The 59,623-nt window shown below is 40.7% G+C and overlaps 2 protein-coding genes across 3 annotated transcripts; one reads left to right on the top strand and one right to left on the bottom strand.

Annotated features, from left to right (window-relative positions):
• The first annotated feature begins 1,179 nt into the window (after positions 1–1,179).
• Positions 1,180–14,156, top strand: PRDX4 (peroxiredoxin 4). 2 transcript variants are annotated; one of them, XM_086389334.1, is made up of 8 exons: positions 1,180–1,524; positions 4,998–5,115; positions 9,283–9,399; positions 10,092–10,214; positions 12,027–12,157; positions 13,119–13,153; positions 13,784–13,834; positions 14,046–14,156. In XM_086389334.1, exons 1-7 carry the CDS (start codon positions 1,275–1,277, stop codon positions 13,832–13,834), a joined length of 825 nt encoding a protein of 274 aa, XP_086245460.1. In that variant the 5' UTR covers positions 1,180–1,274; the 3' UTR covers positions 14,046–14,156. The 2 variants fall into 2 exon arrangements, with proteins under 2 accessions (XP_086245460.1, XP_086245459.1); XM_086389333.1 differs by lacking the exon at positions 13,784–13,834.
• Positions 14,157–26,178: 12,022 nt separating this feature from the next.
• ACOT9 (acyl-CoA thioesterase 9) lies at positions 26,179–55,386 on the bottom strand. The gene is made up of 15 exons (XM_086389332.1): positions 55,208–55,386; positions 52,033–52,124; positions 50,011–50,056; positions 47,816–47,986; positions 47,540–47,577; positions 42,615–42,698; positions 42,114–42,217; positions 35,427–35,500; positions 29,367–29,434; positions 28,796–28,907; positions 28,558–28,648; positions 28,295–28,380; positions 27,222–27,309; positions 26,920–27,070; positions 26,179–26,482 (listed from the first exon to the last, which is right to left on the bottom strand). Exons 1-15 carry the CDS (start codon positions 55,225–55,227, stop codon positions 26,394–26,396), a joined length of 1,314 nt encoding a protein of 437 aa, XP_086245458.1. The 5' UTR covers positions 55,228–55,386; the 3' UTR covers positions 26,179–26,393.
• Between the last annotated feature and the right edge of the window lie 4,237 nt (positions 55,387–59,623).

A 59,623-nucleotide genomic window follows, 5' to 3' on the forward strand; every position in this document is an offset into this window, starting at 1 on the left:
TAGGAGGGCAGGAGACCCGCCGCGGCCGTCACAAAAATCACAAAACCAAGTCGGGCTTCGCTGTGCGGCTTCGCTGAGCACCCTGGGCTTGCCTGCAGGGCGCAGGCGCAAATGCCTCCAGGGGAGGTTGGAGAGTCGCGAGAAGGGGCTGACAGATTGTAGGGGCCAAGGGCCTTCAGCACCTAGCCCATTGCTCTTTCAGGGTCCTATAATGGGCAGAACTAGTTTGGAAAGGGTTGTCACAGGGAGTAAGGATATAAAATGTGAAAGCAACTTAAAACTGATTGGCAGTTGGGAACATTAGGTGTAATTCACAAAATCAAAAGCTTACAATGGCAAATGCCCACCTTGTGCCAGGTGTCTTGGGAAACAAAGCTGAATTCCACATCGATTTTGACCCCCAAGGAGCTGACAGTCTAACAGAGGAAAGAGAAACTGTCGGATGGTTTCTGCGGGATTCAGAAAGATGACAAGAGCTCGCAGGAGACAAGAAGGGACCCCGGGGGCGGGGGGGAGGGGCATAAAGAGTGCAGAAGACTCCTGTAAGATGATGGGGTAATTGTCAGACGATGGAACTATACTGCGCCAGAAGAAAGTTTGGTTTTCTGGGAACTTTTCAAGTTAAAGAATAAGACACCTTTGAGGCAGGCTTACGTCACCAAACTGCCTGTTTGCCTTGCCTGCTGGAGAAGAAATAAATGCTTAGGCCTTTCTTCTCCAAGTTTTCCCAGGATTTACAAACTTACAAGGGCTTCAACTAGGGGTGGAGGTGAGGGGAGTCGTGGCGTTGTTGGCAGATCACTTCAAGGAAAAAACAGTACCTGTTAGAAGTATAAAGTGCAAGCCATTCAGAGATAAGTTCGTTTCACTTTTTTTGCGGGGGGGAATGGTGTGCAGTGATGAGGCTTTGTGGAAGAGACGAGCGTAAAAGGATGTCTAAAGACGTGTGAGAGAGGGAGCGCGTGAGGCCAGTCACGGCGGCTGTCGCTTCTCAGAGTTAGGCAAAGCGCCCTGCCTGGGCCCGCCCCAGGGCGCATGCGCAAACGCGCGCAAGGGGGGATGAGTGGGCGGGGCTGGCAACCACGTGGCTGGGCCGGCTCCCGCCCGGGAAGCGGGCGACAAGGGAAGCGAAGGGGCGGGGGAGTGAGGAGGCGGGGCTGGTCTCGCGAGGCCGCGCTTGGGCTCTAACGAGCGTTGAGCGCGCGGTTGTAGCTGCCTGGCGGCGGGAGAAGTAGCGTTCGAGCCAAGGGACGTGCGACTACACTCGCGTGGTCATGGAGGCGCCGCCGCCGCCGCCGCCGCTACCCGCGACGACTCTGGCCCCTGGCCGGAGCCGAAAGCTCCTGCTACTACCTCTGCTGCTGTTCTTGCTGCGGGCCGAAGCTGTGCGGGGCTTCGAGGCGGAGGAGAGGCCCCGAACCCGCGAAGAGGAGTGCCACTTCTACGCGGGTGGCCAGGTGTACCCGGGAGAGGTGTCCCGGGTTTCGGTCGCCGAACACTCCCTGCACCTCAGCAAAGCCAAAAGTAGGTGATGCCCCGCCACGGCGGGGTGACCGGTGGCTCCCGGAGGTGGGGAGGGCCAGGGGACACGTGTACCCTGGTTACGGTGGCTACCCGGGGGCCTGACTTGGGCGGCACCTCCTGTGCTACCTCCGGTCCTGAAGGGGGAGCTTGGTTCTCCTGGGGGGTGAGGGGATGGAGGGGGTTCCAGAGGTGTGAAGAAAGGGGTGGGTTCCACTGATCAGATTTTGGAGGAAGTAGTGGTTACCCCAAAAGCCGCAGATGAGGGAGATGGTGGCCCTGGTCCTGGGCTTGCAGGCGACGAGGATGTTGTGCAAACTAGAACACTTCCTCAAACATCGCCAAGTGCCTGCAGCGCATCGCGTCTGTTTTCAAGTACGATTTCGGAGAATAATGCGCTGATAAGTTGAATAACGATTCACAAAAAGTTTGGATAAACAGAAAAGTGGCTAAACAACGTTTAGCTCAGGAGAGCAAACGTTTCATTTTGTTGTTGTTGCATCTTACAAAGAAAACTATTAAAAGCCACCTTCCCAGAGACCTTTAGAGTTAATGGGCATCCTTTGTTTCTCAGAAATGAAGAGCTTGTTACAGGGTGTATTTTGGAGGCTCTTTGTAGGGAAATGCGGAAAAGGAGGTTAGAAGTAATGCATTTGGGTTGATGATAAACCTCGTGGCAAATTTGTGTCCTGCCAGTTTGGCTTTTGATTATTTGCATTTCTGTCCAGTGTACACAACTAATGGCCACTTTCAGAAAAGACACGTCAGACTAAGTGAATACTGAGAAAATTGTGGCCTGCTGCATCTGGATGTTAAGATCAGCCAAAAAGAAGTGGGTAGGGGCTAAAGGATAAAGAGTGTCCCTTGCTTGCTTTTAAATAACCTGCTTTTCCTGCTGACCATCTGGCATTCTGAAGATGTGTGTTTGGCTTTTGTGGTCCAGTTACAGCATGTTCCTTGCCCATGTTCAGTGAAAAAAAGCAGTGCTTCACAGTTATGAATCCCCAGTGTTAAATGGAATGTTGATATGCCTTAGGATGGAGTGGGAGTGATAAATGAGAAAAACGGTTTTGCCTCCTCAAACATCTGCAGTTCTTTCCTACTGCAAGTTATCTTTAGGTTTTTGTTTTTTAAAAAGCTAGTGTTGCACTTTCAAAATCATTATTTCCAAGTCTCATTGCTTTTACTTGCCTCGGAAGATATTTTGAAATATGGCAGCCAGTTAAGTGTTTACTGGCATTACATATATTTCCTATAACGTGCCATCCAAGTCTGCTCATGGAAGCTAATGGTAATAATAAGATTTCCCTCTACCAGCAGACCTTTTCAAATTTTAGGTATTTGCTACATTTCTCTCATGTGTAGGCTCATCTAGAATTACAGGAGCAAGGACCTTCACTCAAAACAGAATATTATGGAGCTATTAAGTTCATACTTTCAGATAATTTTTAGTAACATGAAAAATTATTCATGATCTAATGCTTCCTTTTTTCACAAGTGGGATGCAACAAGATCCAAATTTGTGTTTAAAAACTAGGAGGAAGGACATCAAAATGTTAACAGTAGTTAAACAGATGGGTTATGGGGAAAGGGAATTTAAATATACTTTATACTCCTCTCCTTTTGCTTTGTTAATTATATTATTTGTATTTGGTACGATTTTTGGTTTTTGTTTTTTGGGGTTTTTTTTGTAAGAATATTATTTTTTTTCTTTTTCTTTTAATTGGGAGCCAATTACAATATTGTGGTAGTTTTGCCATACATTCACATGAATCAGCCATGGGTGTACATGTGTTCCCCATCCTGACATGCGAGTGGTTGCTTTGGGAATTCCATTTATAGATCTTAGCAAACTGCATTCTCTTTGCTCTATAAACTGATGACAGTTTTTTTTTAACTAACACTGCAGTTCGTAAATCAAGAACCCAAAATTTCTCTCCCCAAAAAAGAAAAAGAAAGCCATATCTAGGTACAGTCAAGGATATGAAGGCATGCCTTTCCAACACCTTGCCAAGATTGTTACCATTTAACAAACCTTTACCAATTTGTTAAGCCTAATAATGATAATAAAGCATTCCATCAGTGTCGATAAAAAAGAAAGAACCCAAAAATCAGGATTTTCAGAGCAAACTTTTTCAGTTTTATTGGTTTTCCCAATATGCTAAAATCACTATGGACTATCATTGTAACACATTATTACAACTATAACCTCACACTTGAGTAGTATTTTTAAGTAATATATATAAAGCATATGTAGTTCCATATCCTTCTGCTATCTAATTCTCCCTCCTGGCCTTTACCTAATCAGATCAGGATGTTTTTGTGAGGTAGGCTGCTGGCTCAAGATAAGTAATCAACTGTTATACATTAACTCCACAGAGAAATTAATCGTAAGTGTGTCTCTATTTTCAGAGTTATCAAAAATGCTGGCTGCTATACAAAATATAATAAATGCTATTATAAGCCTTACTTTCTAGGAACCTTAGTCAAACTTGGAAGCAAGTATTGACGTTAATGTATGTAATGGTTCTGAAAGTTTAAGTGCTATCTAAATGTGTTAACAGAATATCAAGGTACATTATTATCAGAGCATGTTGGCTAGACTTCCAAGCATACCCTGACAAGACAGCAGCATGAACTATTCAATTTCCATTAGGTCACTTGTTCAAGAGGGTCTCCTCTTTCAAAGCCTGGAAAATAATCCTATGGTCTAGGATTTTACACTTCTGTCCTATTTGCAGATTTCCTATTCCTTGAATGTAGCAGCAGGTCCTCCATGTATATTCAAGAAACTGGACAAACACTTAAATTAATACATCTGGAAGACTGCCATTAGAGAACGGAAAATCTAATTATTTGAAATGTGGCAAGCTGATTAACTTGGAGGAACTATAATGAAGTATCCTGTAGGGTTTAGTGCAGGGATAGAATGTAGGGGGTCTGTGAGCATGAATAGGAAAAAGAATCTTTATTTTCACTAATCTCCAGCTGAAATATAGCAGTTCTTTCCATTATGAACATCAGCAACAAACCACCTTAGCCTCAGCAGTACTCATTTGTAGTTGTCGCCAAGAAGAATCGCATAGATTTCATACCATTATTACGGATGCTGCAGGTATCCTGAAACATCATTTACACTCATCACAATCTTGAGTAGTTACTAGATCACCGCCAGGTCTTGGAGTTTTAAAGTGTTAAGAAAAAGGACACGAATATTAATATATCACCAGTTTTTTTTTTTTTTATAGTTTTGATGATTTCATTTCAATGTAATTTATTTCCTTTGAAATTCTAAATATGCTAAATATTTTATGCATTCAGTAACCCTGCAGAAGTCCATCTGCATCACCAGACTGCTAAAAGAGGTCCAAAGATTCCCTCCAAAACCTTGGGTTTAGTGATGTCCTAAAGATGTCCTTCTGTCATCCCACCAACCTTCCCGTCGTTTAAGAACATCATATGTTTTTCTTTCTTAGTTTCCAAGCCAGCACCTTATTGGGAAGGAACAGCTGTGATAAATGGAGAATTTAAGGAGCTCAAGTTAACTGATTATCGTGGGAAGTACCTGGTTTTTTTCTTCTACCCACTTGATTTGTAAGTAATCCATATCATAGCAGCTAGTAATACCTCAGTCATTATTAATCTTTGCTCAGGAGCATCATGTAGTTAGAAATTTCTTAGCACTTGTTCGTAAAGGGCAACCTGAGGTGAGTTTTTTTCAAGAAGGTAATATCTTGAATATATTTCAGAATCATAAATGTGTGATTGTGTTAATGTAATGTAATCATTAGACAAAAGCCACAGTTATATTCATTAAACTCTACTTACTAAGGCAAGAAAATGGACTGAGAATATTTTAGAAACCATTTAAATAGCAAGACTTAGGCCACAAATCTGTTTCTCTGTTAACGTGAATATTTATAAGGCTTTTTATCTGGTGATACCATTTAACTTTGGTTTTATTATTTTTGTTCTTTGCTGCATGTTACTTTCCTGTGATTTGAACATTTTCCTGAAAATATTGGATATGTTTAAGGAATAACACCTATTAACATAAAGTATGATTATGGAGGGGGTTCTCTTTAACTCTGACAGAGCTTTTATAGGTAGAAAGTTGACTCAAAGTAAAGATTCTTGGAGTTTTAGTCACACTGAGGATTTAATTTTAAATTTTTCAAATTCCATGAAAATGAAAAGAATACCAAAGAGAGTTAGCAAAACTTTGATCTTTTGATCTTTTCTGTTTGAATATGTTTTTTGGTTACAAAAAGTAAATAGATTATTCTGTCTGTGCCACTGTATACTAAGTTCCTTTCTCCATTAGGAGTAATCTAGAACTATGTAAATATATTTTAAATTTGTAGGGAGGGTATACTTAAGCTCATATCTTTATGTCTATAGACCAGGGGCAGCAAACTTCTTCTGTACAGGGCCAGATAGTAAAAATTTTAGTCTTGAAGTGATCTTCATTGCAACTACTCAACTTTGCCATTATAGCACAAAATCAGATCAGATCAGATCAGTCGCTCAGTTGTGTCCGACTCTTTGCGACCCCATGAATTGCAGCACGCCAGGCCTCCCTGTCCATCACCAACTCCCGGAGTTCACTGAGACATCCATCGAGTCAGTGATGCCATCCAGCCATCTCATCCTCTGTCGTCCCCTTCTCTTCCTGCCCCCAATCCCTGCCAGCATCAGAGTCTTTTCCAACTCTTCGCATGAGGTGGCCAAAGTACTGGAGTTTCAGCTTTAGTATCATTCCTTCCAAAGAAATCCCAGGGCTGATCTCCTTCAGAATGGACTGGTTGGATCTCCTTGGAGTCCAAGGGGCTCTCAAGAGTCTTCTCCAGCACCACAGTTCAAAAGCATCAATTCTTCGGCACTCAGCCTTCTTCACAGTCCAACTCTCACATCCATACATGACCACAGGAAAAACCATAGCCTTGACTAGACGGACTTTTGTTGGCAAAGTAATGTGTCTGCTTTTGAACATGCTATCTAGGTTGTTCATAACTTTCCTTCCAAGGAGTAAGCGTCTTTTAATTTCATGGCTGCAGTCACCATCTGCAGTGATTTTGGAGCCCAGAAAAATAAAGTCTGACACTGTTTCCACTGTTTCTCCATCTATTTCCCATGAAGTGGTGGGACCGGATACCATGATCTTCATTTTCTGAATGTTGAGCTTTAAGCCAACTTTTTCACTTTCCACTTTCACTTTCATCAAGAGGCTTTTGAGTTCCTCTTCACTTTCTGCCGTAAGGGTGGTGTCATCTGCATATGTGACATTATTGATATTTCTCCCGGCAATCTGGATTCCAGCTTGTGTTTCTTCCAGTCCAGCGTTTCTCATGATGTACTCTGCATATAAGTTAAATAAACAGAGTGACAATATACAGCCTTGACGAACTTCTTTTCCTATTTGGAACCAGTCTGTTGTTCCATGTCCAGTTCTAACTGTTGCTTTCTGACCTGCATACAGATTTCTCAAGAGGTAGATCAGGTGTTCTGGTATTCCCATCTCTTTCAGAATTTTCCACAGTTTATTGTGATCCACACAGTCAAAGGCTTTGGCATAGTCAATAAAGCAGAAATAGATGTTTTTCTGAAACTCTCTTGCTTTTTCGATGATCCAGCGGATGTTGGCAATTTGATCTCTGGTTCCTTTGCCTTTTCTAAAACCAGCTTGAACATCAGGAATTTCACGGTTCACGTATTGCTGAAGCCTGGCTTGGAGAATTTTGAGCATTACTTTACTAGCGTGTGAGATGAGTGCAATTGTGTGGTAGTTTGAGCACTCTTTGGCATTGCCTTTCTTTGGGATTAGAATGAAAACTGACCTCTTCCAGTCCTGTGGCCACTGCTGAGTTTTCCAAATTTGCTGGCATATTGAGTGCAGCACTTTCACAGCATCATCTTTCAGGATTTGGAATAGCTCAACTGGAATTCCATCACCTCCACTAGCTTTGTTCGTAGTGATGCTTTCTAAGGCCCACTTGACTTCACATTCCAGGATGTCTGGCTCTAGGTCAGTGATCACACCATCGTGATTATCTGGGTCGTGAAGATCTTTTTTGTACAGTTCTTCTGTGTATTCTTGCCATCTCTTCTTAATATCTTCTGCTTCTGTTAGGTCCATACCATTTCTGTCCTTTATCAAGCTCATCTTTGCATGAAATGTTCCTTTGGTATCTCTGATTTTCTTGAAGCGATCCCTAGTCTTTCCCATTCTGTTGTTTTCCTCTATTTCTTTGCACTGATCGCTGAAGAAGGCTTTCTTATCTCTTCTTGCTATTCTTTGGAACTCTGCATTCAGATGTTTATATCTTTCCTTTTCTCCTTCGCTTTAGCCAGAGACAATAATAAAGGGGTCTTATACTCCATTGAAAGTTTATACAAAAATGATAAGCTAGATTTTGGCCTGTGGGCTGAAGTTTGCTGACTCCTACTCTAATCCAAACAGAATTCTCATAAAAACGTGTACATTGAGACTGAAACAAACCATGACTCTGCATAATATGTAATCTTTTAAATTAGTAAGAACTTCCTTCTTTCTAATCAATTGTACTATGGCTTGATTAACTAAAATGTGTACTATAACTTCTAATAGAAACCCGAAGTAGACATTTTAATGTATATAAAATGATAGGCCTTCTAAATTCATGTTGCTGTAAAACCAAAAAGCAGCACACATATTAAATATATATGATGCTAAACCTGAATTTTGAAATTAGCCTAACATAGCAGACTGGGAGTTGGTGATGGACAGGGAGGCCTGGCATCCTGCAATTCACGGGGTTGCAAAGAGTCGAACAGGACTGAGCGACTGAACTGAACTGAGCACACAAATAAGCTATTTCTCCAGTATTACTTAAAACTCCCTAATGAACAAGACATATCTAATTAGAGCATGATGTTAGCAATGGTCTTCTGGAGCAAGGAGCTAAGAGAGCTTCTGCTGTATGCATGTAATGCCAGCCAAACTGGACCTGGTTAGAGAAAGAAGAATCCTGGGACATTTCCCACAGTCTGCAAGGAAGAAAACCAGATATGTAACCCTTCGGGTTTCTGCCAAAATTTTTATGTTGGGCCAGTAAGAGAAGGAAATGGCAACCCTCTCCAGTATTCTTGCCTAGAGAATCCCACGCACAGAAGAGCCTGGTGGGGTACAATCCATGGGGTCGCAAAGAGTCAGACATGACTGAGCAACTAACACACACACAGTATATCTCTAGGTAACATTTCTTGGGATAACAGAAAGGAGGACAAGGGCCAATCATTCTTACCTTTTGGAAAATATTAAAAGTTCATTTTATAGGCCAGATTTCCAAAGAAATAATCTGGATTAAAACTGTCTTCTTGTATATGGCAGTCCTCCACTCCAACAACTGAAACGAAAAGCCTATATTGAACTGTGGTCAGAACCTGTCCCCTAAGTCTACGTTTTTCAAACTCTCTTGACCATGACACACAGCATGAAGTCCATCTTTCATTGCTGCCCTATACACTTACACATACATACAAGGTAACATTCAGTCTGTATGCACCAATATAAAGTTCATCAAGACATAATTAAGAACTCTATATTTTTTAATTAAATAATTTGATCCAGTGACCATTTTTTAGACTACTCCATCTTGAGAAGGTTCATATATAAAATTGTTCTTAATGTGCATTTTTATATACTAAAGTGTTTATAAAAACAAAATCATTTGAAACTAAGTATATGTGTATTTTGAGAATAATGATTTTTTTTTATTTCAGCACTTTTGTGTGTCCAACTGAAATCATCGCCTTTGGTGATAGAATTGACGAATTCAGATCAATCAACACTGAAGTGGTAGCATGCTCTGTTGATTCACAGTTCACCCATTTGGCCTGGTCAGTATCTTAAACTTAACATTTATAGGGAAAGAATAGACATACTCTTAAATTATGGGCAGACAACTCTTAACATGACAGGAATATAGTTATTTATCAGATAGTTCAGGAATAAATTTATCTGAGAGCTGCTAGTTCAATGAAAGTACAGTAAAAATGTTTAAAGATTTTATAGAACATTTCAATTTTGGAAACAGTTCAATTCAAAAGATATAGGGACTTCCCTGGCAGTCCAGTGCTGAGGAATTCACCTTCCAGTGCAGAGGGTGCCCGTTTATTTGCTGCTCAGGGAGCTAAGACTCCACATGCCTCACAGCCAAAAACCCAAAACATAAACAACAGAAACGATATTGTAACAAATTCAATAAAGATTTTTAAAATGCTCAGTACCAAATAATTATTTTTAGAAGATGAAATATCCACAGCAAAAACCACTGAATTCTATGATTATGATGATAAATTGGATAACCTTAATCTGGAGAAATAATTTTTTATATTTACTTTCTAAGAAGCAATGATTAAATAATTTTTAATTCATTAAACATGAAAAGATGTTCCACCTAATTGCAAAAAATTTAAAAGTAAAATGACAAGAGATGCCATGCACATGTTTGTGTACATATGCAAGGAGTGTGGACTGTTTTAATATATGCTGTTTACTTAACCCTGAAAGGTACATTTTCTGTTAACAGGATTAATACTCCTCGAAGACAAGGAGGACTTGGGTCAATAAATATTCCACTTCTTGCGGATTTGAACCATCAGATCTCAAAGGACTATGGCGTATATCTGGAAGACTCAGGCCACACTCTTAGGTACCTTTCATTAGTTGTACATGATGACAAATACAGATATATTTGTAATCCTACTTGAAATGGAATTAGAAGATACAAGGTTTGATCAAGAAAATATTTGTTCTACTTGTAAAAATGTTGTAGATACCATTAAAAATAATTGGTGAGTGCCTGACTTAAACTATGTGAGTGTCAAAGACTGTTAGAACTGGAAAATTCTAGAGGTCTTCAGCCCTGTCATTTTACATAAAAACAGATTCAGCATTCCAAGAACTTAGCCAAAGTGACTATAGTTAATTGCAGAACCCAGACATAAACCCAGGTCCCCAAACTCTCTGTCCATTTCTTTCTCTTGTCCAAACTGACTCAAGTAATAGTTTTTCTAAATACAAGTATAGTATTTAGCCAACCTATGCCTCTGGAGTAGGAAAAATTAAGGATATATTTTACTTAACAGCTCTCATTGAGTTACTTGAGCTAATAACTGCTGATGTAATTCTTAGGAAAAAAGGGCAGCTTCAGCTTGAAATACTTGTAATTTTCTTATAATCATATTGAATTGCTTTGCAGTGCTAATAGTTCTTTTAATGTTTTATATAAAGGTGTCAGTATTTTATAATCTTGTGTTTTTTTAGAACAGCTTTATTGAGATATAATTCACATACCATACAACTCACCCATTTAAAGCATACAATTTAGTAATTTTTAGTATTTCACAGTTGTACAACCATCACCACAATCAATGTTACAACATTTTCATTGCTCCAAAAAGAAATCCCATACCCATTAGCTGTTACTCCCCATTTTACCCAGTCCCCCTCCCCTAGCCCTACACAACCACTAATCTACTTTATGTCTTAATAGTTGCCTATTCTGGACACTTCATATAGATGGAATCCTACAGTATCTGCTCTTTTATGACTAGCGTCTTTCCCTTAGCATAATATTTTCAAGGTTCATCCATATTGAATCAATTTATCCCTGCCAAGTTTCTTTTTGTTTTGTATTTGTCAAGTCTATAATGGTTTCTGCCTAGCAATTATTATTAACTCCCAAGAATAAATATGCCACTAAAGACTGAGGCACTTTTCAAATTGAAAATTATTTGAACATTAACCAAGTAAATTATCTAATATTAGCAAGCACAGCAAATGTCTTAGTCTCATAGTCTACCAAAGAAGCAGCTCACAAAATCAAAAGAGAAAACAGAAGCTACAGTTTGCTACCAAAGAACAGGCAGATTTTGTTTTTATGTGGAGTGCGTGGCTATGAGTGTTATGGAGGCAAGATCAAAATTTCTAATCAGGCTCGCTTACTTCAAAACAGACGTGATCACCTTTTATGAGGATTTTCAATTGTGAAAGTAGTATGTGAAAGAACACAAATATGAATAGTAATTAACAATTTTACCTAAGTTTGACCAAGTTGATCTGGTCTAAGGAGACTGAGCCCTAGTAGGTTCAGAGGTTGAGTTACTCATTCAAAAAAAAATTTTAAGTATTGTAGAATAAGGCTTTGCTATGCAGTTTCATCATTTACAGTACAGTCCCAAATCTAGTACACGTGAAGATTCAACTGTTAATACTGCAGTACATCTCAAAGACAAAAACAAAAATTTAATGCTACCATTTAACAGTGATAATCCCAAAATACACAGTAGATAGGTGTGGGTATAGGGGTGTGTGCATGTACATACCAGTCAAGTAGGTAGGTAGTATGCTTTTGGCTCTGTATAACATCCTTCTGTTTGAGCAGTACAGGGATTGACAGTAACTAATATTTGTCTTAACTGAGAACAAATGTCCTCATCTTTCCCATTCTTCTGTTTTACAGAGGTCTCTTCATTATTGATGACAAAGGAATCCTAAGACAGATTACTCTGAATGACCTTCCCGTGGGTAGATCCGTGGATGAGACACTACGTTTGGTTCAGGCATTCCAGTACACTGACAAACACGGAGAAGGTGCCCTTTCCTTCTGTCATAGCCTTTGGATTTTTTAGTTTAAGAGATAGCAGCATAATATGGTTTCTTACCTTAAAAGTAATTTTGATGGTTCCAGAGTCTTCTAGTTGTTTTCAAATTATTAGATCTTTTAAGCAAATCAAATTTTAATTATTAATATGAAAGTGCTTTTAACAAAATATCACTAATATATACTACCTACTGAGTAGGATAGAAAAAATATTATTTCCATAGTCTTTGGATAATCTCAGAGAAAAGTTTCTGCTACTGTAATTTTTCCTATTATATTTCTATTAACTTAAAATGTGCCAGCCAATCTGGCCATATCTAGTAATGTAGGTTTTATTTGCATGTTTTACATTATTTAATTTAGCTTTTTTCTTCAAGGTAATTCAGAAATCTTTGAGGTTATTCAGTAACACATTAGTAATCTATTAGTTCATCCTTTCACTCCAAGTTTTTGCAGTAGCCAAATGGTAAACATCAGATTCTTCTTAAAATAGAACGTATGTTATATATTCCTTTCAAAAGTATAACTCAGTGCCTGGGTCAGGGTGCTGAAACAGTGAACCATGGCATCAGGACCAAATACTGCAGGGCACACAAAGCAAGCTTAAGGGGATGGACATTTGAGGAATTTCACTGTACCCAGACCTTTCAATTCACCAGATTCCCAAACTTTCCAACTTTACTAGAGGAACACTCAATCTGATTTCTTCTGTTATAAATGTAACTAAACATGACTGAGAAAACTGAAAAACAGCTGTCTGCTGATAAGCTCCAGGACTAAAATTTCTTGTTGCAAGCCAGTAAGCTAACAGAACTCAAGTGTTCGGTGGCCTAGAAATGTTCTAATTAATATAGGTTCTATTTTCAGTATCATTTGGAAAAAGAAAAGCTGAGAGTTGCTAGAGAGAATTGAACAGTTTTTAAACTGTCTTTTGCCAATTTTTCCTTTCAGTCTGCCCTGCTGGTTGGAAACCTGGTAGTGAAACAGTAAGTCAAGTTCATTTTTCTGTTAAGGGGATGGCTGGGGCCAAAAAGAAGCCGCCAACCCTGGGATAATCTCTGTTTGTAACAGACCTGCCTTGATTTTGTAAATGAAGTAAACATTGCTAGGCACAACTCCTAAAAGAATTACAGGCATTCTTTGGACTGTAAGGAGAGTATCTAAAACTGGGAAAGCAGAATATGGGACTTGATGCTCTGGATTTTAAAACCAAGTATTCAGAGAATTCTGTCATTTAAAAAGCAGAAGGAAGGAAGCGGTGGAGACTTGTTAAATTCAAGGCAAAGAGAATGGTCACAAGAAAAATTTTTCAGTGTATATATTTAAAAGCTTTAGAGAAAATCTGGCTTAACTGACAATGAATCTAATGATTCTCTCCTTGTCATATGAAGGAAGACAAGACTGAAACACATTCTTTCATTTAGGGAGGCTATATAGAGTGTTTCTTTTATTTTGCAGTTTGAGATTAAAAGGTTACACCCTAGACTGCCAAAAAATCCATTTGAGCTCTCTGCCCCCTTTTCAGGTTGTAGCATACCATCACTTCATCAGCAGATTATTTTACAAATGCATTAACATCTGTAGCCATGCTCCCTTAATGTGTTTGATTTAATTAGATCAAACCTGAAGATGCCATGAAAGCCTGGTGGCCAAGAGAAGAGTTATAAGTAAGTTTGGGAGGGCTTAAGTACAGATGTTAATTCAGTAGCAGATCACCTGCCTTCTAAAATAGCTGAGATTAAAATTAGCAGGTAGGACAAATCCAGTTTTTCCTAAATATATATAATTTGACACAAGAAAATAATCTTTACCTTCTTTAGTCAAGAGATGGACAACTATTATCAGACTACTGATGATGTACATTGTCTTCTTCAACAGATAATCCCAGATCCAGCCGGAAAACTGAAGTATTTCGATAAGCTGAACTGAAAATACTTCCTCAGGTCACAATGCTTGAAACTTCTCAATAAAACTCAGTGTGTGTTACCACATTGTGTTATAGTAGTAGTTTCTCGAATAATAGAAAAATCCATGTCAGGAGCCAAAGGTACTTAGTGTCATTAGACACTGATGCCAAATTCTCTATCTTTCCAAAACATGAAATGTCAGATTGACTCAAACTAGTAACAAGAGTACTAACTGACATTTACGGAGTACATGCCATGGGCCAGGCATTGTTAGGAGTTTAGGTGCATTTTTTTTTCACTTAACTCTCACAGTAACTCTTTGAGTTCTTTATTTCACAGATGAGGAAACAGCTTGCAAAGGTAGAATCAGTCTTTGAACCCAGATAGGCTAATTCTAGTTTCAGGGCTCTTTACATTCCTCTGTGGCTCACCTCTGAGGGCAGCTGGAAAGAACAGGTTGTGAGCACAGTCACCTTCCACTGTGTCTGGTAGACAGTGGACCCCAGACTCTGCTCTGTACCCAGCATAAAGCCCTTTGGTTCTCTCTTTTATCTAAATTTACATTTTCAGCTTGTACCAAAATTATAAGAAAGAAATATTTGTATTTAGTTTACAGTGGGAGTTCCCTGGTGGCCTGGTGGTTAGAATTCCAGCCTTTCCCTGCCATAGCCCGATTTCTATCCCTGGTTGGGAAACTGACATCCTGCAAGCTGCACAGCATGGCCAAAAACAAAAAAAAAGACATATAGTTTAACAAAAGTTGAATCTCTAAATATAATGTAACCAGCTATTCACAAATGACCACATATAAAGCTGAACTCCAGAGCTACTTCATCACCTGAATATAGCAATGGCTTTTTTTGTAGCTTTTTTATGGGGGGGTTTCTCCAGGCTCTCAAGCAAAGGGAAAGAGTTTAAAATTATATTTCTTTACTTGTTTACTTTTTTATAGTAAGTTTGAGTAAGTTTTAGGGGCCATTGTCATTTAAAGAATATTGTATCTGGGTCTTCAAATTAAACATGAATGAAGCTGTTTCTATACCTAAAGGATATATGTGTACACTGACTCTGTATTTGTTTTTTTTTTAATAGAAACCAGAAATTATTTTCTGTATTTAGCCTATTATAAGGAATTGATCTATATGTTAAGTATGTGATTTGAATTATGGTTGATTTACAAGTGTCACAACTTTTTAGAAAACATAACCCCTAATACATGTTAAACAGCATTCACAAAGCCCGGATGGGCCTGCGGTTTGTGTAGAGATGGAAAAGGCAGGGCAATCCATCATTTCTCTTGGGTGGACAATTTACTGTTATAATAAGGGAAGCACAGAAGACCTATTCCCAAACATGCAACTTCATAATCTACAGCCAGTGGTTCTCAACTAGGCACCATCTTCCCAGAGCACAGATTGATGTCTGGAGATGTATTTGGTTGTCAACTATGAGAGTGCTACTGGCATCTAGTGGGTAGATTCAAGGATGCTGCTACACATCCTACAATGCACAGGACATTATCTGGTCCAAGATGTCAGTAGTAGCAAGGTTGAGAAACCATTCTCTAAGGACAGTTGCCAACAGATTAAGGAAAGGAGACCAGTAATAGTTTAGCTACCTATGCAGCAGGAGGATAGACTATGCCATGACAGTAGAAGATTATCCAAAATAATAGGTCAAGAGGTAGCCCAATGTTTCTATGAAACACTAGGCCAAGTCTTTTCTGTGTATGTATGTGTATACACACACACACATACACACACATACATACACCATATGGGCTTCCCAGGTTGCACTAGTGGTAAAGAACCCACCTGCCAATGCAGGAGATGCAGGTTCAATCCCTGAGTCAGAAAGATCCCCTGGAAAAGGGCATAGCAACCCACCCCAGTATTGCCTGTAGAATCCCACGGACCGAGGAACCTGGTGGGTCACAGTCTATGGAGTCACAGAGTCAGACACGACTGAAGCAACTTAGCACACATGCAAGCACATACGTCAAAAAGCTTCCCAGGTGGCACAGTGGTCAAGAATCCACCCGCACTGTGGGAGACCCAGGTTTGATCCCTGGGTTGGGAAGATCCCCTGCAGAAGGGAATGGCTACCCACTCCAGTATTCTTGCCTGGAGGATTCCACGGACCAAGGAACCTGCAGGCTACAGTCCGTGGAGGTCTCAAAAGAGTCAGACACAACTGAGCAATTAACACTTGCACTTATTTCTTACACCACATATATGAACAACATATATATATATATATTTATGAATAACATCTGTAATTCCCTGCTTCTCCCTCAAATCTCTGATCTGTTGGCTATTCCCCATTTGAGCCTAGCCAGTGTTCTGACCTCTGAAGTGCTCATGGTGGCCTGCCCTTTCAGGAATTTTAGTCCCCAGAAGCTCATGCAAGCAATCATTCCTCATTCCCATCATTTCTTCCATATCCAAGGATACATCTAATCCAACATAGTAAAACTTTGCATCTGTCAGTAGACTTCCAGGTTCTGTATTTTGTTCTTAAATATATTAACCACTTTTATTAATATTTTTGTACCTTACCCTCCCCATGTGATGTTATGGAATGCATTCTTGTATTTTGTTACCTATGAATTATGTCACTAAAATATCTCTGAATAGAGGTATTAACGTGAATGTGAAGAAACACATACTGCATGCAAATAGCTCCGTAAAGGTCTCCATGCCAGTCGTGGTGGGGCTGTATAAATACTAATATGTTTGTGTGTATACATACATATGCATACACATATGCATACATATATATACACTTCTATAAAATCATTAAATTTTTTAGCCTTTAAAAGGAAATAAAATGTTTATCGTAGTATAGTGTACTACTATGTATTTAGTCCAAGATAGCAAAGAAACTTTTTGTTTAACATATCTCTGGAAAATTTAATTTGGACCATATTTTCTTTTGCTGAAAACATCAAATATTTCCATACATTTTGGTTTCCACAACTTACAAAGGGGCAGTGGGTTTCCTGCAGTTACATACTGTACCCGACTTTTATAGAAAGATCAGACATTTTCTAACCTTGCTTTTGAATATTGTCTTTAAAATGCTGCAAAGCAACTTTTAAGAGTTCCACTGTTAACATAATAACACAATCTGTGCATAATATTGTACACTTAGGTAAATTCCTTAAAAAACTTTTTTAAAGATTCACCATACTGAGGCTTAAGCTTATAATTTTTTTAATTAACAAGTTAAAAAGCCAAGTCAAATATCCAAATTCACCTAAATCATGCATCCATTCACATAGAAATTATTTATGACCTGCATACGTGCGAGGTACTTTGCTACGTAATATGAATAAAAAGATATGGCACAATTCCTTCCCTCAAGAAGCCGTTTCCCAAATAAGCATGTAAAAAAAAAGTGAATATATCAGTGAAAAAGAATAAATGCTAAAAATGCTGACACTTGTGTTGGCTCCAAGGCCAGCATGAACAACAAGGGAAGACAGGGATGAGAGAAGGCATCACAGAGGAGGGGAAGTGTAAGCCCATTTCCTCTTCCTCCACTGAAAGCGGAATCCACTGCAAGTATACTGTCCTTACTTAAAAAGGCAGTACATGTGACCCAACCTTGGGAGACTAAGCGCTGACTGGTCTCATGATCATCCTCTCTCATGACTGGCTAGAGTTACAGGTCGAGTCTGTGGCCAAGGATAAACGAAGGTAAGAACTGAATCTTCAGACTTGGGTTTAACTTCAAGCTCTGGCCATTTGTACAGCGCAGCCGGGACATCAGAAAAACAATTCGCAAGTTCTCTATCAAAGGGAGTTATGTTGCACTGTAACCCAAAGGCCACGAGATGGCGCCCAGCACACCAAAAGCCCCTAGTCCTGAAGTTTCCGCCCAAGCCCCCCACCCCACCCTCTTTCAGGATAAACTATTTAGAGCAACAACTGACCCAAATGATTTTCGATTTTCGGAAGGCTTTTTTCTTTTACTTGGCCGGGCAGCACAGCATGTGGGATCGTTTCCTAACAGGGATCAAAGCACCCCCTACACCGGAAGTGTGAAGTCTGAGCCACTGGACTACCAGGGAAGTCCTTGATTTTTGTTTTTTAACCAGTCTAAGGAAAACAGTATCCCTGTGGCTCAGACAGTAAAGAATCCGCCTCCAATGCACGAGACAGACCGAGGTTTGATCCCTGGGTCAGGAAGATCCCCTGGAGAAGGCAATGGCGCCCCACTCCAGTACTCTTGCCTGGAAAATCCCATGGACGGAGGAGCCTGGTAGGCTGCAGTCCATGGGGTCGCAAACAGTCGGACATGACTAAGTGACTAGTGCACACAAGAAAAAAAAAAGGAAAAAAAAAAAAAACCTTAAAATTCAGACCAATTCAAAACTAAGTACAACTCAAGGAAGCATCTTAATCTGTACTGAGTATCCCTCCCATCAATGACCATGACCCAGTTAGAAGTACATTTTACACCACGACCTAGCACAACCGTGTGTGTGTATGCACCATGCACGTATATAGCAAGTTTCGTATGAACTGTTACTATGTGTGACGCAGTCTTTATTTTTGTAACGTTGGCTACAACCCACTAAATTACATGACCTATTAATGGGTCACTTTTTTCTAACAAATGCATATATATATAATATAGACCAAACCAGTCAATCCTAAAGGAAATCAGTCCTGGATTTTCATTGGAAGGACTGATGCTGAAGCTGAAACTCCAATACTTTGGCCACCTGATGTGAAGAACTGACTCATTGGAAAAGACTCTGATGTTGGGAAAGATTGAAGGCAGGAGGAGAAGGGGACGACAGGATAAGATGGCTGGATGGCATCACCGACTCGAAGGACATGAGTTTGAGCAAGTTCCAGGAGTTGCTGATGGACAGGGAAGCCTGGTGTGCTGCAGTCCATGGGGTCACAAAGAGCTGGACACAACTGAGTGACTGAACTGAACTGAAATATGTGTGTATATACAAATAAAATCAGGATACAATAAATGCCTGGCATATCAATACTTTGTCATATGTAATTTTCCTTCCATTATGGTTTTGTTCATTTGTTTTAGTCATCCTATTCCCTCTATTAAAGGTACATAATTTTCGTGACACAGGAAAAAAATTTCCTACCCTTTCTTTCATTTACTATAATCCTTTCTCTGAGGTATTACTTTATCAATGCCTGTGGCTTACTGAATGGTTTTGAGAAGGTCTTGGTTTATTCTGAAGCTCCATTTTTTTTAACTTACACATCTTAAATGGAACTTGATTTTTTACATTATGTGCAACACAGGTATTAAAAATTTTCACTAACCAAACAGCCAAATCAAGTGGAGAAAAATAGGCCTAAATCAGGAAACTGTGGATGAAAAACTGCCTCTCCTTTTATGGAGAAGGAAACAGAACCCAAAAAGATGAACCACCCCCCACCCTATCCTCTGAACAGGCTGGTTGCAGACACAGGCAAGAATGCATAGGTATGAACATTTGGGCCAACAACCCTCCTCCCACATCACACTGCCTGCCTGAAACCCCCCACTGGACCAAAGGACGCCAAATCCACCTCAGATTGATCCCCTTAGACCAAAATAATCCCATGATAAAACAGTTTTATCTAGAGGCAGTGACTCTTCAAGGGTCCTTAAATCCGTTTTTCAACTTGCCAAATCCCTAATCTCTCTTTACTATTATCTATTTTAAAATAGTTCATTATTTGTTGCCAAGGGAGGGAGAGAAAACATTCACAAGTCACTTTAGAGAGTGAATCACAACTGTACCAAAAGTTTGTCTCTAAGAGCAAGTTAAATGCCCGGGGGCTCAGTTATAAAGAATCCACCTGCCAATGCAGAAGACATGGGTCCTATCACTGATCCAAGATCTCACATGCCACAAAGCAACTAATTCCGTGCACCACAACGACTCAGCCTGTACTCTAGAGATCAGGAACCACTACTACTGAAGCCCACGCATCCTAGAGCCCATTCTCCTCAACAAGAGAAGTTACCGCAATGAGAAGCCTGTGCACTCCAACTAGAGAGTAGCCTCGGCTCGCTGCAACTAGAGAAAAGCCTGCTCGGCAATGAAGACCCAGCACAGCCAAAAATAAATACTTCTTGTAAATGTCCCAAATAAGTCAACCATCCTCATCTCTTATGGTTGAGACCCAATTATATTCCAATGCATATTTACATACATATAAATCACAAGTTAACTCTTATCACACTAGCTGAGAAAATGTTATGTGGTAAAGCTTCTAGACATAGTGTGGGTCTACAGCACCTATTCCTACCTCTATACAGTTACAAGATAAGCTGTGGCAAGTTAGTTTCCTCTGTCTCGCTTTCCTCATCTGAAAAAGTGGGTAATAATGGTGTTGACCTCAAAAGCTGATTGTAAGGATTAAGTGAGAAAATACATTTTGATGCCATTAGCACAGTGCTAAGAATCCAATATGTATTAGCCATATATAAAAATTTTATGATGATTACATCTTGTGACTTATATTTTGCCACACTGCACATTAGTATTATATATTACAAGTATTAATATGTGAATACAAGTTGCTATGGGATTCTATGTAGCCAAATAAAGAATCCGTGCATGTATGCTTAGTCGTGTCCGACTCTTTGTGACCCCATGGACTGTAGCCCACCAGGCTCCTCTGTCTATGGGATTTCCCAGGCAAGAATACTGGAGTGGGTTGTTAGTTCCTCCTCCAAGGGATGTTCCTGCCCCAGGGATCAAACCCATGTCTCCAGCTTAGCAGGCAGCTTCTTCACCACTCAGCCACTTCTGCTGCTGCTGCTGCTAAGTCACTTCAGTTGTGTCCGACTCTGTGCGACCCCATAGACGGCAGCCCACCAGGCTCCCCTGTCCCTGGGATTCTCCAGGCAAGAACACAAGTGGGCTGCCATTTCCTTCTCCAATGCATGAAAGTGAAAAGTGAAAGTGAAGTTGCTTAGTCGCGTCCGACTCTTCGCGACCCCATGGACTGCAGCCTACCAGGCTCCTCCATCCATGGGATATTCCAGGCAAGAGTACTGGAGTGGGGTGCCATTGCCCTCTCTGCTCAGCCACTGCAGAGGCCCCTAGACAACTGGCAATTATTTCCAAATGTTTTCACATTAAAGCATACATCATTGAATTTGAGCCTGAAGCTCTTGTACAGAAATTGAATAACACAAACTTGTATTCTATCAGAATGGACGCAAATACCTTATAAACTAACCTTCACCAGCTTCCTATTGTATATCCTTCTGCCTTCCTCTTCACATCTGTAAATGGGGCATAATGCTAGAAGATTGTGTGTATGCATGCTTAGTCGCTCAGTAGTGTCTGACTCTTTGTGACCCCATGGACAGTAGCCGGCCAGGCTCCTCTGTCCATGGGGATTCTTCAGGCAAGAATACTGGAGTGGGTGGTCATGCCCTCCTAAACAGGATCTTCCCAACCCAGGGACAGAACCCAGGTTTCTCACACTGCAGATGGGTTCTTCACTGTCTGAGCCACCAGGGAAGTCCAAGAATACTGGAGTGGGTAGCCTATCCCTTCTCCAAAAGATCTTCCCAACCCAGGAATCAAACCATGGTTGTTTACCAGCTGAGCTACTCAGAATTTTAAGTTAAATGCACTGTTATGTGTTAATGTTTTATAAAATATCAGCAGTGACAGCAAGAAATTACACTTCTGCTCAGCTAGTGAAGAATCCACCTGCAATAAGGGAGACCTGGGTTCAATCCCTGGGTTGGGAAGATCCCCTGGAGAAGGGAAAGGCTACCCACTCCAGTATTCTGGCCTAGAGAATTCCATGGACTGTATAGTCCATGGGGTCACAAAGAGTCAGACATGACTGACTTTCACTTTCAAGATAAAAAACTTATAACCAAGACTGGGAATTCCCTGTGGGTCCAGTGGCTAGGACTCCCCGTTTTCATTGCCGAGGGCATGGATTTGATCCCTTGTTAGGGAACTAAGATCCTGCTAGTCATGTGGCAAGGCCAAAAATCAAAATAGACTAAATAAGTAAACATAAAAAAAAAAGCAAGACTGCCAACACTGGAAAGTGATAAAAAGTCAGTCAGATCTAAAATGCTGCTCTAAATTTGTTTTTAAGATACATGTATATGTATGGCTGAGTCCCTCTGCTGTTCACCTGAAAGTACCAAAACACTGTTAATTGGCTATATCCCAATACGAAATGTATTTGGTGTTAAAAAAAAAATTATAAAAATAAATAAATTTGTTAAGAAACATAATACTTGATTCTCCATAGCAAAAAAGGGCATATTTTCCCCCTTGGACAATATACATACGCCTTTTCAGGTTACAAAATACAGAGTATAATCATGGCTTTGTAAAAGCTATTAAAACACCTTATCTTCTGTTCAGTTTAGTCGTGTCCAACTCTTTGTGACCCCATGAATTGCAGCACGCCAGGCCTCCCTGTCCATCACCAACTCCTGGAGTTCACTCAAACTCAAGTCCATCGAGTCGGTGATGCCATCCAGCCATCTCATCCTCTGTCATCCCCTCTTCCTCCTGCCCCCAATACCTCCCAGCATCAGAGTCTTTTCCAATGAGTCAACTCTTCACATGAGGTGGCCAAAGTACTGGAGTTTCAGCTTTAGCATCATTCCTTCCAAAGAACACCCAGGACTGATCTCCTTTAGAATGGACTGGTTGGATCTCCTTGCAGTCCATGGGACTCTCAATAGTCTAATATGTTCCATTTATTCATAGGTATTAACAACGACAACAAAGTCCTTAATCAAACAAGTTTCACAAAAGCTGGTTTAAAAAGTTAAAGAGCTGTTCTAATGGCCCTACTTTTCAAAGTCTTAAGTTAATACGCATCATAAACTACCAGAGGAGGGCTATCTGATGCAAGTGCCTCCCAATGTTTCTTGTAAATAAAATATTTATAGGAAATTTTATAAAATCTCAAATTGTACTAAACTGTTTATAATATAAACACATAAAATGTTTATCAAAGAGCATCTCATCAGAGTTCAAGGACTTCACCCAGAAAAGAGAGTTGCATGCTTGGAATTACTCAGCCTCATTCCACCCAGCCCTAGACACCATTGCTTTTTGAAACCATTTTTTTTCTTACCAGTGACCTCTCAATCATTCAACTGGTAGCTTCTTTCCAGTGCTCACCTTTGGGAACTTCCATGACACCATGATCACTCTTCACAGAAATGACTTTGAGAGGCAGATGATGACACAGTTAGGAGCTAGGAATCTGGCTGGTTGCTCATGGAGCCCATAAGACAGCATATAAGAAATTCAACTAGCCTGTTCAGAGAGGCCTGGCTGGCCCCCGACCCATTCCAGCAGCCCCAGCTGATGGGCCAGCTGTTCTAGCCCCAGAAGAGCTCCTAATTGAACACAGCTGCCTGAGTGATGCCAGCCAACACCGCAAAGAGCAATAGAACCTCTCAGATGAGCCCAGCCATGCCACAGAATCAAATGTGTCTTTTGAAAGATGACAAGTCTTTTTCTCTGCCCAAACTCATAGAAATGAAAAATAAAATGGTGAATTTCCTGGGGTGGGGCTGGAGGGCAACCTTCAGTTCTTCAGGAATCAAGTTACTGACTCTATTCCCAGAGAGGAGAAAGAGCAGAAGATACAGAGAATGCAGGTAGCAAAGGGAACACATAGCCACGTAGAACACTCTGGTTACCACGAGAAATGGAGCCACAGCCTCCTGTGGACACACACAACACAGTGCAGAGCACAGTAATGTGAAGTGAACTCTTTTAAGAAAACTAACAATAAAGACATCATCCTTGAAGACTTCCCAGTGAAGAACTACCTGAGCAAAAAGTAAGAACATGGTAATAATGCCTGATGTAAAATGGGGCACATGGACTAGTCAATATAAAACTACGTCCCACCCATTTCAGCAAGTTCTGCGCTAGACCAGCAGCAGGACTGGTACTGGCTGAAAGTCCGCTTATCCTCACAGAAGAGGGACAAAACACTGAACACCAAGAACCTACTGTGTATCCTTCAGAGTTTGCTTCATCTCATCTTCTCAAAGTCCTGTATTAAAATCTCTAGCTCTTATAATATTAAAACTGTTACTGGCAGACAACATAATTTGACTTAAAATCTGATATCCAAAATTACTCAAGTTATTTAACTGAAAAAAAAAAAAACGAGACTTAAAAGTTCAATCTGAGTAGAATTCAAAGAAAGCAATTAACAAATGTCATTTTTCACCTATTGAAATGGCAAAGATGTTTTTAAAACTAAAGAATAGGGACTTCCCTGGTGGTCTAGTGGTTGAAACTTCACCTTCCAAAGCAGGGGTGCGGGTCTGAACCCTAGTTGGGGAGCTAAGATTCCCACATGTCGAGTAGCCAAAAAACCAAAACATAAAAAACAATAGAAGCAGTATTGTAACAAATTGAATAAAGACTTTAAAAATGGTCCCCATCAAAAAAAAATCTTTAAAAAAAATAAAAGTTAAAATTCAGTCAAATTCAGGAAAATTGCTAATAAGTTAAATGAATGTGTACAACTGTTAGAGAATTACTTGAAATACATATTCAAAGTCTTGCGCATACTATTTTGACATACAGATCACTTATCAACAATTTTCCAAAGAAAACAACTTAAGAATTAAATGTTTTAGCTTTAGGATATTAACTGCAACATTTCCCACAACAGGAAGAAAACTTCTTACAAAAGCTTCCATGTACAGCAATAAGCAGTTAAATGCATAATGTACAAGCTATATATCAACATGCAGTGGGTCTCTCAACTGAACTCTGCTTATTAACACATTCAGACAACTCCGCAGGGCTGTCCCTTCTTCCCACCAGGCAGCTCAGGGACCCCACCAGGTTATAGACAGATCTGCAAAATGCAGTACTGAAGGGCCAGGTGAAACTCAGGATGGTAGTATTGATAATACAGCTCAGGGGGCCGGGGGCAGGGGAAGGAAGATAGATGCAAGCAAGCTTACAATGTGGCACACACTGGGTGCCATGAGTCCAACTGCCCACCTCCAGAGCAGTTGTTTGTTCCCATGACTATTTATGCCAGAAGTTCTCATTCATATAACTGTGGTTTCAATAAACATTGCATTAACAGAAAAAAAAAAAAAAAAAGTACTACAGCCGATTCAGAAGCAGAGAGCCAAGTTTGTGACAGCCATTCTAGAACCCACACTGTTTCTTTCCTGGGAACATCTTTTCAGAGGTGACTTTTTCCCCTCTGTGCAGCCTGGTTTTTCTCTCTTCTGTACTTGATCAACTTCGATCAAAGAAGAAACTGGGTCTTGGCCGCAGACTCATGGGAATACGTCCCTTTGGGTTTCCAGGTGGCTCTGTGATACCAGGCATAACCTCCCTTGCTACATTCCCAGAAAGCAGTACCCTGCTCCACACTACCTGGTTACGAATCCCAGCAGCACCATAGACCAGCTGAAGGAGCCTAAGCAGGTTATTAACCTCTCTGTGCTTCAGATTCTTGAGTGCCCGAACCCAATGAGCAGGTTACACAGCCTACCTCATGGTGTCAGTGAAAGCAGCAAATGGGCTGATACGCATCACACACTTCGCAGAATGCCTATGTAGCACAGACAAGCTCCAGAAGCATAAGCAGCTGCTATTACCATTACTGTTCATATTTTTTCATCAGATATAAGATTCCTAGCCCCTAGCAGAGTGTACTGAAGACCTGTCAGGTGAGTGGAAGAAGGAACATTTGGTCCTGCATCTCCTGATCTAGACCATCTGTGAACTCCTCCTCTTGGTATGGTTTCCGATCTAAAGTGTCCCACAGATTCTTACAAATGCTGTGTCTTTTGTTGAATCCCTTCACTTCAAGTTTTCATCTGTCCTATGCTAACAACAAAAGCTGGGAAATATAAAGAGGTAAAATTACAAAGGAATCACATAGGGTAGATAGGATTTAAACAACATAGGGGAACTGCAGTACAGGTCAGGTTTAACAAATGCCCTCCAAATGCCTGGGCAGGAAACCATGTCAACTGACAGCTGCAATATGTGTAAAAACACTGTGTGTCCAGCCACATAAAAAGGCATTCTGCCCTCATTTCCTGAACAGACAGGAGGCAACATGGTAGCTTCACAATTTAAATTCTTAAAAGTATTTATTATTCAATAATTCTTTCTTCCTCTGCCCCACCCAGCCATTTCTCATTCCTCTTTTCTGACCATCCTAAAAGCTGAATATATCCTTCATCTCCATGCAAGATGAGAATAAACACTAAAACCAATACACTCGCTCAGGCCTTCATCCGGATCTGTGTCACTGCGGGGTGCTGGGCTTCAACAAGAGCAGTCTTCCTAGGGCTCGACCACGTAGTTCCTTTTCAAGGTCACTGGTGCACTCATAGATTTGAAATGCCGCTGCCCATCTAAATACAACATGGACTCTGGAACACAAGAGAGAAAGAGCCCTGGAGAAACCTAAGAAAATTACTGTACAAACACAAGACCACCTGGGAACACTGGGACAGCAATGGGAATGCAAACTTGACACCAGGCATGCAATGCTGGGCCAGAGAACGGGCCGCATACCCCAGGGAGTAGGCCTCAACTCCAGCCCTTTGGCAGGACCAGTCCTAACCACCAGTGGCTGCTTGCACTGGCACCAGCCCTTCAGACAATGGCCAGGCAGGCAGAACAGCAATGGCCACCTGAGGGCCATGAGGCACCCTGACCTTCGGGGCTGCACAATCTCAAAAGCACAATCCCTTAAAGACATGCACTCGGGCAGATGGGCATCAGAGTACTTCTTACAACAACTTAAAAGGAGAAAACTATCTTTGAAAGTTCCCCTTGTTAGGGACAAGCAGTCATTGTCACTTACCTCCATATGTTCTGGGGAAAACCAAGGGCACTTCCTTTTCCGACATGAACGTGAAATGAAAGACATTGGTGGTCATATGCTCTTTATCCTGAAGAGAGGCCACCTCACTGTGAACTCTGACTTGAATGTAATTCCCCTGAGTAAAGCAGACCTAAGTGATTAGGGACGTGTTAGTTAGTCAGTTGCATCAGGAAGAGGGAAGAAAGCAGTCATAAGACAAATGGTAGCTTTAGAATACAAAAGCCTCTCTTTTAAGCCCAAATAATAAAAGAGTATATTTCCCTGTCTCATCACACACCTACCTGTGCAGAAAGAAACAGCAATGATCCCACCTCAACAGGTTTCTGAAACATGATATCATCCACAGCAACTATAAATGGTCGGGAACCACTATGAGGGAAAGATAATACTTGGGGTCAACTGCAAAATTCAGATGATCTCTAGTTTTCCCCTAATAATCCTCTAAAGCAAACTTCAAAAGATCAAAGAAGAAACCTAGAGGAGGAGGAAATAATCACACCAGTAAGGAATGGTAAGAGATGTCACTGTGATCAGATCAGTGCCAAAATCATCTTTTCCCTGCTGCGTGTCATCACCCCTTTTTCTCAGCAGGTCTTTAATGTACTGACTGACAGCATCAGAGCAAGAGCTTTCTAAAATGAAGATCAGGGGAAGGAGAGGGTGGGACGAATTGGAAGAGCAGCACTGACATATATATACTGCTGCTGCTGCTGCTAAGTCACTTCAGTCATGTCCGACTCTGTGCGACCCCATAGATGGCAGCCCACCAGGCTCCCCTGTCCCTGGGATTCTCCAGGCAAGAACACTAGAGTGGGTTGCCATTTCCTTCTCCAATGCAGGAAAGTGAAAAGTGAAAGTGAAGACGCTCAGTCATGTCCGACTCTTCGCGACCCCATGGACTGCAGCCCACCAGGCTTCTCCATCCATGGGATTTTCCAGGCAAGAGTACTGGAGTGGGGTGCCATTGCCTTCTCCGATATATATATATATACTACCACATGTAAAATAGCAGCTAGTAAGAAACTGCTTATAACACAAGGAGCTCAGCTTGGTGCTTTGTGATGACCTAGATGGGGAGAAGGGGAGTGGAGTGGGAGGCTTAAGAGGGAGGGGATATATGTACACTTATAGCTAATTCATGTCATTGTACAGCAGAAATCAATGCAACATTGTAAAGCAATTACATTCCAATAAAAAATTTTAAATAAAAAACAAACCCATCTGGAACCAGTGTAGCACTTATTTAAAAACACCGTGTATTACCAAACCCATTTAGACTGGTCCAAAATGTTTCCCCGAGTGTGGTAGTATAAACGGCTTCTCAGGAGTTAAGACTACCTTAAATTTAACTCACCCAAAGTTACAAGCAGTAGCCCATCCAAGTTCATATGCTTTCCTCATAAGGAAACCACCAAAGATTCGATTGAAAATGTTCCGCTCCTATAGGACATAAGATAAATATTAATAAATACAAGCTTGTGACTATCCAAATCTACAGAATAAGGAATTAACAATGCCATAGAACAGAGGACAGTCTTGAAAAGCAGGTCAAATCTTAGATGAGTGTCATGAGTCCTAGTTATCCTGTTCAGAAGATTCTTCACTAAGTTCCAATACCTGAGGGTGGCAAATATCCAAGCTCTTGAGTTTTGAATTCTCCATCCACACTGAATTAGCAGGCAAAACTCGACTTCGAAAACTTATAGTCCTGTGCAAATGGAGATTGAGGAAACCCTGTCAATGCCATGGTTCTACTGCGGAAAAGTAAAATATTTCCAAACACCACCCAAAAGAGCAAGTGTAGCTCTGGAAAAGGCCTACTTTCGCAACCCAGAATCTCACCATCCTAACTTACTTTGGATCCAGCGTGTTAAGAAACATCTCATGTATGGTTGTCCTCTCCTCGGCAGTGGGGGCCATTTTCAGTAATGACGTGGAGCTAAAGGCGACCCTTCTCCCCTTGTTCACTGCAACAGGGGACAATAAAAGCTATGATCAGAAGGGCCACACTACAGCACAAGGTTCCTGTCCAGGGCTGCCTAGGACCCTATAAACACAGTATTTCCAGATTTTGAAAAGCCCACTGGAAATTGTACATTTATCCCAGAGAAGGCTGCTGAGGCTACATAAAACTTCCAGTGATTTTTTTGCTTTCAGATAGAAATCATATCAACTCAGTGTGAGATCACTTATAATCACCTTGACCTACAGACCCAACCAGCAGTTATTTCATGAAGAGACAACTTGCATTTCATCAAAAGTGAGAAAACAAATTACTTAATATTGTATGATCAATAAAATTGTTCAAAGAATGGACTCTTTGGACACTTGACTGGTATGTGGAGTCCACACATACTCTTAATTTCCTCTGCAACAGAGTTAATATGTTTTTTAAATTATATCTTATTATGAACAAATTAATATACATTCTCCCTGTTGAAAGAGCTCTTCTTCCTCTGGGCTTTCAAGAATGAGTGGATTTACAAAGGCCGGCCTAAAGAGAAAAAAGAAAAAAAATTTAAGACATGCCGTTACCTAAAAAAAAAAAGTGAAGATTTTCATTTTAGGTAATGCTACTGACAGCTTCACATAAGAGCTCTGGAACAATCAAGGGAGCCTTCTGGACAGACTTATCTGCACACTAGAAAGTTCATATTGTAAAAAAGGATATGGCCACTTGTCAAAATGTTTCACCTGACTCTAATTATGAGGAAATAGCCAAAAACAGGTTGTAAAAATTCTGTAAGACAACTGGCCTGGACTCTTCAAAAATGTTAATATCTTTTCAAGGCAATCAACATATTCAATTCAATCCCTATCAAATTACCATGGAATTTTTCACAGAATCAGAACAAAAATATTTTAAACTTGTATGCAAACACAAAAGACTCTGACTAACCATAGCAATTCTGAGAAAGAAAAACGGAGCTGGAGGAATCAGGCTCCTCAACTTCAGACCATACTACAAAGCTACAGTAATCAAAACCATATGGTACAGGCATAAAAACAGACATATAGATCAATGGATCAGTATACAAAGCCCAGAAATAAACCCACAGACTTATGGTTAATTAATCTACCACAAAGGAGGCAAGAATATATCATCCATGGAGAAAACACAGTCTCTTCATTAAGTGGTGCTGAGAAAACTGGACAGCTACATGTAAAAAAATGAAATGAGAACATTCTCTAATACCATACATAAAAATAAACTCAAAATGGATTAAAGACCTAAATGTAAGGCGAAGTACTACAGAATTCCTAGAGGAAAATATAGGCAAGATACTCTTTGACATAAACAGCAGCAATATCTTTTTGGATCTGTCTCCTAGAGTAATGGAAATAAAAACAAACAAAAAAAGAAACAAATGGGACCTAACCACCCTTATGGCAGAAAGAGAAGAAGAACTAAAGAGCCCCCTGATGAAAGTGAAAGAGGAGAGTGAAAAAGTTGGCTTAAAGCTCAACATTCAGAAAACTAAGATCATGGCATCTGGTCCCATCACTTCATGGTAAATAGATGGGGAAACAGTGGAAACAGTGGCTGACTTTATTTTTTGGGGCTCCAAAATCACTGCAGATGGTGACTGCAGCCATGAAATTAAAAAACTTACTCCTTGGAAGGAAAGTTATGACCAACCTAGACAGCATATTAAAAAGCAGAGACATTACTTTGTCAACAAACGTCCATCTAGTTGAGGCTATGGTTTTTCCAGTAGTCATGTATGGATGTGAGAGTTGGACTATAAAGAAAGCTGAGTGCCGAAGAATTGATGCTTTTCAAGTGTGGTGTTGAAGAAGATTCTTGAGAGTCCCTTGGACTGCAAGGAGATCCAACCAGTCCAACCTAAAGGAAACCAGTCCTGGGTGTTCATTGGAAGGACTAATGTTGAAGCTGAAACGCCAATATTATGGCCACCTGATGTGAAGAGCTGACTCATTTGAAAAGACCCTGATATTGGGAAAAATTGAAGGCAGGAGGAGAAGGGGACGACAGAGGATGAAATGGTTAGATGGCATCACCGACTCGATGGACATGAGTTTGGGTAAACTCCGGGAGTTGGTGATGGACACGGAGGCCTGGCATGCTGCAGTTCATGGTGTCACAAGGAGTCAGACACGACTAAGCAACTGAACTGTACTGAACTGAATCAAATTTAAAAGCTTTCGCACAACAAAGGAAACCATAAACAAAATGAAAAGACAACCTACATACTGGGAGAAGATATTTGCAAATGATACAAATGACAAAGGATTAATCTCCAAAATATACAAACAGCTCATACAGTTCAATATCAAAACAAACAATCCAACAAAACATGGACAGAAGATATAAATAAACATTTCTCCAAAGAAGACACACAGATGGCCAAAAGGCACATGAAAAGATGCTCAACATTGCTAATTATTAGAGAAATGCAAATCAAAACTACAATGAAGTCATCACCTCACACAGGTCAGAATGGACATCATCAAAAAGTCTACAAATAGTAAATGCTGGAAAGGGTGTGGAGAAAAGGGAACCCTCCTACACTGTTGATAGGAAGGTAAATTGGTGCAACCACTATGGAAAACAGTATGGAGGAGGTTCCTTAAAAAACTAAAAACAGAGCTACCATATCCCACTCCTGGGCATATACCTAAAGAAAATCATAATCCCAAAAGATACATTCACCGCAATGTTCACTGCAGCACTATTTACAATAATCAAGACATGGAAGCAACCTAAGTATCCATCAACAGAGGAATGGATAAAGACAATGTACAAAGAAACAGAGGAAAACAATAGAATGAAATATTATTTAGCCATAAAAAAGAATGAAATAATGCCATCTGAAGCAACATGGAGAGACCCAGAGATTATCATACTAAGTGAAATAAGCCAAAGACAAGTATCATATGATATCCCTTATATGTGGAATCTAAAAAAAATGATACAAATAAACTTATTTGCAAGACCAATAGATCACAAACAGAACACAAACTTATGGATACCAAAGGGGAAAGGGGGGAGATAAATTGGGAGTTTGGGATTTACATATACACATCACTATATGTAAAATAGATAAAACAGCAAGGACCTACTGTATAATACAAGGAATTATAGTCAATATTTTATAATAATTATATGGGGAAAGAATCTGAAAAAGTGTATCTATATATATAGAGAGAGAGATACATAACTGAATCACTTTGCTGTATACCTGAAACTAACACAGTATTGTACATCAACTATACTTCAGTAAAAGGTTTAAAAAGTCAACGTCTTAAAAGACAGAAAGTGCGAGTGGGATTGTTTTAAGGGAAATTATTTAAAGAAACATGATAATAACATATAATGTGTGCTTAGTCGCTCAGTTGTGTCCGACTCTTTGTGACCCCATGGACTGTAGCCCATCAGGCCTCTCTGTCCATGGGGATTCTCCAGGCATGAATACTGGCTTGGGTTGCCATATCCTCCTCCAGCGGATCTTTACAACCCAGGGATCAAACCCAGGTGTCCCACATTGCAGACAGATTCTTTACCATCTGAACCATCAGGGAAGCCCCAACAGCATACTACACATGGTCCTTAATCAGACCCTGACTCAAGAGAAAAGGTTATAAAGAATATTTTAGGGACAACTGGCATGGTTTGAATATGGATCAAATATTAGAAACAATAATTGTATAACTGTTAAATTTCTTGGATATAATAAAGTTGCTGACGTTATATAGGCAAATCACCTTATTCTTAGGAGATACATGTTTAATTATTTATGGGTAAAGTAGTCTCAACCTTACTTTGAAACCATTACATGAGGAAAAGTGTATATATTTGTATTTACTGAGAAAGGGCAAGAGTAAGGTAAAAGTGGTAAAATCTTAATTTGAGAGCTTAGGTGAAGGGTGCTCATTGCATTATTCTTTCTACATTCCTGTAGGTATCAAATTTTTCAAACTAAAACACAGAGAAAAGGGATAATCCTTCACTATGGTAGAATCCAAAGGTTGGATGAAACAAAAATGGAAACAAAAGTACTGAAATAGCAGCTTGGAAAATTAGAATGCATCAGCTGGGTGAGAAACTTTAAGTAATGCCTTCAGTGCTGGAAAAGGAGCCCCAGGTCAGCCACTAGGAGCAGCAGGTCAGCTGGAAGTGGCTGGAGGAGATAGAGAAGACAGGTGGATACTTCACTCAGATAAGAGTCACCAAGGGATTTTTTTGCTCTTAACTTGGGTCTCCAAGTCAGTTTTCCATGCAGCAAAAGAGATTTCTCATTGAAGACTCCTAACTCAAATTTTTGAAACAAATCAACTTCTCATAGGCCTCCAGACTCCATCCTGTACAATAGCAACCCTGTAACGTTCCCTCCTACCCCACTCCCACACACATAATTAAATAGTTTTTCCCAGTTTGAATGTCTTGGGTATAACTGGCATTAGGAACCAAGAATTCAATGTAAGAAAGAAAAGATAAGGCATAAAGCTTTAAAGTATGTATAGCTAAACTTGACTTGGAAATGATAGTATAAATTTATGAGGTTTTTTGTTTTCTTTTTAACACACATTCAAGCTCTGTCCACTGAAAAAGCATAGAAACAATGACAAACTAATAAAAACATATAGTTCTGGTGCCCAGATTTTGGTGTCTAACTACCAGTTTCCCATTAAAAGGAATCTGAGGACTCCTTGGAGAAATTGCTGATACCAGGCCTGGGGTAGGAAATGTATAGGATAAGTTCAAGGTATCTCATTGTACCAGAGAGCAGAAAGTTATCAAAGACTAGGAAATGTAAAAATAGCTCATCACAGGAGGCAGCTTAAAGGAGTTCCCACTGACCAAAGATGTTCATTCCAAGGAACAGGAAGAACAATGGCTGCAATTTACTGAAACATATTTACTATATTAAAATCCATGAACTCACAGTGATACTTTCTTAAAAAGCAAAAAAAGGCAGAAAAACTGTCATCACTAGCTAGTAAATGTGTAAATAAAGCAAAGAATGAAACATTGATCCTCATCTTCCTTGACAAACCAAGGAAGAAAAAGTCTTCTTTACAGATCTCTGGCTAACAAATACAGAAAGAATGTCAGAACTTGAGAATCATTTTATATCCTCTAATGAAAATGATTAAACTGCTAATCAGCAAAGGACATTAAAAGCACTGAGGGAAGACTGATGGGAAACTAGCTATTTGTAAGATGTACATGGGATACATCTTGTACTGTACTACGCCTGCGGATTATTGTTGATCATAAGAGGATAAACTGAAGTGCATAATGGAAAGATCAGTCTGTTGCTACTTGAACCCACACACTAATCCTACCTTTACTATGAGTGGGAAAATCTGACATGATACAATACAGAGACAGCATCATCTAGGAAGTGCTCTCACCAAATACACTGAATTCAAATCTAACTAACCTTTTAGATCTAACTTCAATTTACAGAAAATACGAGGGATAGTGAAACAAATTAAAAAAAAAATACCATGAAGAAGCAGTGAGACAAATCCAGAAAGTGAGACACTGTATAGAACAATGCATCTGGGCTTTTGCCCACTTCATGAGAAGGGGTAAAGGACAGGTGGGTGCACACAACCATTCCAGATTAACACAGGCTGAAGAGACTGCACAGTTTTATGAATATACTAAAAGCCATGAATTGCATGTACGTGAATTATATCTCAATAAAGTTGCAAACAAAAAAAGCAGACTTAAGAGATATAAAAATCAAATGCAGTAAGTGGACCTTGTTTGGATCCTGATTTAAATAAATCATTAAAAAGATAATTGGGGAAAAGTGAATGTGAACTATTAGAATACATTAAGTACTTACTATTATTTGTTAGGTGTGCTAGTGGTAATGTAGTTATTTAAGAAAATATCCTCATTTTTAAAGCAATGCCTATGCTAAGGTATTTAGAGGTGAAATGTCATTACACCTGGAATTGCTTTAAAATATGATACAGAAAATAATATACCTTTAAAAAAAAGCAAATATGGCAAAATATCAAAACTCTTAAGTCAAAAAAAAAAAAAAACTCTTAAGTCTAGGTGATGGTATCTAGAAATTTATTAAAGTCTTCTCTCCAGTTTTCACATATCTCCAGATATTTTAAAAATATATTTAAGGACTTCCCTGTAGCTCAGATGGTAAAGACTCTTACTGCAATGCAGGAGCCCCATGTTCAATCCCTGGGTCCAGAAGATCCTCTGGAGAAGGGAATGGCAATCCACTCCAGTATTCTTGCCTGGAGAATCCCATGGACAGAGTAGCCTAGCAGGCTACAGTCCATGGGGTTGCAAAGAGTCAGACAAAACTGAGTGAAATTTATTAGATCTAGAATAAATCTAGAAATTTAATTAATAAATCTAGAAATTTATTAAAGTTTTCTCTCCAGTTTTCAGATATCTCCAGATATTTGAAAAATACATATTTTATATTTTTCAAAGAACAGGAAAAAAGAAGAAAGAAATAGGGAAAAAAAACAGCAATTACCCTTTATTTTCAGAATCACGAGCCACCATTACAAATGTCGCATCCAAAACAGGAGAAAAGTCATTGCCATGTAACTAGAAAACAAAGAAAAGAAAATGCAGCTGTAAGAAATGCGTTTAGTGGGAAGACCTAGTACAATCTTAACAGATACCGGAGCCTTCAGGAAAGGCTGAAATTAGCAAAAGAGGACGAGTGCATTCATTAATTGCCATCTGCTGAGATCCCAGAAACATGACTAGGCTCTGGCAGGTGGCGGGGAGTGGCAGCAAGATCAAGGAATCTGTGGTCTAGCAGAGAATGGAGACACCTCCAAAACCCAAACAGTACACAGAGTGAGAAGGGCTAGGATGGGCACAAACTATCCCTTGGAGCTGCATGACTGGGATCCAGGGCAAGGGTCACAGAGGGACCTTATGCATCACCATCACTTAAGTGTAACCATCTTGCAGAAGGCTGGCTTTCTTCAGGCCTAGCTGTCCTCCCAAAGGCACACACAGCCAGGCAGACCTCCCATCGCTCACCCAGACATTCAAATTTTCTGGAAACTTGAGTGTGCCAACTACTAGGATGTGCCTGTTTCCTTAAGCCCAGCACAGGGGCTTCCAAGAATGGATAAGATGGGTGACAATTCTATGGATTAAGCTAAATATGTACAATGCAGAGTCCATCAAGATTTTAAGGTATTTTTTTTACCCCCGGGGAGTCTGTACTTCCAGGAAAGTTATATCCTCAAGTCCTATTGTAACCTGGGGTTATAGTTGTTTCCATCCTCAACAAACCTCATCACTAGTCCTCATGACCAATATCCGTTCAACCCCTTATGAGCCCTCCCCTTCAACTTTGGGAAGAGTCTCCCCCATCTTACTATGTCCCTGTCCTGTTCAAACCTTCCAAGAGTTCCTCCTTTCTCTCAGGATCTGTTCTAAGCCTGCTGGAAAGCTTCTGCCACGGAGCCCAGATTTTTCTCTGATTGTTCACTGAACATTCCCCTCGTGCCTACACCTTTTTCTTTAGCCACAGCTAACAACTTGGAGGTCCTGAAATGTCCCATTTTGTCACCTGAGCACCTCCCCTCCACATCTTTGCCTGATGCCTTCCTCAGGGCGGCATTCCTCAAGATACTCCTCCCCATCCCCGGTCACAGCCCTACTCCCCAGGCAGAGTTGATCATTCCCTCCCTTTTTTTGTCACCTAAGTGGAAACAAAGGCCTCTTCTGACAGTGGTTCTCAACATAAGCTAGGAAGATATCACCCCCTAGGGGCATCTGGAAACGTGCAGAGCTGGTGATGGTTGCATGAGCTGAGGGACACTACTAGTGCAGCACAGGTAACACTTCACAACACAGGGGAAGGTCCTGCAGAACAAAGAATTCTCCCACGTACAAAGCTAATAGTGTCCCTGTTGAGAAATAGTGCACAGTACTTAGTTTGTGCTTAGTCGCTCAGTCCGATCTTTGTGACCCTTTGGACTATAGCTCACCAGGCTCCTCTATCCGTGGGATTTTTCAGGCAAGAACACTGGAGTGGATTTGCTGTTTCCTCCTCCGGGGGATCTTCCTAACCCAGGGATCAAACCCACGTCTCCCGTGTCTCCTGCATTGCAGGTGGATTCTTTACCACTGAGCCATCAGGGAAGCCCACTTAACTGACTATACCATAATGATTTACTTACGTGTCTGTCTTCCTACTGCACGGAGAACTCCTTGAGGACAAAGACCATTTTTATTCACATTTGTATTCCAGCAACTGGCACAAAGACTGGCAGACAGCAGATACCCGATCAATGATGGTCAATGAATGAACTGACTGTTGAGCACTACTAGAGTGTGAACTCCAAGAGAATGGAACTTTCTCTGTTTTGCTCACTGCTGTATACCGAGCACACATGGCACACCCTATAAATCACTGCAAAGCCAGTGTTAAATGTTGGCCATCAGGAAGTGGGCTAGATGACTCACTCCCAGATCTCCTTGGGGATGCGCACATAGTCAAACAGAAAAAACACGTGCGTACAGAGCTCTGCAGAGCAGAGGATAGCAGGAACCAGAAGAGAGGGATGTGGGGAAGGAACAGGTACTATGAGCTGAAAGGATCAGGGACAGACTGGAGCATGAAGTGGCCCGGAAGCACAGGTGGAATGGGAATATGGGGAGACACTGCCCAAGAAATCCCGGCAAAGGGAAAATGTACAACAGGATACTCATCCACTCACCTACTGTGTAATGTTCCAGTTTATTGTAATTAACATGCACTAGTGCTAAGCATCATGGGTGCAAAACAAACAACTCTACTCTTAGGATGCTCAAGGTCTCCAGTGGTGTGCTCTAAGGTGTGTGAACCAGCCACCAGGTAGGTTGGTGCTGTTTATGGAGCATCCTAGATCATAACTGGTGTCTCAGATGGTAAAGAATCAGTCTGCAGGAGACCCGGGTTCGATCCCTGGGTCAGGAAGATCCCCTGGAAAAGGAAATGGCAGCCCACACCAGTATTCTTGCCTGCAGAATTCCATGGATAGAGGAGCCTGGTGGGCTACAGTCTGTGGGGGTCGCAAAGAGTCAGACACAACTGAGCGACTAACACTTAGATTCTAACTAGTCAAAGGAATTTAGACTTTGAACCACAGATAATGGCCATTGAAGGGTTCTGAGAAGGGAAGTGATATGACTGAAGATCGGTTGTGGAAGATCTATCTGGTAGATATGTGTAAAATTAAGACAGAAGAGACTAAAGACAGGCAGAATAATTAAAAGACAACTAAGACGCTCACACAAGAGGCAGTGAGGGCTTGAATGAAACTCAGAGGCCAGGGGGAAAGGGAAGCAAGGACTCTGGTGAGCAACAGTGGGTGACAAATCTGCAAGACTTGGCAAAAGGCTGCATGGGACAGGGAAAAATTAAAGCTTTCACAAAGGTTTGGAGCTGGGAGAAACAGGAGGGTGAGAAAGGGGAAAGCGAAGGAGAGTCAGGATTGGAAAGGAAGCTGACACAGTCTGGAACACACCGGACTTGGGAGACAGCAAGAGTACACATGGGAGAGAGATCTATGGGAATCCCAAAAGGCAGGTCTGAAGGTCAAGCCTAGAAGAGATCTGGAACCATCTCCACAGCAATGATGATAAATTAACATAATTGGCAACATTTGATTAGTGGCTACTGTGGCTAACAAAACAGCATCTCAGAGAGGGCAAGAAATCTGCCCACAGTCACATGGCTAACAAACAGCAGAATTAGGATTTTTTTTTTGCTCACACCATGGGGCATGTGGGATCCTAGTCCCCCAACCAGGGATCAAACCCGTGCCCCTTGTAGTGGAAGTGTGAAGTCTTAGCCACTGAACTGCAAGGGAAGTCCAAGAGCTGGGATCTGAACCCTACATTTTAGCCAAACCAGAGGCAGGGTATCTATTGCCAAGCTCCCTCTCTGGAATAAAAGATCACTTAAGCCATGAGTTATTCATCAAAATGGCCAATGAGAAATGCAAATTTAAAACACAAGTGTATTTCTGGCACTGATTTTTCACTGGCTTGCTTCCAAATAATTCCTTTATCTCTTTTTCAATCTATTTGCCAAAGATTCTTTAGAAAGCAGGTCTTATGCCAGGAACCCACTGTGAATCAACCATTAGGGCTAAGAAAGGAAGTGAACAAATCATAGCACCATCCCCAACAACTTCATGTTTGTTTGTTTGTTTGTTTTTTTAAATTTAGACATTGATTTCTGAAATACACTGTAAACAATAAATGGCATCTCTTTCCATTGTTTGGATAACAGATGCTATGTTAAATATATTTTTTTTTATTTTTTATTTTTTTTAATTTTATTTTATTTTTAAACTTTACAATATTGTATTGGTTTTGCCAAATATCGAAATGAATCTGCCACAGGTATACATGTGTTCCCCATCCTGAACCCTCCTCCCTCCTCCCTCCCCATACCATCCCTCTGGGTCATCCCAGTGCACCAGCCCCAAGCATCCAGTATCGTGCATCGAACCTGGACTGGCGACTCGTTTCATACATGATAGTATACATGTTTCAATGCCATTCTCCCAAATCTTCCCACCCTCTCCCTCTCCCACAGAGTCCATAAGACTGTTCTATACATCAGTGTCTCTTTTGCTGTCTCGTATACAGGGTTATTGTTACCATCTTTCTAAATTCCATATATATGTGTTAGTATACTGTATTGGTGTTTTTCTTTCTGGCTTACTTCACTCTGTATAATAGGCTCCAGTTTCATCCACCTCATTAGAACTGATTCAAATGAATTCTTTTTAATGGCTGAGTAATACTCCATTGTGTATATATACCATAGCTTTCTTATCCATTCATCTGCTGATGGACATCTAGGTTGCTTCCATGTCCTGGCTATTATAAACAGTGCTGCAATGAACACTGGGGTACACGTGTCTCTTTCCCTTCTGGTTTCCTCAGTGTGTATGCCCATGTTTGGTTTTAAAAGCAGTATTATTATTATTTAAAAGCAGCAACAAGGGAGTTTAAAAAATTCGATGTTTACATACAGTATCAAATTTTAAAAGGACCTATTTTGTTTATTTAACTTAAATGCAGAGTACATCATGTGAAATGCTGGGCCGGATGAAGCACAAGCTGGAATCAAGATTGCCGGGATAAATATCAATAACCTCAGATATGCAGATGACACCACCCTTATGGTAGAAAGTGAAGAAGAACTAAAGAGCCTCTTGATGAAAGTGAAAGAGGAGAGTGAAAAAGTTGGCTTAAAACTCAACATTCAGAAAACTAAGATCATGGCATCCGGTCCCATCACTTCACAGCAAATAAATGGGGAAACAATGAAAACACTGACAGACTATTTTCTTGGGCTCCAAAATCACTGCAGATGGTGACTGCAGCCACGAAATTAAAAGACACTTTCTCCTTGGAAGAAAAGCTATGACCAACCTAGACAGCATATTAAAAAGCAGAGACATTACTTTACCAACAAAGGTCCGTCTAGTCAAAGCTGTTTTTCCAGTAGTCATGTATGGATGTGAGAGTTGGACTATAAAGAAAGCTGAGCACCAAAGAATTGATGCTTTTGAACTGTGGTGTTGGAGAAGACTCTTGAGAGTCTCTTGGACTGCAAGGAGATCCAACCAGTCAATTCTAAAGGAAATTAGTCCTGAATATTCATTGGAAGGACTGATGCTGAAGCTGAAACTTCAATACTTTGGCCACCTGATTCAAAGAACTGAGATTGGAAAAAACCCTGATGCTGGGAAAGATTGAAGGCGGGAGGAGAAGGGGACGACAGAGGATGAGATGGCTGGATGGCATCACCAACTCGATGGACATGAGTCTGAGTGAACTCCGGGAGTTGGTGATGGACAGAGAAGCCTGCAGTGCTGCAATCCATGGGGTTGCAAAGAGTCGGACACAACTGAGCGACTGAACTGAACTGATTTTGACAAAATACTTTTAATTACTGCAGAGCAACCTCCAGACTTTATCCAAAAGGTGAAATGCTTCATGATTTCATAACAGAAAAGAAAAATGTATCTGAATGACAGATCCATCTAATACCCTGATATAACTAAGTTGTTCTTAGCTAAGTTTCACAATGAAATCTTGAACATATTCTGAATTATTTGATTTCTGTACTATTATCTTCGAGGTACTTTTTCTTGACAAATTTCTTCATCTCTCTTTAAAAAAAATATGTTTTAATTTATTTGGCTGTGCCAAGTCTTAGCAGCATTCAAACTCTTAGTTGCAGCATGTAAGATCTAGGTCCCTGACAAGGGACTAAACCCAGGCCCCCTGCATGAGGAGCACAGAGTCTTAGCCACTAGGCCACCAGGGAAGTCCTTCTTCATTACCTTATAATAGCTGTTCTGACTTGTGCTCATCAGAGAGGCTGTTCCTAGATGCTATAGTAATCTAAGTGACTGTTATGGGTTGAACTGTGCCCCCCAACAAGATATGTTGATGTCCCAACCGTCAGCACAGGTGAAGGTGACTGTATTTAGACATAGGGTTGTTGCAGATATAATCAGATAAGATGAGGTCACACTGAGTAGGTGGGCCCTTAATCCAGTATTATTGATGCCCTTGTAAGAACAGAAGAGACATAGAAACACAAGAAGAAAGTGCTATGTCATGAAGAAGGAAGATAATGAGTGTTAAAACTACAAGCCAAGGAATGCCAAAAAGCCAGCGAACCATTAGAAGCTAGGAAGAAGCAAAGAAGGCTTCTCCTATACAGGTTTTAGAGGGAGCATGGTCCTGCTGAGACCTTAATTTTGGATTTCCAGCCTCGCAATTGTAAAACAATTAATTTCTGTTGTTTTAAGCCATCTGGTTTGTGGTACTTTTCTACAGCAGCCCTAAGAAACTAACAGTGACCAATTCCATTTATGTTTAACAGAACTCAGACTGTTGTGAAATTCTGTAGGGTAAAACCAGAAACAAGTACCTTAACATGGAGCTATATATGATTTGAAAATAATAAACATTAAGCATAAACACCAAATAATCTGTCAGTCTTTGTCCAGGAGGATACTAATACACCATCTGTATGACATGAACTTGAATTGCTCTTCTATAAGTGGAAAACTTATAAAACTATACACCTGTCTATGGATAGATAGGTAAGCAAGCTTTTCTTTCACTGAGACTAGCTGGCTGTATTAGAAAAAGGGGGCAGATTTCGGCACAGACACACCTGGAACATGTGCATCTTGACTTCCATGGATGTCTTCCCAACCCAACTGACATGGCCACTGAACTTGATGTCCTGTTCTGGGCTCAAATTCTTCTTACACATATCTACAAAACAGAAAACCAACCTGAGCATAAACCATACTCCAACTTTTCTGTGCTGTAAATCGACATATTTCATTGGAAATTTTCATAAATTTCATTATATTTCTTTTTTGTCTTGAAAACTAAAAATATGATTCCTTTTTGACATACTGAAGACATGTGTATGTCTTTCTGAAAAATAAGGCAATGCAAAGAATATAAAAAGTGAAACCAGAATCATGCAAAACCCTTCCACTCGAAGATAATTATAAAAAACATGTTGGTACATAGCTGACATTTTCATATGCATATACATATATATACATAAAAATTTCTCCATAAAAGGAAAATATTTCCTCTAATATCGATATTTTATAATTACTAAAAATTCTAAGTATGCCAAGAAAATAATATCACTTACCAATCTTGTCCACCAGGGCTGTAACTATCGATAAAGGAGACATCTTAGCTGAGTGAATTTTGTTGTGCATGTAGCAAATAAGAACTGTAGGAAAACAGAAGAGAACCAAATAAAGGAAAAAGCAAAATTATTTTTTAATGTTTACAATTCACTCCTTGAAACTCATAAACAGTCTTATCTGGTTTTGAAGACCCAATTCCCCATATCCCACTAGTGGTCATACCCTAGAACCAAAGATTTTGATACATTAATGAGATCTAGAAATCCTCTAATCTGTCCGTTGAATTTTAGCTCTGATGAGGAAACTGAAGCCCAAAGCCCAGGTCTACCAGGTGGCTTATTATCTTCAACCAAGGTATGGTGCCTAAGTCAGAAAAAGCCCCCAACACATGAGTCTGAAAACATCAAACATCTTCAAAAAGAGAAATAAAAGACAAGGACTCACCTACCTGTTTTCCTCTTGACTCTTCCTGAATCATGAAACTATTATTTGGCTTAGAGCTCTCCCTCCTTCCCCATAATACCCTCGGCTCCTACACTACCCTGTGGTGATATGTATGCTTCCCATATTTTAACAAGTATGTACAGGTGCCAAGCATGACTCTATGTACCTTACAAATATCAACTCATTTAAAATTGTACTGTACTTCTTCAATAGCATCCCTGCCTACCCTATGATTCATTCAAATTTGTATCATCAACCCTCAGGACTGGGTCTGTGCTCAGTATCTGTTGAGTAACAATAAACTCTTCCACCCATGCACCTGCTAAAGGATGTACTGGGAGGGGGATGAGGAGCGAAAGGCAAGAAACACCATTTACAAACCTTAATGGTACCCAGAAAGGAAACTGTAAGTGTCTGACCTATGGCACATTAGTGGAAATGAAGACAAGAGAAAAGATCCAAGAGCTAAGAAGAAGGCAGGTTTGACAAGACTTAAATTAACTCAGGTATCTAACTTGCATGAGTGAAGACAATGTACCATTCACTGAGAAAAAAGATATACACAGGGAGAGCAGAGTGGACTATTTTCAACACACTGAATTCAGGAAGTCCATGGCAGATCCAAATGAAGATGGCCAAAAGGCAGGAGGACAAACTGGTCTGCAACTCACAAGAGCAGGCCAGGAAATGTACCTTATATAGCTCCCATACTAGAATTGATGCTTTGAACCATGGTGTTGGAGAAGACTCTTGAGAGTCCCTTGGACAGCAAGAAGATCAAACCAGTCAATCCTAAAGGAAATCAACCCTGAATATTCATTGGGAGGACTGATACTGAAGCTCCAGTACTTTGGCCACCTGATGCAAAGAGACCTGAGGCTGGGAAAGATTGAAGGCCAAAGGAGAAGAGGACAACAGAGCTTCTTTTGTGGAGCACAGGCTCCAGGCAAGTGGGCTTCAGTCACTGCGGCACGTGGGCTCAGCAGTTGTGGTACACGGGCTTAGTTGCTCTGTGGGATGTGGGATCGTCTTAGACCAGGGATTAAACCTGTGTCCCCTGCACTGGCAGGTGGATTCCTTATCACTGAGCCACCAGGGAAGCCCCCATTTTTGGTTGGCTTCTTTATCTTTTTCTTATTCATTTGTAGTAACCCTTTTATATAGTTTATTATTTTCTTCATTCTTCTTTTTGGTTATTCTTTCCTGCAGAAATGTGCTAGGGTTTTTGTTGTTATTATAGTATCTTTGGTCATATGGGAGTTTTTCAATTTAAAGCAGTCAAATTTAGCAATCCATTTTGAACTAAGACTATTACTACGTGCAAGCAGGTTTGCAATTTTTATATTTTCATGGTGAATTTTTCCTGTTCTCATGTTTGTGCCTCTTTATACTGGTTTTTATTTAAGTACATTTTAGTGAAATAAATACAGCTAATATAGGAGGAGAAGGGGACAACAGAGGATGAGATGGTTGGATGGCATCACTGACTCAATGGACATGAGTTTGAGCAAACTCCGCGAGATGGTAAAGGACAGGGAAGCCTGGTATCCATGGGGTCAAACACGACTGAACAACTCAACAATACTGAAAACAACTGAAGCACTGGGATTCGAGATTTATAAAGAAGGTGCATCTATCAACAACAAAAAGGGGCAGAAGACAACACCCTGGAGATCAGCAACATTTAAAGGATCAACAGAGAAAGAGGAAGCTACAAAGGAGACTGGGAAGTAGCAGCCTGAGAGGTGGGAGGAGATATCGCCAATGCCCACAGCTGAGTTCGACATTGTCAGGAGCTGCAAAGGGGTCATGTATGCTAAGAAGCACCTGTGAGATCACGCAGTAAGGCAGCAACAGACTGCTTGGCATAATCAGCTCAATGACACAGAGGAGCAGAAGCCAGAACAGAGTTAGCTCTCAAGTGAGAGGGAAAGAAAACTGCAGAGTGCTATAAGGGAAGGGGATTTTACCTATTTTTCATTGTAAGACTCAAGAGCCTTGAATATGTTTAGAAACTGAGGGAAAAGTGAAGTTGAGCAAAGGCCTGAGATACGAGGGAGAAAGTGTATGTGATAAAAGGCGAGTTTCTTGAAAAAAGGGATGGAACAGTATCAAATGAACAAGGGAAAGGGACTAGCCATCTACATGAGGTGATGAAGAAAAACAGCATAGTGGCAGGGGAGTTTGTGTATTTAAGCTAAGTGTTAGTCACTCAGTCATGTCCAACTCTTTGTGACCCCCTGGACTGTAGCCCACCAGATTCCTCCGTCCACGGAATTCTCCAACCCAGGTATCAAACCAGTGTCTCCTTCACTGACAGACACTGCAGGCAGATTCTTCATCATCTGAGCCACCAGGGAAGCCCATTTATTTAGGGACACCTAAGTAAACCAAAGTCAAGTCAGTGTGTGTGTGTGTGTGTGTGCGCGCGCGCGCACGTGAGAGAGAGACAGAAAGATCTTTTTTTAAGAGCCAGTAAGAATTTTTAGGGCTTCCCAGGTGGCACTAGTGGTAAAGAACTCGCCTGCAATGCAGGAGACAGAGGAGACATGGGTTTGATCCCTGGGTCAAGAAGATCCTCTGGAAAAGGAAATAGCAACCCACTCTAGTATTCTTGCCTGGAGAATTCCATGGACGGGCTACTGTCCCTGGCAGTGTCACATAGAGTCACACAACTGAGTGACTAACATTAACTAACTTATGAATTTTTAAGCAAGTTTATTAATTTCAAGAAAAACGTAGCTAGGTGTAAGACCAACAATGGATTTACGTCTCTATTTTAAAGATTAACAGAGCCTTTCTTTAAATGCTTTCCCAACAGTTCAGTCCAAAGGCCATTCAGTAGGAGCAAGCAGCACAGCCCCAAATCCCAGATCGAGTGCTGAAGCCCACATGGGGTCAGGAGGACACACAGTGAGGCAATGAGAGCCATGGCCCAGCAAGCTGCAGCCCAAGCACAATGAGGACGGTGACCTGCAGAGGGTCACCTGGTACAGAGCAGCACCCCAGCAAGGTGAGGGGAGCATCCAGGAGGATTTTGAGGTGGCAGTCACATGAAACTGGCTACATACAGGGGAACTGATCAAATAAGTAATTATATTCTGGATAATGGAACCAGCTGGAGAAGGGAATTACAAATGTGAAAAGGGAGGAATAAAGAATGAACCTGTGGCTAGATTAGAATTGGGACTATCAGTATGAACCCAAGGTTCCAACAGACAGAGATATAAACAGATGGAAAGAAGGAAAGAGATAGACTGGCAGGCAGGTATAAATGGAAATGAACATGTATGTGCATATATTCCCCAGCTCACATACTAAAAGGGCATTGGAATAGTGATACCCCAGCAACGATGACCACTCCAGCACCCAGATCTTGGTTTCTCCATTAAAAAGATCCAGGGCTCCTCAGAGATTTGGCTGATTCCAGGACTGGAACACAAAAAGTAGAAATGAGCCTAGAAGATCTTGTGCCAAAAAGTGAGGAAGTTCTCAGAGAATGATGGGGACACATCCAAGAAAAAAAATAAATAAATAAAAACAGAAAAAACCATAGAAGTCAGCATGAAGGGACTGAAACAGTCCCGGGACAATTTGAACATCAAAACAGATGATAGAAATACATTCTACTCCATTCAGTAACATAGGAATCCCTGAGTCCCTACTGAGTTTAAAATAATTGATAAAAGTCTGATGAGGAATGGGATTTTCACAAGTCCCAACAAGGTACTTATTAATTTAAAAGGGGAAAAGAGTAACTTTACAGCAAAGAAACCTGGCAGACACCACCTTCACCAAGGAATCAAAGATAACATCACAGGAATAGGACAAATTAGAATTATGCTCTACCTGCTAAGATGCAACAGAAACACAGCATCCCTTCTACGTCACTCCAGTCAAACATGCATGTCCCATATCTAATCTTGGGGACGCGTCAAACAAATCCAAATTAAAAGAAATTCCACAAAAGAACTGGCGCATAACCTTCAAGAGGATCAAGGTCATGAAAGTCAGGGAAAGACTGACGAACTGTCTGTGATACAACAACTAAACACAATACGTGATTCAGAAGTGGATCCTCCTGCTATAAAGGACCTCTGGCCAAAGTTGAATGGGGTCTGAGGATTAGACTGTCTAAATGTCAGTGTTAATTTCTTGATTTTGAGGGTTATCTTGTAGTTAATGAAGGAGAATGTCCTTGTTTGTAGGAAACACATGTGAAAATAGCTGGGGTTGATGTGCATCGTGTCATCATCATACTCTCACATGATTCAGGGAAGAACAACTCCTTGTACTCTGCCACTTTTCGGTTAATTAAATAAAATAATTATGACAATTCAGAATTAGTAGATGCCATTCTTTTTCTGCTCTTTTAGAATATCTTCATCTGTGCAAGTTAAAGAATAAAAAGACCTTTTCCAGCCATAGGCATCAATGTATTGATATAAGTCCCTATTCAAAAATATTAAAATATCAGTACCTCCTAGGCTGTCAAGATCCTCAAGAATCCTGCCAAACCTGTAAAATAAAGAAAACTGTAATGAAATGAAAATCATGATGATCACCCTTTAAAAAAAATAATACATCATGAGGTGATAAATATCTACTAAAATTTATTATGGTGATGGTTGTACAATTCTCTGAATATATTAAAAATCAGAGAATCACACATTTTAGATAAGTGAACGGATCTCAAAGTTATAACAAAGAAAGGAAATAAAAACAAATGGCACAAGCAAAAATAGCGCTGTGTTACCTTACGGTGTTTTGAACAGTCAAATATTTCTCTCGTAATTCAGGCTGACTGCCCAAAGGCAAGAAAACTTCAATGTAACTGTCTTTCATGGTCCTAGGAGGCAGTCCTTTTTGTGACTTAGCCAGGAAACTATGAAGTAGTTTTCTTTCCTCCATTGCTTTCACATGGTCTCTGAGAAGAAAGGATACAAGCTTCATGAAACACAGGAACCTGCTCTCCCACAACTTCAGTGCTATACAGGCCAGTCAGACACCATGAAAGGAGGAAAGAGCAGGTCTGGACCTACCTCATCTCCTTTTCCTTCCCTCCCTTCCCACCTGCCACTTGGTGAAATTAAAAATGTCTTTTGAAATTTCTCAGCCTAGTAGATAAGCAAAATACACTTATAAGTGATACAGATATATCCAAATGAACGATACATTCACCCTCATCAAAAAGTGTATTGAAAGAATAGAATCTTGGAAATCAAACTAAAAATACAGAAATGGACATAATAAAAATATATATTTTTTAATATATATGTAAATGCACTAAAGAACAACATGGCCACTGAACTCCACATTCCCATTTCTCACCTGGACAAGTCTCGTTTTTTCTGTGCCCCAGCTCTCTCTCTCTCTCTCTGCCTTCAATTTCAGTAAAGAGAGACAGAGGAGGAAAAATGGAGTATATCCAAAAGAAGTTTGGAAGGCACACCAAAAGGTAAAGAGGAAGATAATATGAAAAGGAGACAGAAAGGGAAGAAAAAGAAGAGACGATTAAGGTGGAAGAGGAGAGAGACACAAGGGGATAGGGAACTAAAATATTCACAGTATCATTCATTAAGCTGTCTTTCTAAGCTTGCTTATGAAGTATAACTGCCAGAAAGGTGAAGCCTACAAATGGAACCAGGTAAATCCAGAATATGGAACATTCAACAAGACAAATGGCTTGGCCTCTTTAAAGTTAAACTCATAGGGATAAAAAAGGAGGCAGGGGTAATTATTCTACACTAGGGGAGACAAGAGAGTCATAAGCATGCAATTGTTTACTGGATCTTGATTTTTATTAAAAGTTATAAAAAAATATGTGGGGAACAATGGAGGAATGCTGAATATGGATGAATAACATACTATTAGGGAATGACTGTCAATTTCACCACATGAGAGAACATCTTACTTATTGGAGATTTATAACTGCTTGTTACATAGGAAAATATATTTATTTATTAGAGATGTACTGGAACATAACTGGAGCTGAAGTGTCATGAACCTATATAGCCAGTATATGTAAGTGAAAGTGAAAGTGAAGTCGCTCAGTCGTGATCGACTCTTTGCGACCCCATGGACTGTAGCCTATCAGGCTCCTCCGTCCATGGGATTTTCCAGGCAAGAGTGCTGGAGTGGATTGCCATTTCCTTCTCCAGGGGATCCTCCCGACCCAGGGATCAAACCCAGGTCTCCCACATTGCAGATGCTTTACCATCTGAGCCACCAGGGACTTGTATATGTAAATTGGCAAATTTGGAAAAATGTTCCTAAGTACCCAATTCAGATGGTGGGAACAAAAGGTATTCATTTTTTCCACTTTTAAGTAAATTGAAATTTTTCATACAATGAGATAAAAAGAAGTCATCAGGTAATTTTTATACCAACAATAGATTATTATTACTGTGCTTTCTGTTTATCTCATTTTAGCCTCAAAATTCTGTTCACCAAGAGGGATACTACCCTATTTTACAATAAGGAAATACTGAGAGATAAAGATTGTATGGAAGACCTGGTTAATTATGAACTCATAAGAAGCAATAAAGGAGTCATGCTTCATGAAACAGATGAACCAGGAAACTTGGGTTCAAGTTCCAAACCCCAGTACTCGATCGTTCAATGTCTGAGTTTCAGTCTCATCAAATGCAAAAAATGAACAGAAACATACGTCATAGGCATGTCCTAAGTTTCACTGACAATCAGTCAGGTAATATACCTGAATGCACTTTGAAAAATGTAGAGTACATATAAATTACATGATTTTACGACAACAAAGCATCAACTGATGAGTATGCTGGAATGTTGATCTTCTCCCCCAGGTGAAAAAACCTCTCAATCCATTTCTTAACAATGGGTTTCCCCCATTCCTACAATGGGAGCATCAACTGAGCCTAAATAAGCCTGGCATACCACTCCAGGGATAGAAGAACGAATGAACAGAGTGCATACCTCCAGTTTGTGGATGCTCCTACTATCTCCCGCAACTTATCTCGAACTGAAACAAAAATAAAGAGTCATTCCATGAAACTAAGAATGTGAGAACTGGATTATGGTAATGAGCTCCAGAACTCCAAAAAGTGAGTCATGCATTCAAAATCTTCAAAGAGCTATGAATTTCCATTTAATGCCATAAACAAACAGCTCAGGGAAGGGATCAGGCCTCTGCGTCCCCAAAACTTGAAACAATTACTGTTTCCTTAGTGCTGCTGCTAAGTCACTTCAGTCGTGTTCGACTCTGTGCGACCCTATGGACAGCAGCCCACCAGGCTCCTCTGTCCACGGGATTCTCTAGGCAAGAATACTGGAGTGGGTTGCCATTTCCTTCTCCTTTAGTGCAGAAAAGAATATCCTGTGTCAATCACTGGGATTTTTTGGGCTGGCCAAAAAGTTTGGGTTTTGCATAAAATGATACAGAAAAAAACAAACTTTTTTCCTTATAAATAAGCAGAAAAGGGTAACTCCAATTATTCATCAGATGAGGCTGTGTATCAGCTTCAGTTGGAGTCCCTTTATGATGAAGATATTATGAACAGAATCCCAGCCTATCTTCTTATAGGCAGTAGGACTTTTATCAAAATTTGAGTCTCACTCTAATCGATTTCTCATACATTTATATTACCCTAAATGTTAGAAAAATTGAGGCAAGGAAAATGAAGCAATAAAGGAAAGGCAAAGAAAGCAATTTAAGTTTAGTTAATGCCCATTGCCCCAAATTGCAAGAATAAATTATTGCAAAAAAAATTTAAGCACTTAAAAAAAAGAGTTGATACCAATTATCACACACACATCGTGATTCACATGTATAGGTGAATATGCTATATGGATAAAGGGGAAATAAATTAAGATTAAACAGTAGTTAGTCAACATTAAAAAACAAATCTATAGGATTTTAAATAATGTTTTGAGTTCATGCATTGTTATCTAGCATTTTAAATATACATTCCGGTTACAGAAAATTACCTACAGCAATCCTTGTTCCTTCAAAAACTAAGTGATCAAAACCAAATATGGTTAGATGAACATGCATTTTACTTTTCATGAAAAAGTGGTTGATTTTTCTATCAAACAACTGTTATAGCAAATTTCTTGGTGGTCCAGTGGTTAGAACTTTGTACTTTCATTGCTGGGGCCTGAGTTCAATCTCTGGTCAGGCGACTAAGATCCCGCAAGCCACACAGTGTGGCCAAAAAAACCCAACTGTTATATACCATAAATTAGGTCCAAACTCTAATTACAATTAAACCATAGAGTACTGTGCCAAAAATATCCATGAGTAAATTAGTCTTATTTCTGACTTTTTTTTCCTCCCAAGTCCTTTAAATAAAAGAATGGACAGAAAGTATCCCAAATAGTATACAGATTACTGATGCTCAGTGATAAAAAATGATTATTATTAGTTTATAATGAGTTTAAGAAGAGAGGCAGCTGCTGAGGGCCAAGAAAACAAAGCAAATTTTAAATTTTGTATATATATATATATACACATATATATATTTGGATCCTTTAAAGAAGCCATAATTTTCATTATAATGAATATTCCTACACTGACACAGACATCCATAGTTTGCATATCGTATTAGTAACTGAAACTAACTTCGATTAACCATAGATTAATAGGATACCTCTAACAAAACTACAGACTAGGAGTCTTTAGTTGGTACAACGGAAGGGCCTGTCTCTTGCTCATGAATTACATCTTTTTTCCATGCCTTCACAGTACCTACACAGAGGATGTAAAAATCATTTAACTAAAAGCTCAGTCCCTAAGGCTTGCAGGAACCAAAGGTCAAGTTCTGAATGTGATTTCTATCCAAAGCTATCCTGGTCATTTTATAAATGAGAATCTTATGAAAAAGCAACCTTTACTATGCATCATTTGCCCTAACTGTCTATCTACATGCCTCTCAAATAAAACAGGGTTTTGTTTTTTTTTCCCCTATATGGGCCTAAAAGGTAAGTACTCATGCTTGCCTTCACGGATGTGGAAGACATTCTCCGGGTTCTGAGATTCTTGAGTCAGTCCTCTGCTGGGAGCAAGCAGCCCCTTGCTCAGGGTACAAAGCCTATAAAACAAGAAGAAACACACTTAGAGAAGGTTCCATGGCTTCTTTCCTCACAATCCCAAAGACCTGTGCCTCCTCTGGAGCACTTTGCCATTGCACACTCTTAGTAAATACTGTCTTTACAGTGTCTGCACTAGTTTCTCAAGTGTATGCATATTTGCTTATGAGGCTACACCATAAACCATCTCTCCAGTGAGAGTAATAAAATTAGGTTAACAATCTACAAAATAAATAAATAAAAGATATCAACCAGGTTTCATGGTTCTAACTTATTACCTTCAGAAGCCCAGAATCTATCCGGTAAACAGCTGAGTAAACGAAGAATATTTATTTTGTTATTGTCATACCATACTTCCTCAATAAATAAACTAAACCCAATTAAAAGTCAATCAGCTTTGAAAACAGAATGAACCCTTTCCAGGGTTACTCAAAGAGAGTATTTAATGTACTTAGGCAGAAATTTCCTACTCCCCAATGGAATAAAATCCAAGGTATTCACCCAAATATGCTTAACCTGTTCCCCCAAAACAAGCTGTTTAACTTGATTTTGGCTAGTACATAAGTTTTGACTCCTAACCACACACTCTGCTATCAAGGATAACACACACATAGTATCAGGGACTGACAGACTGATCTGTTGAGAGCCCAGTGGACTAAGGCAAGGCACTGAAAACGTCAAGAACCCCAGATATTGCTATTAATTCCAGCTCAAGTGACTAGTAAATTCTTACTACCTAATGGCACCCCACTCCAGTACTCTTGCCTGGAAAATCCCAGGGACGGAGGAGCCTGGTGGGCTGCCGTCTATGGGGTCGCACAGAGTCGGACATGACTGAAGTGACTTAGCAGCAGCAACGCCAGGTTCAGTAATAACTAACTTATTTTCTTTAGAGTCCAAATTTACTATAGATTTCTCTTCTGAATTACAGCATTCACAAAGGGTCTCTGACTAAAAATATCTGGTAAAATCTCCATGTAGTTTTCAGTCATGTGCTACTAGAACAAATCCTGGTCCTTTCACCAAGTCAACTACTCTAACTGCAAAGAATACAGAAAGGAGCACATGCTCAGTGGCTAAATTAACTCCTTAGCCAGCCAGACATCACACTGTCTCTGATATGCTCCCTGCTCATCCACTAAGACCAGAATGCTTCCTAAAGGGTTCAGGTTTTGGTTTTGTGTTTATTCTCCAATTACACAGCTAACAAGACTCTATCTTACACAGTTTTGGTTTATCTTTTCCCAATAAATTTTCCATTTCTGTATTTTTATATGTGGATTAATATTTCAATCTTCTTATTCTTGACCTTCTAATTTGCGTTTTCTCAGAATATGAGCTGAACTTTTTCACTATTTCACTTTCTGTATACTCTGTAGGTTCAAATCCCTCACTGAAGGAAATAGAGCATGTGGTCTCAGAAACTACTATTCTGCAACTGAATATATTGGGTTTTAAAAAGCACACTGGAAAAAGCTAAAAATCTTCCATTGCCACTATTAGCTGGAAGAGCAAAAAAGCATGCCCTCAATACATTAACTGGGAATAATAATAGATGGAGTAGATGATCACAATATAAGAAACGAGATCTGACTCTGAGTGGGTAAATACTTCAAATACTAATCACGAACTAACAGGAGCTATACAACTCATCTCACATATTTGGGTAAATACACATTTATACAAGCATTCTGTCTTGTTCCTTAAGAAGCAGCATTTTCTGCAGACTGAGGAAAACTATCTCATTCTGCCTGAGTGAAGAGCAGTGTAGTATACAGAGGTTAAGACCCTGACCATGCTGCTTGTTAGCTGAGTGACCCTGAGCAAGTTACCTAACCTCTCTGAGCTTTAGTTTCCTCATATGTAAAATAGAGAAGTTAACACACGTTAACCTGGGAGGAGCATGCCTACTACATTGACAAGTCCTCAAAAAAACATGAGCTATTCCAGAAAGGCATGCTTCTTCAGAGTCTCCCCTAAAGGTCAAAAATGACCAGAAGTTTGGGAATAAGCCAGGCACTATAATGGACCATCTCTGAATAGAGTATCAAATGGAGATAGTAAAGAAAGGAGTTGATAAATACAGAGAAACACTTGGGTCAATTTATTTGGAAAACTGTGGTCCTGGTCCTGCAACCCTGCTCTTTGCACACTGCCATAAAAAATGTGGAAATACATCCCTGTAGCACAACGAAGGCCTAATGTGAATGCTCTTTCTAAAAATCATTGATTATACTAATCGTGTATCAGTATAACAAATTTCTATTCTCCAGTGAATATTCAGTGTATTGTAACTTTTCACTACAATTTCATGTTGTCCCTACTGATAATCTGATGAAACCTGTGGCCCCTCATGCCTAGTAGCTGGGGTGGGGGATATATTTTATTGATATACACAATGATATATATTATTTCAGATGGTTCACAGACCACTCCCTTTTGACACCCCCATGGGCCCCTAGACTTAAAATACTGTGATTCAGATCAACCTCCTTGTCCAAGTGGCCCAATCAAAGCCACTCCCCCACCTGGCCTTAAGGGTCTTGCTGTTCAGTAAAAGTAAAATTCAATCAGCACCAAGGGACCTAGTCACACAGTTCTGAGGTCCTGAGAGGCCGGAAGGTACCCTGCAATCTCTACCCACATTACAACACACTCAAGTCAGAGTCCAAGTCTGTCAAGCACTTAACCATAAACATGCTCTGCAAAGAAGCATAGAGGGTGATAAAAGTAATATGCACTCCTAAACTCTAGCCTTCTGACAAAAGGCTAACTCCACACTACACCCCAGACGAGCAAAGAAAAAGGAATGTCAGGAACACCCAACTTCCTCACTTCAAGTGTCGCTTCACTTTTATCATCAAACTACGGCCAGAAGACGCGCAGGCGGGAGGTGCAGTGCAGAAGCTGGCGGGGTCACGGTACGTTAGTGTCTTTCCCTACCCGACCCTATTTTCTGCCCATAAGCCCCCGGCATTAGTTCCGCCTGCTGCGGCCCGCTCCTTCCGCCCGGGCCCGCTAGCAGCGCCGAGGCAGGGAGTGGGCGCCCCTGGGTCCGCGCCCCACCAGGCGCCCGGCTACCTACCGCAGCGCTGCTCGCCTCATCGCGCTTGGCCGCCGCTGCACGCGTGACCACAGAGCCGGGCCTCACGCACCGGTCGGTGGAGAGAAGTCGAAGCAATGTAAAGCGCGAAGACGAAGAGAGCGCTCGGGCGCCAGATCCGACCTCACCCAGACCGCACCCTTGTACCACGGCCGCGGAATGGGGCTGGGGGCGGGGCTACGCAGTCCGGGAGCGGAGTCTCGCGGTCCAAGGGCGGGGCCTCGTTGCCCAGGGGCGGGCCCACGCTGAGCCTGCAGCCCCACTCATTGGCGAGAAGCTGTAATCCGTCTCCCCCCAGGTTCCCGCTCAATCAGCAGCAGCGGGAGTGTTGCTAACTACGACACTGGCCTATCACAAGTACTGTGGATAAAATGCACCCGGCGGCACCGGAGTGTGACGCAGAGGCTAGGTTCAGCCGCATCCTTGGAGCTTGTCTCCGTTATCCCACTCAGGGCCCCACCCTCTGGAGATGCTGATTTAGTCAGAGGTAGAGTTGGACACGACTTGGCGACTGTACAACATCATCATCATCCTGGTGCAGTATGTCTAAAGGCGACCCAGGTCATGCTAACGTTAGCAAAGGTTGAGAACTCTGCCCTCCGGGGGAAAAAATTGTTCCTTTTCTAATCTCGGTCTGCCCCCTAGCGTTTGGCAGTGGGCGATCTTGGCCCGCCCAGAGAGATTCAAGGCCAGAAAGTTAAGACGATGTTACCCTAGGCTGTGATTCTCCAGTTCAATCAACGAATTCTTATACAGCTGTTTGCAGTGTGCAGGACTCTGTAGATTGTGAAGATGCAGCAAAATAGACAAAACTCCCTGCCCTTTGGAGGCTTACCTTATAATCATCAAGCAAGTTAGCAAACTGCATCGTTTCAAATGTGATAAAGAGGTCAAAGGAAGAAAGAAAAGAAGGAAATAAGAGGGATCTTTCCAAAATATACGCACGTCTTTCTTTGTCCTTGAAGATGGTAATTTCCTGTAAGGCAGGGTAGATATTGTATGCTTTTTCTGATACCCCATGCTTACTAAAAATTAGTCAGTTTTAATTAAGCTGGCTCTTTTTTAAAAATCAGTTTATGAATTACAGATGGCCCATGGTCTTTGGCTTCCTCTTTCCTCTCCACCTAACTTTCCCTGCTTTTATCAGTCCCACATCCAGATGATGGTTAACTCCTGAAATACCACTCTCCTTTTGGCCTGCAGGGATCTCGACTTTCTTTTTGTTCATATTGTCCATACCTTTCCAGTGTTGGTTTTGTTTTGCTTTATGACAGTTCTACTGAAACAGAGCAGGACCCTATAGGGCCTTCCCAGGGACCTATTACCCCCACCCCCACCATGTCCCCTGCCTCTCATTTGTAGAAAAGCTTTAGCCTCATAGCTCTGCCCCAAGTTCCATGGAGCAAATTTAACTGGAGAAGTGAGAAAATACAGAAGCAAAGGAAAACAGTCAAGCAAGACAAAATAATATTAATTTAGCCATAAAGCAAAGTCAAGGACTTTTAGTTACTCCTCAAGAGCTATTGGGGTTTCCCAGATGGCACTAGTGATAAAGAACCCGCCTGCCAATGCAGGAGACGTAAGAGGTGCGGCTCGATCCCTTGGTTGGGGAGATCCCCTGGAGGAGGGCATGGCAACCCACTCCAGTATTCTTGCCTAGAGAATCCCAAGGACAGAAGAGCCTGCCAGGCTACCATCCATGGGGTCACAGAGAGTCAGACACAACTGAAACAACTTAGCACATAGCACAAGAGTGACAGATAAAACCCTGAGCCATAGCCTTGATTTTTTGTTTTTTGCAGATACTAAAACCCCCACCTGAATGTTGATTACAAGCACTTAGACCCCAGATCAGTTGGAACCAGAAGGCTGATGATGGTTAACTCCCAAAATACCACCGTTGCCTCACTGCCAACCAATCAGAAGAACGTCCACACACTGATCAGGCACCTACAATGTCACCTATAATATGGGCTTTAAAGACCACTTTGGGCACCTTGCAATAAACACTATACTTTCCTTCACCACAACCCGGTATCAGTAGATTGGCTTTACCAGGAGTCAGGTGACCAGACCCAGGTTTGGTTTGGTAACAATACTTCTTTGTACTCTACCATACCTAACTTGGTGCAATAAATATTTTATCGAATTACACTTTCTTGTTGGTTTTTACTTGAACTTTTGCTTGAGGCAACAGTAGGTTCAGGGAGAAAAATTAAGTGCAAGAGAATTTTTTAGGTTACATAGATGGTATAATGATAGGTAGGCATAGCTTATAATTTTGTGCAATTGAGTCACTTTCCAGCCAGACACATTCTCATCAGCCTGTAATCAGTGTATTGTTGTTTAGTCATTCAGTTGTGTCTGACTCTGCAACCCCATGGACTGCAGCCCACCAGACTTCTCTGTTCATGAGATTTCCCAGGCAAGAATACTGGAGTGGGTTGCCATTTCCTTCTCCAGGGGATCTTCCTGACCCAGGGATCAAACCCAAGTCTCCTTCATTAGCAAATGGATTTTTTACCACTGAGCATCGGTGATTCAGTGTATAAATAGTGTCATTTTGGGCTGGAACAGCTAGACCCAGTGACTTGATGCCATGAAGATGCTTTTTCTCCATCACTTATCTTTGCTTTACTTTGTGCACAGGCTTCGTTCGTTTTTCCCTATATAATGGTGTCCTCCACATGGTCAAAGCAGCTCCTGAATTTTACATTTTACAATCACAGCCACATCCACATGCTTGGAGACTGATCCCAAAAATCTGTAGCCCAAATACAAAAAGTCCTGAAAGAGGTAGACCCAGGTGGGATTAGGTACACACCCCTGAGCTGGTCAACTGCGGCAGCAGGGCAAGGTCACATGATTAGCCCATTTGACTTAACAGGAACCTCCTCACCCAGGCCTGTGGACACATCACAATCTACTCATATGGCTATCTTCATAAGTAGCCATTCAAATGGGGATATGGAGCTCTCCTTAGAAAAGGAGTACAGAGCAATCAACCCCATAGATGTCTCACTGCAGATATTATTTAAAGAACAAAAAAAATCATATCATCATCATTTAGCCCACTTACCTTAGTTCTAACCTCAGGGAACCCCTGTTAAAACCCAGCCAGTCCAGCATTCATCCATATGTCTACAATTCTCTCAATTGGCAGCCTGTGTAAAATTCTTAAAACAGCTCAGCAACCCTGATATCTGTGTGTGTGTGTGTGTGTGTGTGTGTGGCAGGGTCGGGGGGCGGGGGGAGGTGTACATTTGGTATATGCCATACCAGATTTTGGGTAGCAGCGATAGAAGGCAAAGTGGTCATAAAACAAGGCCAGGAAACGGGCAATAGTTGTGTAGTGGTGAGAATCACTGAAGTAACAGATGTTCTACCCCACATTTTTGTTTCCTGTTATTCTCCACCTGGGCTTCCCAAGTAGCGCAGTAGTAAAGAACCTGTCTGCCAAGCAGGAGATGTGGGTTTGATCCCTGGGTTGGGAAGATCCCTTGAAGGAGGAAATGACCACCTACTCCAGTATTCTTGCCTGGGAAATCCCATGGACAGAGGAGTCTGACGGGCTACAGTCCATGGGGTCACAACTGAGCAACTAAACAGCAGCAGCAGCAGCTCCAGCAGAAGTAAAACTCAGGCTAGGCAATTTCAAAATGGTGGTAGTTTTTATCACTTTTCTTACCTTTCCTGAGCTCCACTTTTACTGCTGCTGCTGCTGCTGCTAAGTCACTTCAGTCATGTCCGTCTCTGTGCAACCCCAGAGATGGCAGCCCACCAGACTACGCCATCCCTGGGATTCTCCAGGCAAAAACACTGGAGTGGGTTGCCATTTCCTTCTCCAATGCATGAAAGTGAAAAGTGAAAGTGAAGTCACTCAGTCGTGTCTGACCCTTCGCAACCCCATGGACTGCAGCCTACCAGGCTCCTCTGTCCATGGGATTCTCCAGGCAAGAGTACTGGAGTGGGGTGCCATTGCCTTCTCCACTTTTACTACTGTTCATCAAATCCAAGTGTTGAAAGGTTTATGTCTTCAACAATGCTCTTTCCCTCTAACAGTATCCTCTTGCTTAAAAATGGCAAACATGTAAAACACGGCATACTATTAGTGACACGGGATCAGAGGGTCTCTTTAGGCTAGGACATCTTCATTTCAGAGTGTCATCTTCAATAAAGATGTCTTTCAATAAAATAGAACTTAAAAGGTAAAATTACAATAGGCATCTCTCCTACCCATACCTAATCTTCTATCATTTTCACCTTGTCATGCCCACCCTCCCAGCCACTTCACCCACTTTCTCCAACAAAGTCAGTTCTCTTCCATTCATTTCTCCCTCTGTATCCTATTTATCTCCATTCTCTTGCATACCAACTTTGCATCATTTTTTCACATCA

This window comes from Bos grunniens, chromosome X, assembly GCF_055505025.1.
Source record: "Bos grunniens cultivar Pamir isolate PY7600 chromosome X, Bosgru_T2T1.0, whole genome shotgun sequence".
In the NCBI taxonomy this organism is placed as follows: Eukaryota; Metazoa; Chordata; class Mammalia; order Artiodactyla; family Bovidae; genus Bos; species Bos grunniens.

What these genes read in the sequence shown, in the direction of transcription:
- ACOT9 (XM_086389332.1), bottom strand. Translation starts at nt 55,227, where the DNA reads ATGAGGCGAGCAGCGCTGCG. An exon ending in ATGAGGCGAGCAGCGCTGCG is followed by an intron (nt 52,125 to 55,207) that starts GTAGGTAGCCGG and finishes CTTGTTTTATAG; the next exon opens with GCTTTGTACCCTGAGCAAGG. An exon ending in CTTAACACGCTGGATCCAAA is followed by an intron (nt 28,649 to 28,795) that starts GTAAGTTAGGAT and finishes CCATTTGCACAG; the next exon opens with GACTATAAGTTTTCGAAGTC.
- PRDX4 (XM_086389334.1), top strand. Translation starts at nt 1,275, where the DNA reads ATGGAGGCGCCGCCGCCGCCGCCGCCGCTACCCGCGACGACTCTGGCC. An exon ending in GACTCAGGCCACACTCTTAG is followed by an intron (nt 10,215 to 12,026) that starts GTACCTTTCATT and finishes TCTGTTTTACAG; the next exon opens with AGGTCTCTTCATTATTGATG. An exon ending in CACTGACAAACACGGAGAAG is followed by an intron (nt 12,158 to 13,118) that starts GTGCCCTTTCCT and finishes TTTTCCTTTCAG; the next exon opens with TCTGCCCTGCTGGTTGGAAA.